Source organism: Heptranchias perlo, chromosome 2, assembly GCF_035084215.1.
Source record: "Heptranchias perlo isolate sHepPer1 chromosome 2, sHepPer1.hap1, whole genome shotgun sequence".
Lineage (NCBI taxonomy): Eukaryota > Metazoa > Chordata > Chondrichthyes > Hexanchiformes > Hexanchidae > Heptranchias > Heptranchias perlo.
The window spans coordinates 593,064-665,152 of record NC_090326.1 but is presented as its reverse complement, the minus strand read 5'-3'; the positions used below and the strand labels follow the sequence as shown (position 1 = coordinate 665,152).

General features: G+C 42.6%; 1 protein-coding gene across 1 annotated transcript; it reads left to right on the top strand.

Moving 5' to 3' along the window:
• Window positions 1-24,476: 24,476 nt before the first annotated feature.
• Window positions 24,477-55,407, top strand: LOC137334756 (probable G-protein coupled receptor 139). Its single transcript, XM_067999693.1, has 3 exons — window positions 24,477-24,569; window positions 28,185-28,386; window positions 54,509-55,407. Exons 1-3 carry the CDS (start codon window positions 24,477-24,479, stop codon window positions 55,405-55,407), a joined length of 1,194 nt encoding a protein of 397 aa, XP_067855794.1.
• Window positions 55,408-72,089: the final 16,682 nt, after the last annotated feature.

Genomic DNA, 72,089 nt, shown 5'->3' with positions numbered 1-72,089 from the left:
CTCCGCCATTCAATAAGATCATGGTTGATCTTCGATCGCAACTCCACTTTCCTGCCCTATCCACATATCCCTTGATTCCCCTAGAGTCCAAATATCTATCAATATCAGTCTTGAATGTAATGAACGACTGAGCATCCACGGCCCTCTGGGGGACAAAGTTCCATAGATTCACAACACTCTGAGTGAAGAAATTCTTCCTCATCTCATTCTTAAATGGCCCACCCCTTATCCTGAGACTATGCCCCCTAGTTCAAGACTCTGCAGCCAGGGAAAACAACCTCTCAGCATCTACCCTGTCAGGTCCTCTCAGAATCGTATATGTTTCAATGGGATCATCTCTCATTCTTCTAAAGTCCAGACAGTATATACCCATTCTACTCAATCCGTCCTCCATGGAGAACCCTCTCATCCCAGGAATCAATCTAGTAAACATTCGTTGCACCGCCACTAAGGCAAGTATATAATTCCTTAGGTAACGAGACCAAAACTGTACACAGTACTCCAGGTGAGGTACAATTGCAGCCAGGCTTCCTTGCTGTTTTACTGCAACCCCCTTGCGATAAAGGCCAACATATAATTTGTCTTCCTAATTGCTTGCTGTACCTGCATATTAACTTTCTGTGTTTCCTGTACGAGTACATATAAATCTCTCTGAACACCAGCATTTAATAGTTTCTCACCATTCAAAAAATATTCTGATTTTCTATTCTACCAAAGTGAATAACCTCACATTCCCCCACATTATACTCCACCTGCCACCATCTTGCCCACTCGCTTAAGCTGTCTATATCCCTTTGTAGGCTCTTGGTGTCCTCCTCACAGCTTACTTTCTTACCTAGCTTTGTATCTTCAGCAAACTTGGATACATTACACTCTTTCCCTTAACTACGTCATTAATATATATATTATAAATAGCTGAGGCCCAAGCACTGATCCTTGCTGGCATCACATTATTTACAGCTACCAAACTGAAAATGAACCGTTTATTCCTACTTTCTGTTTTCTGTCCTTTAACTAATCCTATATCCATGTTAATATATTACCCGCAACCCCAGGACCCCTTCTCTTGCGTAATAACCTTTTATGTGGCACCATATCGAATGCCTTTTGGAAATCCATTAATACTTCATCCACTAGTTCCTCTTTATCTACCCTGCTAGTTACATCCTCAGAAAACTCCAATAGATTTGTCAAGCATGATTTCCCTTTCATAAAATCGCACTGACTGCTTAATCACGCCATGATTTCGTAAGTGCCCTGTTACCACTTCCTTAATAATGAATTCCAACATTTTCCCGACGACCGATGTCAGGCTAACTGGCCTGTAATTCCCTGTTTTCTCTCTCCCTCTTTTCTTGAATAGCGGGGTTACATTTACTGCCTTCCAATACACTGAGACCGTTCTAGAATCTAGGTAATTTTGGAACCAGTGCATCCACTATCTCTGCAGCCACCTCTTTTAGCACCCTGGGATGTAGGCCACCAGGTCCAGGGGATTTGTCAGATTTTGATCCCATTAATTTTTCTAATACTTTTTCACTACTAATATTAATTTCTTTAAGTTCCTCACTCTCATTAGCCCCTTGTTTCCCCAATATTAATTGTACATTTTTTGTGTCGTCTACTGTGAAGACAGACGCCAAATATTTATTTGACGTCTCTGCCATTTCCTTATTCCCCATTACAATTTCTCCTGTCTCAACCACTAAGGGACCCACGATTACTTTCGCTACTCTCTTCCTTTTTACATTTTGTAGAAGCTCTTGTAGTCTGTTTTTATATTTCTTTCTAGTTTACTCTCATTCTATTTTCTCCATTTTTATCAAGTTTTAGGTCATCCTTTGCTGGTTTCGAAAAAAATCCCAATCCTCAGGCTTACTACTCTTCTTTGCAACATTATTAGCTTATTTTTTTAATCTAATATCATCCCCAAATTCTTTAGTTAGCCACAGGTGGATCACTTTTCCAGTGGAGTTTTGGAATAGAATGTATATTCGTTGAGAGTTTTGAAATCTTTCTTTAAATGTTTACCATTATTTATCTGCCGTCATACATTTTAATCTAATCCCCCAATGTACATTAGCCAACCCGTCCCTCATACCGATGTAATTGGCTTTTTTTAGGTTTAAGGCTCTAGTTTCGGACATATGTACGTCACTCTCAAACTCAATGTGAACTTACGAACATTTTTTTCGTGGCACTTCAAAGAGGATTTGGGGAATGTGGGAGCTGAAACTAAGAAACTCCCTGTCGGCTGTCGCTGATTGAAGAGAAAGACTACTTTATTTGAAAACTGAGGCTCGGAACTTTCTCATGGAGAAGTGTGACAGGAGATTATGGTTAGTGCCAATTTCAGGGGAGATCTCGCGGAGAGGGCGAAAAGTCAAATTCACAGCTGTGACAGCTCAAGTGCTCTGCTTATCAGTCATATTTATAAAGTAGTATACAGTACAAGGCAAACCGATTTGGTATCGGTTATCAAAAATACTAAAAGACTTGGGTTCAAAGGCACGTTTGTAAGAAGGGAACGGATTTAACCGCCAGACCGAAATCATTACAAATGAATCGAAAGCGTCTTGGGGAAAACGGCAGTGCAAGCTCCAATGTCCGTGTCACGGCTTGAAAGACCCTTCAATCACCGTCAGTCTTTCCGAACGAGTTGAGCCAGCAAAACCGCGATTGAAGCCGCTTTGCATTTGTTAAACCTGTAGGTGACGATATTGGGGTTGAGAAGGGTAGACTTCAATTATTTGAAATCTCACCATGTGACCCGAAATTGACGGTAGCATCGTGTTTTTTCTGTAAGTCATGAATTGAAGGGAAAGGCGGAACAAGCAGATCGGAAAAATGAAAGAGTAGAAAACGTGGATGAAGCCGGCATGAGTGAAAATCCCGGTATGTTGGAAGACTAAATCCCCAGTGGAAGAGAGGGTTGATATTTCGAGCTGTTATTCACCAGTCTCAATTTCAGTAACCTCAATTAGCAGTCAATGAGATGTGACGAAATGAGCAGGTCCAACGAGCCGGTCTTTAAATTCGGCCAAGGACTCAGTGCAGCTCATTACGCAGTCACTGGGCTCCGTTATAGCCGCTCCTCTCAGTAACAAACAAAGAGAAATTGTAAATCTGAAACAGAAAGAGATAATGGACAAAACTTTATATCAACCACTAGTTATTCCCTCTTTCCGGGTTTTAAAGCAATCTGTTTCACAGTTTGTCAAACCCGAAATAGACTCTGGGAATTGCCGATTGAAAATTTCAGTGGGAATTGGGAACGTCACTGAGATTTCGGGGTTGGTCCTGGTTTATTTATATCAGTGAGTGACCCATTTTAAACTAGGTGACTGACTAAACCTAAGTTAAGAGCCTCGGATAGATAAGAGATTCTTCAATGTATCAAGTTAAATTACACTGATTCCAACAACACTGTACACCACATCCCTTAAACATTGTTACCTGTTACTATATAAAACCGGTGAGAATGGAAATGCAAAATAACTGATAAAACTTTCATTGCATCAAACTTAATTCTGATCATTATTATTACACAAACAGTGAACAGCCCATCCCTTCAAAAAGACCCAAAGTAGAACTAGTCGCCAGCCCCCGATCCACTGTGCCCGTGATGTTATTTGAACCCGCTTTTGACTGACCTGGTATCAGACACGCTCCCGCCAACAGTAAACGGGTAGAGCCGGATTCATAAGAGAGAAATGAGGATCGACCTCCGCGGAACTTCCAGAATGCGGGAGGTGGAATAAAAGCAGCAGACAGAGCGATCTCTCTAAAAAAGTTGCTGCCGCTGGAGAGAAGCGAGTCCCGTTCCAAGCCGTGTTTGCCAAGTGCCTGGCAACATTCTGTTCACTGAAGAGGAACGATTCAGCACCAGCTCACACACACACCATTGGCTCATTCAATCAACTTCAGCACCTGAATTACATCACCACTTAATCTCCTATACACAAGCCTTGTCTGTGCAACCTGTCCTCACAATTTAACTATTTTAGTCCCGGTACCAATCTGGTGAATTTGCCCTGCACCCCGTCCAAGGCCAATATTTCCTTCCTGAGATGCTTTGCCCATAACTGAATGCAGTGCTCTAAATGGGGTCTCAGCAGAGCTTTAAATCACTGGACCATACTTCCACACCTTTGAATTCCAGCTTGCTTGAAATAATTCCCAACATCAGGTTAGACTTTTTTGATTATTTTATGTACCAGTTCACTGGCTTTTTGTGATTTCTGTACTTGGACCCCTAAATATCTCTGCTCCTCCACAGTTCCTAGCTTCTCACCATTTAGAAAATATTCTGATATAACTTGTTTAGATCGAAAGTGGATGCCCTCACCCTTCCCCATACTGAAAGTTTGAACAGGCTGGGGCCCTTTTGTATAGAAAAGAGAAGGCTGAGGGTGACCTTATAGGGTACTTTAACTTTATGGGTTTGATAGGCTAGACGTAGATAAGGTGTTTGCACTTTTGGGGGACTCCAAACATTGGAGCCATGAATGTATGATATTCACTAATAAATTAAATATGACAATCAAAAGAAAAAAAAATCACCCAAAGAGTCTTTACACTGTGCAACTCGCTGTTAGAAGGAATAGTTTAGGCGAATAGCATGGTTGCATTTACGGGGAAGCTAGAAAAACAGATGAAGAAGAAAGGATTTTCGTTTTCCTCGTATCTCTGGAATATGATCCTCATCCTTTTCTGTGAGTATTTAGCAACTCTACCATCTCCTGATTTTCAATTACAATATCACCTCCATCTGTCTTTAAGGGGCCAATATTACTCTTAGCCATCCTTCTTGCATTTAACATACTTGTAAAAACCTTTAGAGTTATCCTTAATATCCCTCACAATGTTTCTCCTTTTCCATTTTGCACCTCTTACGATTTTTTTTTTAGTTTCAGCACTACAATAAACAACATTTCGTTGTAAAGTTTAACTCATTAGTTCTGCAGTGTCAGAGAGAGAATTGTCTGATCCCCTAATTTATTCAATGTAACAAACAAGCACAAGCACATATACTGATCTGTGTATCATCGCACTGATGGGCACACGGATATCATGGACACATGATAAATACGGCGAGCAGTGCAGGCTGTATCGGGATGCACAGGTAAGAGGGCAAGCAAAGACAAAACGGTCTAAACCTCCAACAGATATTAACGTGACATTGATATATATTAGTGAGAGGAGGTCGTGCCGGAGAGCTATGAATTGCCTCTGTGGCTTAATTGTTTAAAGCACCTATTTAATATAACAGAAGAGTTTCGCTTCAACTGATTTGTGGAATTAAGCGACAATATAACACTGTGGCATTGGTGTTTCAGCAGGAAATGGATATCAGAATGACTGTGCAAACACAACCTTTCATGTTAGACAGACCTCTCTTAGAATGTGCCTATAACACGTTAATTTAAGGACACGTTCTTGTTTCTGGGCTCGTTGGGATAGGGGTATGATTCAGGATTTGAGGTACAAGTCCGGGAATAGTCCTAATTTGTACCTAGACTTTTGATCTTCACCTGCTGTTCAAACTTTTGCAAAGAGGAAAAAGAAGTCCCCAAATCACTCCACCTGAATTTACAGACCCGGATGAAATTTATCCCAGGCGGTTAGCTGAAGCAAGGAAGGAAATAGCGGAAGCCCTGGCCATCATTTCCCAATCCTCCCTGCTTAAAGTTGTTGTGCCGGAGGATTGGAGGACTGCTAACGTTGTATCGCTGTTTAAAAAGGGAGAAAGGGATAGACCGAGTAATTATAGGCCGTTCAGCCTAACCTCAGTGGTGGGTATTGAGGACAATTACGAGGGACAATACTAAACCTCAATTAGAAAGGTACGGATTAATCAAGGACAGTCAGCATGGATTTGTTAAGGAAAGTTCGTGTCTGACTAACTTGAATGAATTTGACGTAGTCTACATGGATTTTAGCAAGGCTTTTGATAAAGTCCTGCAAGGCAATGTAAAAGCCCATTTGATTCAAGGGAAATAGGCAAGCTGGATCTAAAATTGGCTGAGTGCAGGACGCAAAGGGTTATGGTTGACTGGTGTTTTTGTGACAGAAAGTCTGTTTCCAGTGGGGTTCCACAAGGATTCTAACTCAGTTCCTGCTTTTCGTAGTACGGATCAATGATTTAGACTTTGATGTATGGGGCATAATTAAGAAGTTTGCAGGTGATACAAAAATTGGTCTTGTGGCTGATAGTGAGGAGGAAAGCTTTAGACTGCTGGAAGATATCAGTGGACTTGTCAGGCAGAAAAGTGGCAAATGCAATTCAGTTTGGAGAAGAGTGAGGTAATGCATTTTGGGGAGGGAAAACAAGGCCAGGTAATACACAATAAATGGGACGATACTGAGAGGTATAAAGGGACAGAGGGCCATGGAATGCATGTCCACAGATCCCTGAAGGTAGCTGAACAGGTAGGTAAGGTGGTTAAGAAGGCGTACGGGATGCTTTCCTTTATTAGCCGAGGCATGGAATATGGGAGCAAGTACGTTATGCCAGAACTGTATAAATCATTAGTTAGGTCATAGCTTGAGTACTGCATAAAGTTCTGGTCACCACGTTACAGGAAAAATGTGATTGCACTAGAGTGGGCATGGAGGAGATTTACGAGGATGTTGCAGGACTGGATAATTTTAGGTTTGGGAAAGAATGGATAGGCTGGTGTTGTTTTCTTTGGAATAGAGGAGGATGAGTGGAGATTTAGTCGATTTGTATAAAACTATGAGGAGCCTAAATAGAATGGATAGGAAGGGCCACCCTAGCCGATCGGCCATCCTTTCAGGCCGCTTCTGTCCATCCAATCACGTTTTCGTTTCCGATGTACAGCATGTCAGTTTCTACGCTAAATATTTCAAACCAACAATATTCGCCTCTCTTTACTACATTCGTTTTGAATGTACGACTTGTATTATCAAGTGGGACTTTGCAGAATTATTTGCTCTAAAGCAACATTGTCGTCTGTCGCGGCATCTGTAGATTATACACTCTACCATAAGTATACTGTACTCAAATTGTTGATGTTTTCACTGTGAGCTCGAAGAGACATAAATGTGAAGACATTAGCTACGAATGCATCAGCTGGATTGGTCATTTACTTTTCCTGCTATCTTTACCCTTCTCTGCTGGTAATTAACGAGCATTTTCATTCTGCACCCATGATTTAGAATGAATTAGGATAAATGTAGATTCAATCTGCGCACCACAAATTCTTTGCATTCTCTCCTCTGCGTCTCAAAAATGCTATGCGTATAAGTCAATTCTGCAATCGGCAATGCTGACATGATGTGAGAAACCAATTGGTGATTTTTGACTGAACATAGTTCCGTAGATGACATGTGAACAAGTGCATCGCGCATATCAATCAATGAGACTCCCGAATCGAGAATCATATCGCTGGACCAACGGGCCACTGGAAACGGTGCTGAGCGGCCAGTATAACATTTTCCTGACACCCACAGCCGATCAGCCATGCTTTCAGACCGCTTCTGTTCATTAAATCTCATTTTCTATTCCGATTTACAGCAATATCAAGCAATACACTAACTATTTCAAGTTACCAATCTTAGCCTCTCTTCATCAAAATCGTTGAAAGACTTGAATTGTCAAGACGTTGCAGAATTAATTGTTCTGAAGCCACATAGTCGCCTGTCTCGATATCCTCATATTATACCTTCTACCAAAAGTATATTTCACTCAAACTTCTGCTTCCTTTTACTGTGAGAGCGAAGAGATGTGAACATTAGTCACGAATTCATCAGCTAGTTTTTACCTTTCGTTTTTCCACCGCCTCCGCCTTTCTCTACCGGTCTCTGCTGATGATGCGCGTTAGATCAGCCCTGGCCTTTCAACTTAGATTCAGTCGTCCATCAGGGGAAAACAGAGAGAGACAAGAGTCAGGGAGAGATAGAGTTGCAAAAATAGCAATGGATTTAAATGTCAAGATCTGTGAACTCGTAGAATTTAAGTTGGAGCTGAGGAGAGATTCCTCCTCGCATCTTGCAAGAGATCAATGGGCTCCCAGTTTGAAGTGGCCAAAATTGACAAAGCCGCAAAATCAGGGAGTGGTGTGATTCGAACCCATTGCGACGCAAAAACGAGAGCACTAATCCTGCACATTCCATCACACATCCAGCTAAAACGCAACTGAGCAGGAGCTTCCGTGGTGTGACGGGTATCACATTCAGGTCACATGCGAAGCTTCCTCGCTTAAAGCCTATTGCATCAGGAAGGCCTAGTAGTCTAAAGCGCAGCGATTAAATTGTATTTTTCTCCTGACATCGTTAGTTCAAATCTCACTCCTGGGATTCTGTCATGTTTACTTTTAAACAAAACTATTTTTCGTGCATTTGGCCGCAGCTGACTTTTCGGTCCTTTTGATTTGCTCCTTCCGGAAAACCAACACGACCTCCAACTGTGAGAATATTGCGACAAACACATGTTCCGGTTAAATTTAACAAAGGGTGCACCACATCCCTCGTGTGATAAACTCTGAACATTTTTAACCAGAATCTTAACCAACTTCTAGAATACGTTCTGCAAAATGAGAATAGAGGTGCATTCATCAAATGGAAATGGAAAGAAAAAAAAACAGTTTTGGCTAGCACTCGGTGACCATGTTAGTATTTCCTCGGAACGAAACAGAAAGTTAACGGTTAATTAATGGTGATTAGACCAAGTCTTTGTTTTGTTTCAGAGTTTAATTAGCTGCATGTAGTTACATTAATAGATTCGTACCTGTTTTTTAAAAGTTGCTTGTATGATCGGGAATCGAACATAATCCGCCGTGGTAACAGTGAAATCATAACTACCAGAACATCGTGCAAAGGATGATTGTGCTCCCAAGTAGAAACATCTGGCTTGCATGGAGTATCTCTCTGAGAGGCGTAATTGCTGTCAATTAGCGTTATTCTATAGTCATCGGAGCGTTAAACAGGATTCAAACCTGCTGATAAAAACTCCTAATAACATTTTACAATATACGCCTTAACCAATAGGCCATTGCAGCTGCTAGCAACAGCAGTTGCACGGCTGTAGAACAGAATGCGCAGCGTTATCACAAGAGATCTGTCAGACACTATATTCATTCCGACAGCTTTCAAACTGGATAAATGCAACCAGCGGCGTTGTGCATTGGTGGTTCAAGGATCGCACGTTTTCGATTTCCGGCAGGAACATTTTGCATTCTGCACCCTTGAGATCGTCCGGATTGGGAAACATTCACATTCAGCTTCAATCTCCACACCATCTTTGCGACATTGTATTTTCTCCCCGGGTATTGCGTCGACATTCTGCATTCTCTACTCTGGAGCTCACACATGCTTGGCATATAAGGCAATCCTGCCATCTGCACCACTGAAAAGTTGTGAGAAATCAATTGCTGATTCTTGACTGAAATATTCCCGAATATCATCCCGATCTCCATCCACGGCAGGTTTTGTTTTAATGGTTGTTAGAATGTATTGTACTGGGGGTCAGCACAACACGATCAGTGGAAAAAATCTAAGACAATAAGGGTTTTGGTTAAGTGGCCAAAATTGGCCAAGCCGCACATTCAGCCAGTTCCGTGCTTTAAAAAGGGATTGTCTGTGATAGGATGGAGGGCAGGAGTGATGAAATGACAAAAGGGTTGATGGTGCAAGGCAAATGGAGGTGTTAATGGGACAAGTAAAGAAACAAAAGATGTACCAGAGGAGTTGTAAATAGTAACAGCAGAAACATCACCAACCACTGGTGTGCGAGAAAATGGGAGCGGTGCTTATGAAGTGCAGTTATTGAACTTAACGTTGAGGCCAGAAGGCTGTAAAGTGCCTCATCGAAAGATAGAGTTCTCTTCCTCGAGCTTCTGTTGCGCTTTATTCGAACAGCGTAGGAGGCCGTGGAAAGAGAAGTCCGAGAGGGAGTGAATTGGAGATTTTTATTTGCGAGACCGGAAACTCGTCGTCACGATTGTGGACTGAACAGAATTGTTCAGCTAAGCAAGCACCCAATCTGCGTCTGGTCCCCAGAATATGGAGGAGCGAATATTCGTGAGCAGCGAATACTGTGTACTAATTTGAAAGAAGTACAAGTAAATCGCTGTTTCACCTGGAAGGATTGTTTGGGGCCATGGACAGTGGAATGCGAGGATGTGAAAGAGCAGGTGTTGCATCTCCTGAGCTTGCATGTGAAGGCGCTGTGGGAAGAGGAGCGGGTGTTGGGAGTGAAGGAAGAGTGGACCAGTATGTCGTGGAAACAACGGTCCCTTCGGAATGCTAGAAGGGGAGGGGAAGATGTGTTTGTTTGTGACATCACACTTGGGGTGGTGGAAATGGCGGAGGATTGTATATGGAGGCTGGTGGGGTGGAAGGTGAGTACTGGGGGACTCAATCGTGGATCTGGAAGGGAGGGGATGGGTTGAGGCTAGAAGTGGATCCAATCAACTACAGCGGTAAAGGATAACATTTCAGAAGTACTGGTGTGGACCGTAACATCGTCAGAAAAGATATGAGGGAGACGTCGAAGCTGGGAGAAGGGAATAGAGTCTTACAGAGATCGAGGTGGGAGGAAGTGTAATCAACGTAGCTGTGGGAGTCGGTGGATTTAACCTAGACATTGGTGGATAGGTTATCCCCAGAAATTGTAATAGAGAAGTCGAGCAAGGGAAGGGAAGAGTCGGAGATGGCCCATGAGAAGGCGAGGGAGGAGTGAAAATTGGAAGCAAAGTAACTGAAATTTTCCAGATCAGGGCGAGAGCAGGAAGCGGCACCGATGCAGTTATCAATGTACCAGAAAAAGAGGTGAAGAGGGGACCTGAGTGGGACTGGAACAAGGAACGTTCCATATATGCCACTAAAAGGCAGCCGTAGCTGGGAGCCGCATGGGTTACCATAACGACACTATTTATTTGTTGGAATTGAGTGGTGTCAAAGGAAAAGTTGTTGAACGTAAGAACAAGTTCAGCCAGGCAAATAAGTTTACAGCGGAGTGGTTGCTCGATCGCCAAGAAGTGCGAAAGCAGGTCTGGCATTCAGAAGGACAAAGGCCCGTCTTTTCACGAAGTATTCTTGGGGAATCTTGTGATTCAAGAAATGTTAACCGAAGGACCGGGTTTTGTTTTCGTGGTAGTTGGCTCTTTTGTCTTGAAACAGCAAATCTGCTCTTAAGTAAAACATGCTGGCAACAAGCTCGATTTCAACGCGCTGAAACTGCGGGGGAATTCAGAGCGAGGATCGCCCGTGAAAGCAGCCTTAAATTTTAAAACAAAAGTCGTTAACATTGGGCTCGAACCCACGACCCACAGAGTAAAAGTTTGTTGCTCTATTGACTAAGCAAGCACGGGCTGACAACTGTCTATTGCCTTTTCTGTTGTTACAGAGAGGCAGCTGTTAGGGCGGCCCCAGGAGCTCGGCTTTTTGGTAAACTAGGAAGCAGATCCCCCTCAATTCCCAGGTTTGTCAGCAAATCTACTAACAAAAGCCAGAGGAGGCGATGTATTCATCTCACTGATCGACAATAAAATTTATATCATCTGCTTTTTTTAGCTGCACTTCCTTCCAAACATTGACATCCATTTCACTCCGTATTTATTTCACTTCTTTAATATTTATTTGATGGATTTCCATATAAACGCTTGATTTCAATTGTTAATGATAGGGTGACATAATAGAATTATCAGCAAAATTGAAGCTAATTGGAATAAAGGTACAGTGGCAGCGTGGATGCTCAATTGGCGAGGAGACAGAAAGCAGAGAGTAGTGGTGAATTGATGCTTTTCAGACTGGAAGTAATCATACAGTGACGTCCCTCCGGGAGTGATATGAGGACTACTGCTATTTGTGATATATATAAAAGACTTGGACTTAGGCATAGAGGGCATAGTTTCAAAGATTGGAGACGACACGAAACTCGGAAACCTAGTAAACAATGAGGAGGATAGTAACAAACTTCAGGAGGACATAGACAGAATGTTGACATAGGCAGACACATTGCAGATGCAATTTAATGCAGAGAATTGTGAAGTGATACATTCTGGTAGGAAAAATTAGAAGAGGCAATATAAACCAACTGGTACCATTTTAATTGTGGCTGCAGGAACATAGAGATCAGAGGGAGTACGTACACAAATCTTTGAAGTTAGCAGGGAAAGTTGGGAAGGCTGTTAAAAAGCATGGGGAATCTTTGTCTTTATAAAAGGTGACGTAGAGTACAAAAGCAAAGAAGTTATTCTAAACCTTCATAAAACATTGATTAGGCCTCAGCTGGAATACTGTGTCCAATTCTTGGCATCACACTTTAGGAAGGAAGTGCAGGCTTTAGAATGGGCGCAGTGGAGATTTGCTAGAGTGGGAGACTTCAGTTATTTGGAGAGATCAAATTTCAGATGCCCCTGTAACTGCAATATCCATCATCTGCCTTTCAAGGTCCGTGAGGGTTCTGGCGACTTACTGATAACAAACCGGTTTGTCCTTGTCTAGTTCTCTTGTCTATTTCCCTGTGTTTGCCGATTCCGTTTGTATCTCTGGTTGTGTTTATCTCTGTTTGTCCATCTGCAGTTTGCTTTTGAATGCATACGTGTGTTTGTGTCTGTTTGTTACATTGGATACATTATTGCAACTGACGCTTCCCTCCCTGGCACTGGAGAACGAGTAAGTTGATGTTTATTGCAAAAAAAGTAAAAAGAATATATTAATTCCGGAAATATCCGAACTCTTATCAACGGTAATAGCAACTGTGACCCCGACGTGATTTGACCACGCAGCCTTCGTACTTGAAGTCAAATCAATATATTTAGCTACCAATATACGTGTGTGTATCCCTGTGTAATTCATCAATAGAAGTGTGCGTAAAATGTTTGTTAATTATCAAAATATTTGCATGTATCTTTGAGTTAGTTATAATGTATTTTAATGTATCTCCGTGTCAATTATAAATGTGTTAGTGTATCTGTTAGGTATCAATGCATTTTTGTGTTCCTGTGTTATGTATAAATGTATTTGCCTTTATCTACATGTAATTTAATTAACACAGACACAAGGAAATACACAGAAAATGTATGTATAACTAACACGGACACATATAAATACACTTGTAACTAACGGGGACACAAAACCTATTTAATGTTGTTGACCGGAAGTCACCGGTTAACGGTTTTAGCTTAGTACACAGAGGAAGAGTCAATTCTCTCTTAATTCTCAATTCGCTTTATTAACGTTATTAGATCATGGACATACCGCTTATACGTCTAGTTAGATATAGGCATGTAGTTTACAGCAGGTTATACAGGTTTATACTCAAACTAAGATTTAAACGCACACCCACTAGGTTTCTCTATTAATACTCCCCGAGTATCAGGCTTTAAACGCACACCCACTAGGTTTTCTGACGACACTCCCAGAGTGGTCCCAGAATAGAAAGGATATTATATTACCCGGAAAAGAGAGACGCTGCTGGCCAGGCAATTCTCCCTCTTCCTCCCGACGTCGTCTCCACGTCCTCCACGCAGTCTTTACGTCCCGGACGCAAGGTTCCCACTTCCACGAGGGTTAGTTTCCAGAGTCTCCCAGAGTCTCCTTCACAAACAAAGACACACCAACAAAAACACACACACACACACACACACACACACTCTCTCTCTTGCTCACAAACAAACAAAGACACACACTGACTCCAAGCCAGCAACTCCTCAGTTTTTATTCCCCAAGTCTGTCTTTTCGAACGATGCTGTCTTCTCCGGTTGGCTCAGAGTTGCTGGAGTGACCGATGTCATCCCCTGATTGGATCTGTTCCAAGGGCTCAGGTAGCACACCGTCCCTTTGTCTCTCTAAGAAGCGGAACGAATTCAAACCGGTTCTGGCCAGTTCAGACCAGTGACTGAACTCCAGGTCACCTCAGTTCAAAAGGTCAGTGTCTTTGTTAGCACTTTGAATTCAGCTCAGCAGTCTTCTGCAGCCTCTGGCCAACAATGTACATCTAACACAGCAGCAACTCAAAGATATGTTGTATCTAACACGGATATCTTTACAACTATCACAACACGTTGATCAGCACTTAAACAGTCTTGCCTGCTGGTCTGGTGGTTATGATTCGACACTCTCACCGCGGCGGCTCTGGTTGCGTTCCTGGTCAGGGAATCCACATTTAGAAAACAGGAATGAATCCATTAACTTAACCACATGAATCTAGTTCAATTCTGGAAAAAGAACAGATATTTGGTCCAATCACCATTAATTAACCGTTAACTTTTTGTTTCGTACTGAAGGAAATACTAACATGGTTACCGAGTGCAAGTCCAAACTTAATTTATTTTTTTCGCTTGCATTTCATGAATTTTCATCTGGTCGCATTTTACAGATTATACTCTAGAAGTTGGTTAAGAGTTTGGTTAAAAATGTTTCGTGTTTATCACACGAGTGATCTGTTGAATCCGTTCTTAAATTTAACAGGAACAGGCATTTGTCGCAATTTTCTCACAGGAGTCGCAACCTGCTGTGGGGGAGGTCGTGTTGGTTTCCTGGAAGGATCGAATTAACTGGACCGAAAAGTCAGCTGCAGCCAAATGCACGAAAAATAGTTCTGTTTACAAGTAAAAGTAACGGAATCTCGGAAGTGGGATTCCAACGAACGGTTTCAAGAAAGAATGCAATTTAATTACTGTCTCTTGGACCACTCTGCCATCCTGACTCATTAGGTTATGAAAGGGGAACGTTCGTCTATGAGGTGAACGTAATACCAATCCAACGACGGAAACTTCGGCTTATTTGGGCATTAGTACGAAAGGTTGAATGAAAATGTAGGTTTAATGCTGTAATCTATGTGACGCGATGGGTTCGAATCCTAACACTGCCTGACTGTACGGTTCGGCCAATTTTGGCCACTTGACCCAAACCCTTATTTTCTAAGATTGTTTCCACTGATCGTATTGTGCTGTTCCCCAGTACAATACATTCGAACAACCGTTAAAATAAAACCTGCCGAGGATGGAGATCGGGATGATATTTGGGAAAATTTTAGTCATGAATCACCAAATGACTTCTCACAACTTTTCAGCAATGCAAATGGTAAGATTGCCTTAAGCAGCGCTTGTTTGAGCTCCAGGAGACAGAATGCAGAATCTCGACGCAACACCCGGGGAGAAAATCAATGTCTCAAGATGGTGCGGAGATTGAAGCTGAATGTGAATGTTTCCCAATTCGCACGATCTCAAGGGTGCAGAATGCAAAAGGTTCCGGCAGGGAATCGAACCTGGGTCAAAAAAAATTGGAGACAAGAATGCTCTCATTACAACACCAAAGCTCGCGCCAGTGCTGTTTTCACCTATCCAGTTAGAAAGCTGCCTGAAAGAACATAGTGTCTGACTGATCTCTTGTGATAACCCTACGCATTGACGTTTACAACAGTGCAGGTGCTGTTGCTGCTAGCTGCGATGACCTACTGGTTAAAACGTATATATTGAAATCTACCTGGGGTTGTCCAACGCAGGTGTGAACCCCAATTGCAGCTCTTTTGTTTAAAACTCTGTTCAAAGTTTAAATGTTTACAGATTGAAGCTAACGCACGGCAATTACCTCTCTTAAAGCGGTATTCTTGCGAAGCAGACGCAACTACTTAGGAGCCCAATGAGCTCTTGCCCGATGCGGGAAGGATTCTCTCCTCAGCTCCAGCTTAACGTCTGCTAGTTGGCAAATCTTGACATTTAAACTCTTTTCTTTCTTTGCATGCATCGTTATCTCTCCCTATCTGTGATTTCCCCCTGATGGACCTATGAGGTTGAGTTGAAAGGCCAGGGCTGATCCAAACTGCACCATTGGAAGAAACGGGTAGAGAGAGGCTGAGGCGGTGGGCAAAGTAACGGTAGATCCCAGCTGATGAATTCATGGCCACGTTAATGTCTCTTCGCTCTCACAGTGAAAGGAGGCAGTAATTTGAATAAAGTATACTTATAGTAGAAGGTATAATATGAGGATGTCGAGACAGACGACAATGTGGGTTTAGAGCAATTCATTTTGCAGTCTTAAAAATGAAAGTCTTACTTACAAAACGATTTTGATGAAGAGAGGCTAATATTGGTAACTTGAAATAGTTATTGTACTACTTCATAGAGGTCTGAAAGGAAGACCTATCGGCTGTGGGTGGCGCCGAATTCTGCACTGTTTATAGCAACAGTGCAATTGCGGCTCGTTGGCTTACGTGTATGATAGCTCGTTTTGATGATTGATTTTTGAGAAAATCGGAGTAGAAAACGAGATTTGATGAACAGAAATGGTCTGAAAGGATGGCTGATCGGCTGTGGGTGGCAGAAAAAAATTACACCGGATGCACGGTAGCGCTCCGAGCGGCCCGATGGTCCAGGGGTATGATTCTCGCTTCGAGAGTTTCATTGATTGATATGCGCGAGGTCCCTGGCTCACATATCATCAATCTCAATAAATTTAGTCAAAAATCACGAATTGGTTTCTCAAATCTTTTCAGCGTTGCCGATGGCAGAATTGACTTATATGCAGAGCATGTTTGAGAGCCAGAGGACAGAATGCAAAGGGATGTTGACGCAACATACGGACAGAAAATAAAATGTCTTAAGGTGGCGCGCAGAATGAATCTGAATGTGAAAATATCCCAGTTCATTCGATCTCATGGGTGCAGAATAAAAATGCTGCTGGCTTGGCAGAGAATCGAACCCAGTACCCCGATGTGGCAGGTGAGAATTCGGCCACTGAAACAGCTGTTGGCTGCGTACGTGCAGTTTAAAATCTCTCTGAAAGAACCGACAGTCTCACAAATCGCCTGTGAGGCCCGTGTGCATTCTGATATACAGCCGTGCAGTACTTATTGCTCGCAGTTGCGCTGGCCGAATGTTTAAATTGTTGGAGTTGAAGTTCAAAGGCGTTTTCCTGCATATGATCCAATCCTGCTTACAAGAATTACGATTGAAATCGATGTGAACTAGAATTATTTGACAGGGTTTCACGACGCTGAGGGATTAATTGCTCTAATTGCCGAAAAGTTGTTCTCTTTCAAAATACGGGAGGGAAGCTCCATCTTGGACTATGGTAACTTGATACTTAGGCTTTTTTTTTATCTCTCACTGTCTCTGCCTCTTGGCTCTCTGTGCTTTCCCCGATGGACTTCTCACGCTTCATTGAACAGCCAAGGCTAATCGAACCTGCAACACCGGCAGAGAAGGGTAAAGAAAGACTGAAACTGTAGGAAAAGTAAACGACCAACCCAGCTGATTGATGAATTCGTAACTAATGTCTTCACATTTATGTTTCTTCGTCTTCACAGCGAAAACATCAGCAATTTCAGTACAGTGCACTTATGGTAGAGTGCATAATCTGCCGATGCCGAGACAGACAACAATGTAGCTTTACAGTGATTAATTCTGAAAAGTCTTAATAATACGAGTCGCACATTCAAAACCAATGTGGTAAAGAGGGGCTAATATTGCTGACTCGAAATATTTGTTGTGAAACCTGATATTGCTGTGCAAGGGAATAGAAAGCGAGATTGGATGGACAGAAGAGGTCTGAAGGGAAGGCCTATCGGCTGTGGGTGGCGCCGAATTCTGCAATGTTTATAGCAACAGTGCATTGTGGCTCGTTGGCTTAGGTGTATGATAGCTCGCTTTGATGATTGATTTGTGAGAAAATCCCGGGTTCAAATCCGCATGAACCCTGCGTTGTTACCATTTTTAGTGCATATTCACGAATTGGATTCTCACGTCTTGTTAGCAGGATTGACTTAATTCCAGTGTACGTCGGAGCCCAAGAGGGCAGAATGCAGAGGCTCTGACGTCGCAATACACATGGAGAAGGGAAAATGTCGCAAGATCGTGTGCAGATTGAAGATGAAAGCGAATGTATCCAAATTCACGTGATCTTATGAGTGCAGAATGAAAAATTCTCCTGAAACTGACAGGAATCGAACCCCTGCCTATCGCATGGCAAGCAAGGATTTTACCGCGGAGACAGCAATGTTCGCACAGTAGGCGCACTAGACATGCGACTACATGGCAACCTGTCTGAAAAAAACCATATTCCTAAAGGTCGCTTGTGATAATCCTACGCATTCTGAATTGGAACCGTGCATTCAAAATGTTTGCGTCTGCGATGGCATTGGGTGAAGCATTGGACTACGTAGACTGGAATCCTGCTGAACGCTATTTTATAAAGCTCTCTTGAAAACTCAAATAAATATGAACTCTAGCTGAAAGAGAACATTGCCCTCCCTCATGAGAGGTACTCCAGCAGCGCAGACGTGTTTAATTCGGAGCTCAATGGTCTCTTGCAAAATTTCAAGTCACGTGAAGGAATCTCTCCCAAGCTCCATTTTAAATTCTGCTTGTTCGCAGAACTTAACATTTATACCAGTTCTAACGAAAGGTGTTCGAAATGAAACGATAACTCTCCACAGATTTTCTGTTTTTATGTTTTTATTTAACATTCATACTCTGTTCTTTCTATACATTCGTCGCTTCCGGTCTCTGCCTCTTGACTCTTTGTGTTTTCCCCTCATGTACTTCTGAGGCTTCCTTGAACGGCCAAAGCTGATCGAACCTGCAACACCAGCAGAGAGGCGTAAAAAAAGAAAGACTGAGAGGGTAGGAAAAGTAAAGGTCCAACCCAGCTGTTGAATTCGTAACTAATGTCTCCACATATATTTTTCTTTCATTCTTTCGTGATTCATTCAGCTGTGTGTTTATTGAAGGTTTCTTGTCTCTCCCTTCTTTTCAGCGCCTGAGTTCGGATATTCCTGTGGTTAAATATAAATATGTTTTAATTGGTGATAAGGAATGACAAGACATTTGGCACATTCAAGAAGAATTGCAAACTCATGAGTTCGTTGTCCACATTTCTTGCATCATGTTCAACAGAAACTAGGATTATCCTCAGCACGTTGCTGAGACTTTTATAAAAGGGACCCGCACCTATATCGACGTCTACAGGGGTAAGTCAGCTGCCTACCATGCATTTGTAAGATAGGATGTTGCACAACAGTCGTTAGAATACCAGACTTTTCGATCAGGTAGTGATCTGAGTGTCTAGATTTTAAGTCCATGTTCAGGCTATTATTTTGAAACAGCTGGCAAGTTCTGCCTTTGCAGCGCAGCAACAACTGCGGGGCAGGTGTTGCCTGCGACGTGTTGTCAAAGCTTCGGTGGTATCTTGTTTCGCAGGGATGGGCAGTAATGCGCTGTCTGTGGCCGCATTCGCTGCTTTCCGCCAGCAACGTGTGATTGGAGAGAGCGGGTCCGCACAGGCGGCGTCAATGTTGCTGCTGTCACGGCCTCACTCACTCCGGGAGCTGGGGAACATCGAGCATCGAAAAACTGATGCGTTTGCTGCCGCAGCTGCAATGCTGTTTAGAACTTTGATTATTAACCGAGGGTGCGCAGCAGGTTCCTTTAATGATCTCTCACAAATCATTTTTATTCATTTTCAACCACAGAGTGATTTTTTGTTCTTTTATATTTATTGATTTTTAATGTAGAAAGTTTTTAAAATATTGCCTCGCGTTTTGAAACGGAGACCTTTCCTGAGTTATGTGAATGTGATAACCACTACATTAATTAAACTCTACTGTTGGATTTGTGATAGGAAAAACTCAGAATGTAGCTGCCGTCAACAAATGTCTCAGTGCGGGAGACGGGTCCGATTCCCATTCAGGGAATGAACTTTTACAAAATAGTTTACTGCATTAATTTCGCAAAACTCATCAGACGCTGTAAAAATGAATAGTAGTTCTAATCGACAAAAATCAACCAATAACTTTCTGTTGCAGACTGAAGGAAATCCTAATATTTTTTTTTCCTTCATGGAACGTGGGCGTCGCTAACAAGGTCAGCATTTATTGCCCATCCCTAAATTGCCAATGAGAAGGTGGTAGAGAGACGCATTCTTGAACCGCTGCAGTCTGTGTGGTGAAGGTACTCCCACTATGCTGTTCGGTAGGGAATTCCAGGATTTTGAAACAGGGTCGAAAATGGAAGGGCGATATATTTCTAAATCATTCTCACCTCACCTCTGGAATTCAGTTCTTTTCTCCATGTTTGGACAAAGACTGTAATGAGGCCTGGACCCGAATGGTCCTGGCGGAACCCAAACTGAGTTAATAGTGAGTCAGTAACGCTTGATAGCACTATCGACGTCACGTTCAATCACTTTGCTAATGATTGAGAGTAGAATGATGGGACGCGAATTGGACGGATTGGGTTTGCCCTCCTTTTTGTGGACAGGACACAACTGGGCAATTTTCCACATTGTCGGTTTTCCACCTTGGTTACCAAGCGACAGTCGGAACTTTAATAAGTTTTGAGTGTTTTGCCTCTGTGGAATTGTCATCCGCTCTCATTTTACAGACGGCACTTTAGGACTTGGTTGAAAATGTTCCTTGCTTGTGTTACGAGGAATCTGGTGCAGCCGTTGTTAAATTCCGCATCTCTGTAACACAGAAGAGCAACGTCTGCTCCACTCTATCACACAACCCCAACTAGTGCCACCTCAATGCAAGTACAATAACTAGTGCCCCCACTATTGTACAATCTCAAGTGTGTATAAACAAAGTTTGATTGTGTTTGTTTGACAGTAGTATGTATGCAACAGCAGCCGCCAATCCCTCCGTGTCTATGGAAAGTTTGTTAGCGTCGAAAATCGAATTACACGCTTACAATCCTGGAGCATCAATGTCCGGGCTCAGACCACTCAGCCAGGTTTATGCCAGGTTTGTCCGACAGAAATTGCTGACGAGCCCAGGTGTGGCTATGGCGACATCGTTTTAGCCACATGATCGGATTTTAGCAGAAAACATCGTGCACACACAATACAGGGAGATGTACTTCAAGTGTGTATATTTCATAAGAAGCATCTACCAACATTTATTAGTCAAGGAAGTAAAACACTCACAACGAAGAAACAACACTCGCACACTCTGTTTTTCATTTTATCATTTTATCAACAACACTCAAAAAGTATAAAGTTCTCATGCATACGACATGCGAATATGAGAATTGAGATCACAGGCCCAAAGACTGTGTCCATTAATCATTTTTTATTGAGTAATCGCAATTGCAATTAGCCACATCTGGATTCCCATTGAGTCATATGAGGCTAGTGACTGAGGTATTGGACAACATTGGTCAATGACACAATGGCTTGATTCCATTGGGCGTGTTCTGCTGACCCGCAACACTGCACATTCTTACAACAAATAAAAAAAAACCTGCTGTGCACGAATATCAGGTTGGTTTTCTGGAAGGAGCAAATCAAATGGGGAAAAAATCACCTCCAGCCGAAGGAACAAAAAGTAGTTATGTACATGTAAATGACTGATATTCAGAAGTGCGATTCGAGCACTACATTTCCCTCGGACACTGCAACCTGAACGTTGCACCTTATACCAACTTGCTCATCCTTACTCTGGAGCCTCTAATTTAGTGCCTCTGATTTTCCCACTTAGGCCCAATGACAGTTTCAGCCTCTCTGGTTCTCGGTAAATCCTGCTTGTAGACCGAGTGACGAGGATACAAACTCCCCGGATTTTCCTCTGCCTGTGCTGGGTGTGTGGGGAGGTTCGGTTGGGCCAAGTTATACAGCTTCCCAGGGAGAGGCAGCAATGCACGGCCTGAGACTGCATTCGCTGCTTTCCAACAGGCCTGAATGTTGCTGCTGTCGCGGCCTTACTCATTCCTGGAGCTGGGGAACAGCGAGAAACTGATGGGTTTGTTGCTGCGCCCGAAATGCGGTTTAGAACTACAGTTATTCTGAGCTGGCAATATTTACAACACATTTTCTTGCAGACAAGACAGAAGATTCTGAGGGGAAGGTGGAGGGTGAACAGCCAGAGGTTGTAGTCCACGCCAGTACCAATTACATAGGCAGAAAGAGGGATGAGGTCCAGCAGCCAGATTTTAGGGAGGTAGGAAATATTTTAAGAATCAGGACCTCAAAGATAGTAATCTCCGGATTACTCCCGGTGACATGCGCTTGCGAGTACAGAAATAGAAAGATAATGCAGATGAATGCGTGGCAGGAGAGATGGTGCAGGAGGAAGGGCTTTAGATTCCTGAGGCATTTGGACCAGTTCTGGGGGAGATTGGACTTGTACAAGCCGGACGGGTTTCACTTCAACAGGGCCTGGCCCAATATCGCAGCTGGGAGGTTTACTAGTGCTGATGGAGAGGGTTCAAACCAGCTTGGCAGGGGGGTGGGAAATTAAGCGTAGATGATTCCGTAGAAGGATGCATTGCAGAGCTGGAAATGGAAGGCAGAAAAAATAGTAAGCGAGTTTGGAAGGTAGAAGAAACAACCTCTAGCAGTGCTCAATGGTATATACCTCAATGCAATCAGTAAGGCAGATGAGTTGAGGGCACAGATATAAATGTGGAAGTATGATACCATAGCTATTACTGAAATGTGGCTTAAAGAATGGCAGGAATAGAAGCTCAACATTCCTGGTTACAGGGTTTTAATGACGAGATAGAGAACATGATGTGGTGATGCCGGTGATGGACTGGGGTGTACAAATGTAAGGAATCTTACAACACCAGGTTATAGTCCAACAGTTTTATTTGAAAATCACAAGCTTTCGGAGGCTTTCTCCTTCGTCAGGTGAGTGACGAAGGAGAAAGCCTCCGAAAGCTTGTGATTTTCAAATAAAACTGTTGGACTATAACCTGGTGTTGTAAGATTCCTTACATGAGATAGAGAATGGGATATAAAAGAAAGAGGGGTCGCAATATTGGTTAAAGAAACAATTACAGCTACGAGGAGCGATGATACGTTAAAAGGATCATCAAATGAGGCCATATGGGTTGAAGTGAAGAACAAAAAAGGTGCACTCACACTGCTGGGAGTTTACTATAGACCTCCCAAAACAATCAGAGGAAGATAGAAGAGCAAATTGTAGGCACATTTCTGAGAAGTGCAAAAACAATAGGGCAGTTATAGAAGGGGATTTTGACTGCCCTAATATTAACTAGGATACAATCAGCGTAAAAGTTATAGAGGGTGCAGAATTCTTAAATTGCATTCAGGAGAACTTTTTTTAGCCAATACGTAGCAAGCCCAAAAAGAGAGGGGGCTGTTTTGGACTTAGTTTTAGGGAATGAAGCAGGGCAGGTGGATAGCTTACCAGTGGCAGAGCATTTGGGTGATGGTGAACATATTTCAGTTATATTTAGCGAAGTTACGGAAAAGGACAAAGGTAGACGAGGAGTTAAAGTTCTCTATTGGGGAAAGGCCAATTTTACTAAGCTGAGAGGTGATTTAGCAAAAGCAGACTGGAAACAGCTATTTAAAGGTAAATCAGTGTCCAAACAGTGGAAGGCATTCAAGGACAAGATAGTGAGGGTTCCGAGCAAATATGTACTCACAAAGAAAAAGGATGGGACTCCCAAATATGGAGCTCCCTGAATGGCAAGGAGCACACAGGGTGGGATATGTCAAAAAAGGGAAGCCTATGTCAGATGCCGAGAGCTCAAGACTGCAGAAAGCCTGGAGGAGTATAGAAGGTGCAGGCGTGAAATTAAAAATAATATTACGAAAGCAAAGAAAGGGCATGAAAAATAGTGGCAAGTAAAATCAAGGAAAGCATAAAAATGTTTTATAAATACGTAAAGAGCAAGAGGTTAATTACGGAAAGACAAGGGCCTATTAAAGACCAAAAAGCGAACCATATTGTGGAGGGGGAAGAGATGGGTATGATTCATAATGAACACTTTGCACCTTTCTTCACAAAAGAGCGGGACGATGCAGGCCTTGTAGTTAAGGAAGAGTGTGAAATATTGGATAGGATAAACATGGTGATTTCGGATATATTAAGCGGTTTAGCATCTTTGAAAGTAGATAAATCGCCAGGCGGGGGTTAAAAGTATCCCAGGCTGTTAAGAGAAGCAAGGAATGAAATAGCAGAGGCTCTGACCATCATTTTCCAATCCTCCCTCGCTACAGGCGTTGTGCTGGAGAACTGGAAGACTGCTAACGTTGTACCGTTGATTGAAAAGGGAGAAAGCGATAGACTGAGTAATTACAGATCAGTCTCCCAGGCTCGGTGGTGTGCAAATTATTGGGAAAAATTCTGTGTGACAGTATTAATCGTCGTTTAGAAGGGCACAAATTAATCAAGGGCAGTCAGCGTGGATTTATTGAGGGAAGTCCCTGTCTGAGTAAGTTGTTTGAAATTTTTGAGGAGGTAACAAGGAAGATTGAAGAGGGTAGCACGATTGATGTGGTCTACATGGATTTTCGCAAGGCTTTTGACAAGATCCCACATTGCAGACTAGTCACAAAATGTAAAAGCTCAAGGGATCCAAGGGAAAGTGACAAATTGGATCCAAAAGTGGCTCAGTAGCCGGAAGCAAAGAGTAATCGTCAACGTGTGCTTTTGTGAATGGAAGGATGTTTCCAGCAGGATTCTGCAGGGTTCTGTACTCGGTCCCTTGCTTTTTGTTGTATGTATCAATGAATAAGTTTTAAATGTGGAGGGCATGATTAAGAAGTTTGCAGACGATACAAAAGTGGGCCATGTGACTGATAGTGTGGAGGAAAGCTGTAGACTGCTGGAAGACATCAATGGACTGGTAAGGCTGGCAGAAAAAGTGGCAAATGGAATTCAATCCGGAGAAGTGTGAGGTAATGCATTTGGGGAGGGCAAACAAGGCAAGGGAATACACAATAAATGGCAAGTAACTTTCGCGCCACACAAGTGCCAGGCAATGACCATTTCCATCAAGATAGTGTCTAACCAACTCCCCTTGACATTCAACGGCATTGCCAACGGGGAATCCCCCACCATCAACATCTTGGGGGTCACCATTGACCAGAAGCCTAACTGGAACAGCCATATAAAAAGAGTGACTGCAAGAGCAGGTCAGAGGCTGGGTATTCTGCGCGAAGTGACTCACCTCCTGACCACCCCCCCCCCCCCCCCCCCCGCCGCAGTTTTTCCACCATCTAGGCACAAGTCAGGAGTGTGATGTGTGATGGAATAATCGTCACTTGCCAGGATGAGTGTCGCTCAGACAACACTTAAGAAGCTCGACACCATCCAGGACAAAGCAGTCCGCTTGATTGGCACCCGATCCACCAAGGTAAACATTCACTACTTTGGAACAGAGGAGGCTGAGGGAGAATTTAATTGACGTGTATAAAATAACGAGGATAACTGGATAGTGTGGAAAGGAAGGACCTATTTCCCTTAGCAGAGAGGTCAATACTCAGGAAGCATAGATTCAAAGTAATTGGTGTAAGGATTCGAGGGAAGTTGAGGCGAAATGTTTTCACCCAAAGTGCGTTGGAGGTCTGGAACTCACTGCCCGAAAGGGTGGTAGAAGAAGAAACCCTCATTGCATTAAAAAAAATATTGGACTATACACTTGAAGTGCCTTCACCCACAAGACTATGGACCAAGAACAGATCGTTGGGATGAAGCTCGTTATCTCTTTTTCGACCGGCACAGATACGGTGCGTCGAAAGGCCTCCTCCTGTGCCGTAAATTTCTGTGATTCTATCATTCTATGAAGATACACATTAGAAACCTGGAAATGCGAGGCAACGAGTGTTAAGGTAACATTTATCCTACTCTACAAACTTCCGGACTCAACATTGATTTCAATAACTTCAGATGATAACCAAGCTCCCATATTTTGGGACAGTAGGTGCTGGTAATGGTTCTGCTTTTGCCATTCGCAGCTTTTCCAGTCCCAACTTTTGTTTCTTAACTTGTCCCATTGACACCTTTATTGTCTTGCACCATCAACCCTTTTGTTATTTTTGTTCTTCCTCCTCACCAATACCCGTCCTCTCCTCTATCCACCTCCTCCTCCCTCCCTGCACCTCCCATCCCCTCTGCAACACCTCCCCCTACTCTGTCCCCCTCCCAAACCCCTCCCTCCCCTCATTCCTCCCTTAACCCTCCAACTCCTCCCTTCCCCCTTGTCCACTGCTTCCCCATCCCACTCCACCCTCTCCTCCCAACCCCTCCCTCCCACTCTCCGCTCTTCCGTTCCTCGTCCTTTTTTTCATATTTTGGAGGAGTGGTCTGTTCAGATTTTGGGGGAGGGGACTGTGCCAGATTTTCGGGGAGGGGACTTTGTCAGATTTTAAGAGGAGGGTTGTGTGCCAGGCTTTCGGGAGAAGGACAGTGTCAGATTTTGGGAATGTGACAATGTCAGATTTCGGCGGGGGGTGAAACAGTCAGATTTTGGGCGAGGGGCAGTGTCAGATTTTGGGGAAGGCGAATGGGTCAGATCCTGGGAAAGAGGACTGTGTCTTATTTTGGGGAGGGGCATCTGTGTCTGATTTTACGTGGAGGGGACTGTATCAGATTTTGGGGTTTGTGAGCTGCGTCAGAATTTGGGGGAGCGGACTGTCTCAGATTTTGGGGGAGGGGTCTGTCTCAGATTTTGGGGGAGGGGAAATTGTGTCAGATTTTGGGGGTGGAGGCTGTTGCAGACTTGGATGGGGAGCTGTGTCAGATATTGTGGACTGGGCACTGTATCAGATTTTGGGGAGAAGGGAAGCTGTGTCAGATTCTTTGGGAAGGTGGAGCTGTGTCAGATTTTGGGTTGAGGGGGAGATGTGTCAGATTTTCAGGGGAGGGAACTCTATCAGATTTTTTCAGGGAGGGTGTACTGTGTCAGATTTTGGGGGAACAGACTGTGTCAGATTTTGGGAGAGGAGAACTTTATCAGATATTGAGGGGAGAGGAGATCTGCCAGATTTTTGGGTGAGAATACAAAGTCGGATTTTGCGGCGGGGACTGTGTCACATTTTGTGGGTAGGAAGTAGTGTCAGATTTTGGTGGAAGGGGGAGCTGTGTAAGATATTGGGGGGAAAGGACTTTGTCAAATTTTCGGGGGAATGGACTGTGACAGATTTACGGGGAGTGGACTGTGACAGATTTTCGGGGAGGGGTCTGTGACAGATCTTCGGGGGGTTGCACTGTGACAGATTTTCAGGCAGTGGACTGTGACAGATTTTCGGGGAGGGGTCTGTGACAGCTTTTAGGGGAAGTGGACTGTGACAGATTTTCGGGGAAGTGGACTGTGTCAGCTTTAGGGGGAGGGGACTGTGTCAGATTTTGGTTCGAGGGGGAGTTATGAAAGATTTTGCAGGTGGGGGATTGTTTTGGGGGGATGGGGAGCTGTATCTGATTTTGGGGGCGATATTTACAGGGGTACGAAGAACTGTAGACATTGAAGGATTCCCCAGACCGTGTCAGTCTGTACATGAGGCTGTGGGAGCGAATCAATATTTACAGGGTTACAAGGACTTTAGATATTCAAGCTGTAGACAACGTCACTATTTAGAGTCGTCTATGGGGGTGATTCAATATTTACAGTGGTACCACGGACTTTACACATTCAAGCTGTACCCAGACCATGTCAGTATTGATAGGGGTCTGTGGAAGTGGTTCAATATTTGCAGTGTTGCCAGGCAGTGTACACATTTAGACAGTGCACAGATTGTGCAGTAAATCTGGAAGTGGATCAATATATTTAAACGTATCAAGATCCTTTAACATGCTCCAGCAATATTTAAAGGGAAATCCTTAGACTGTACGAATATTTTCAGTAGAATCGAAAGGCTGCCATTATTGACAGGTATAGCCAGAGTTTGCCCAAATATGTGCAATAGGATCCATAGATTTGCCAATATTGTTAGAGTATCCAGAGATTGCACTAATATTCGCAGGGTGGTCCCCAAAATGACTAGTAGAATGGTTCACTTTCCACCTGAGTTTAAACCCAAATCTTGAGAAATGGGTAAAAACTCGCTGAAATTAAAAATTTCACTCAGAAATAATCTGCAATCTGTAAATGAAGCTGTCTCCCTTCACATCTGTGCTGTCAGACTCTGGGCCTCAGAGTTTCTTCCAAATATTTATTAAAATAATATACTTTCCATTTATGTAATATCTGGTTAATTATATGTTGTGGTAGAAACATTTTGGAATTTAAAGTTGTTAACTGAATCTGTTTGTTCAGTGACTATAATTAATGCCAGTCTCCATGGGCCCTAACTGTGTCACTGGAGTGTTTTTCTCTGCTATAAATTAGCGAATACTTTCCGCGCGTTATCCCATATTGTCAGCGGCAGCATCACCTCCGACACTAACAGGGATCAGCGGCTCTACAGAGAGGGAACACATAGATTGGAATCTGTGAGGAATAGATTGGAGTGCAACAACAAAGGGTCGGAATATGAGAACATCAGACTGGAATGTTACAACAATGGGAAGGAATCTGAGAGCAGTAGATTGGGCCAGTCCATTTTGGACTATTCAATATATTAATGTATATTATGATTCAATGTCATTAGACAATCGTATACGTTATGCGCTTTCGGGTATACAAGTAATTTATTATCCCCTCCTCGCTGCTGTCGGTGTCTCTGGTAAGACTATATATCCAGCTATTAAATCTACAAACCATGTTTCACTGTATTACAGTACTTGGTGTCAGTAGTTACAGGGTGATACAGAGAGGGTACTAATATTTACAGGAGATACAGAAATGTTACTAATTTTAACAGGGGGTCCAGAGGCTGTACTAGAATTTACAGGGGATCCAGTGACAGTACTAATATTTACAGGTTATCCAGAGACGGTAGTAATATTTAAAGGGATCCATAGACGGAACTAATATTTACACAAGATCCAGAGAGTACTAATCCAGAAACAATACCAATATTCACAGACGATTCAGAGACAGTGGTAATACTTACAGGAGCTCGAGCGACGGTACAAATATTTAGAGGGGATCCACAGATGGTAGTAATATTTACAGGGGGTCTGGAGACTGTATTAATATTTACAGGAGGTCTAGAGATGTTAGTAATATTTATGGGCTTCCAGAGTCGGCACAAATATTTACAGGGGGTCCTGAGATGATACTAAAATTTACAGGTGATACAGAGACGGAACTAATATTTACAGGGGATCCAGAGTCGGTACTAGAATTTACAGGAGATCCAGAAATAGTATTAATGTTTAATGGGGATCCAGAGACAGTGTTAATATTTACACATGACTCAGAGACGGCAATAATATATAAAGGGATCCGGAGACGATACTAAAATTTGCAGGGGATCCAGAGGCGGTACTTATATTTACAGGACTCCAGAGAAAGTATTAATATTTACAAGGTATTCAGAGACGGCACTAGAGTTTACAGGGGATCCAGAGATGATTCTATAATTTACAGGGAATTCAGATACAGTGCTAATATTTACCGGAGATACAGAGACTGAAATGTTATTTACAGAGGATCCAGAAACGGTTATGAAATTAACATGGGGTTCCAAAGACGGTATTAATATTTGGAGCGGATGCAGAGCCCGGAGATCCAGGGACAGTACTAATATTCAAAGGGATCCATAGACGGAACAAATATTGGCAGAGGTTCCAGAAACGGTGCTAATGTTTACAGGGGATACAAAGACGATACTAATATATACTGGGGATCTTTTGACGGTACTAAATTTTACAGGGGATCGAGAATATTTCTGATATATACAGGGGATCCAGAGACGGTACGAATATTTACAGGGGTCCGGAGACGATTTAACATATACAGGGGATCGAAAACGGTGCTGATATTTACGGTGGATCCAGAGACAGTATTATTATTTACTGGGCATCTGGAGACAGTACTAATAATTACAAATATTCCAGAGACGGTACTGATGTTTAAAGTGATCCAGAGGTGGTACTAATAATTGCAGGGGATCTAGAGTTGGTACCAACATTTAAAGTGATCCAGAGACGGTGCTAATATTTACAGGGGTTCGAAATATGATACCATAATTTGCAGGGGATTGAGAGACAGTGCTATTATTTACAGGGACTCCAGAGACAATACAAATAATTACAGGGTATCCAGAGACGGTACTGATATTAAAGGTTGTGTCCAGAGACAGTACTAATATTTATAGGGAATCTAGAGATGGTGCTGATCTTTACAGGGGTATGGAGAATGTGCTAATATTTACCGGAGATCGGAAACATTGCTAATATTTACAGGAGATCGAGAAGGTTTCTGATATTTACAGGGGATTCAGAGAGGATACTATAATTCACAGGGTATCGAGAGACCGTGCTAACATTTACAGGGCTCCAGAGACGGTAAAAATAATTACATGGGATCTAAAGACGGTATTAATATTTACAGGAGGTCCAGAGATGGTACTAATATTTACAGGGGCTCGAGAACGTTTCTGATATTTACAGGGGACCCAGAGACGGTACTAATAATTACAGGGGTCCAGAGGCGAAAGGAATATTTACAGCGGATCGAAAACGGTGCTGACATTTATAGGGAATCTAGAGACGGAGAAAATATTTACAGGCGATCCAGAGAAGGTACTAAAATTAACAGGAGATCCAGGGACAGTACTAATATTCAAAGGGATCCATAGACGGAACAAATATTTGCACGAGATCCAGAGAGTGCCAATATTTACGGGGTTCCAGAGAAAATACAAATAATTACAGGGGACCCAGAGTCGCTACAAATATTTACCAGGATTCCAGAGATGGTGCTAATATTTATATGGGATACAGGGATGGAAATATTTTTTACAGGGGCTCCAGAGAGGGTTACAACATTAAGATGAGATACAGAGACGGTAGTAGAATTTACAGGGGTTGCAGAAACAGTATTAATATTTACAGGGCTTGCAAAGATGGTAACAACGTTTAAAGGAATATGGAGGCATTAAAAATATTAACAGTGGATCCAGAGACCGTATTAATATTTAAAGGGATCCATAGATGTAACTAATATTTTTGCACGAGTTCCAGATGGTGATAATATTTACAAAGTTCAAGAGACCATACCATAATTTAGAGGGGATCCAGAGAGAGTGCTAATAAATACAGGAGCTCCAGAGATGGTACTAATAGTACAGGGGCTGGGGGGCGGGGTGTCCTGACACGGTACTAATATTCACAGGGTTCCAGAGATGGTGTTAATACTTACAGGGGATACAGAGACGGTATAATATTTATAGGAGATCGAGAACGTTTCTGATATTTACAGGGAAGCAGAGGAGGTACTAATATGTAAAGAGGATCCAGAGACATTACGAGTATTTGCAGGGGATCGAGAACGTTTCTTATATTTGTAGGATCCAGAGACGGCAGTAATACTTATAGGAGATACAGAGATGGAAATATCATTTACAGGGGATCCATAGAGGTTTATAACATTAACATGGGATCCAGAGATGGCACTAGAATTTACAGGGGTTCCAGAAACAGTACTAATATTCACAGGGTTGCAGAGATTGTACTAATATTTAAGAGGTTACAGAGGCGTTGAAATATCAACAGTGGATCCAGAGACGATATTAATATTTAAAGGGGATCCGGAGACAGCACTATCATTACCCGTGATCCAGAGATGGTATTAATATTTAAAGGGTAAACAGATACAGTACTAGAATTTACGGGGTATCCAGAGACAGCACAGATATTTACAGGGGATCCAGAGACAGTATTACTATTTAAAGGGATCAATAGATGAAAATAAAATTTGCACGAGGTCCAGGGACCCAGAGGCGATATTATGATTTACATGGCATCCAGAGACAGTTCTAATATTTACACGGGCTCCAGGCACGGCACAAATAATTACAGGGGATCCAGAAACGGTACTCATATTTATATGGGGTCCAGAGATGGTATTAATATTTACGGGGGTTCCGGTGGCGGTAATAATCTTTACAGGGTCCAGAGTCGCTATATATAATTACGGGGGTCCCAGAGACGGTGGCAATAATTATAGGGGATACAGAGACGGAAGTATTATTTACAGGGTTCCAGAGAGGGTTATAATACTATCAGTGGATCGAGAGGCGGATCTAATATTTAAAGTGGATCCAGAGATGGGAAGAGAATCTACAGGGGTTCCAGACACAAAACTAATATTTACAAGGGATCCAGTGTCGGTAAAAATATTAACAGTGGATCCAGAGACGGTACTCATTTTTACAGGGTATCCAGAGAAGGTACTAATATTTACAGGTGTCGCGGAGGCAGTGCTAATATTTAAACGAGATCCAGAGACTGTATTAATATTTACAGAGATGCAGAGACGATACTAATATTTACAGGGATAGAGAACGTTTCTGATATTTACAGGGGATCCAGAGACGGTGCTAATATTTACAGGAGATCCAGAGTCGGTACTTAGATTTACAGGGATCCAGAGACCGTATTAATATTTACATTGGATCCAGACACGATGCTATAATTTTATGGGGATCGAGAGAGTGCTAATACAGGGGCTAATAACAGGGTCTCCAGAGACGATACAAATATTTACAGGGGTCCAGAGACGCTATTGATATTTACAGCGATCCAGATTCGCTACAAATACTTGCAGCGGATCGAAAACGGTAATTATACTTACGGGGGCGGGGGTGGTCAGAGAAGCTACTCAAATTTACAGGGTTCAAGAGTCGCTACAAATTTTTACAGAGCTCCCAGATCAAGTGCAAACATTTAAACGGAATACAGAGGCGGAAATATTATTTAGAGAAGATTCAGAAATGGCTATAATATTAACAAGGGATCCAGAGATTGTACTAATATTTAAAGGGGATCCAGAGGCGCTACAAGAATTGACAGGGGTTTCAGAAACAGTACAAGTATTTATAACGGATCCAATGACGGTAAAAATATTAACAGTGGATCCAGAGACGGTACTAATTATTGTAGGATACCAAAAGACGGCACTAGTATTTGCAGGGGTTGCGGAGGCAGTGCAAATATTACAGGGGCTCCAGAAACGTTACTAATAATTACAGGGGATCCAGAGACGATGCTATAATTTAAAGGGGATCGAGAGACAGTGCTAATATTTACATGGAGTCCAGAGATGCTATTGATATTTACAACGATCCAGATTCGCTACAAATATATACAGGCGATCGAAAACGGTGATGATATTTACAGGTGACCCAGAGACGGTGCTAATATTTACAGGGTTCCAGAGTCGCTACAAATATTTACAGAGGTTCCGGAGAAAGTGGTAACATTTACAGGGGATACAGAGGCGGAAATGTTATTTACAGGGGATTCAGAGAAGGTACTAGAATTGACAGGAATTCCAGAAACAGTACAAATATTTACAGACGAACCAGAGATGGTAAAAATGTTAACAGTGCATCCAGAGACGGTACTAATTTTTAGAAGATATCCAGAGATGGTGCTAATATTGACAGGGGATCCAGAGAGAGTGCTAATAATTACACATGATCCAGAGACGATACTAATATTTGCAGGGGATCCAGAGACGGTACTAACATTTGCAAGGGATCCCTGAGACGGTACTAATATTTACAGAGGATCGGGAGATAGTGCTAATATTTACACGTAATCCAGAGATGGCACTAATATATAAATGGATCCGGAGACAGTACTAATATTAATAGGAGATCAAAAGTCGGTATTTTATTTACAACGGTCCAGAGACCATACTAATATTTACAGGGTAGCCATGAGGTTCGTAGGCCAGAGAGGGTATCCAGAGACAGTATTACTATTTACAGGTCATCCAGAGACGGTGCTAATATTTAAAGGGGTCCATAGACGGAACTAATATTTGCACGAGATCCAGAGAGTGATATTATTTACAGGGGTTCCAGGGGCGGTACTAGAATTTACAGGGGTTCTAGATACAGTACTGTTCTTTACAGGGGAAACAGGGATTGTACTAATATTAACAGGGGATCCAGGGACGTTAAAACTATTAACAGCGGATCCAGAGACGGTTCTAATATTTGCAGGGGATCCAAGAGGGTACTATTATTTTAAACGATCAAGAGATGGTAGTAATAATAGCAGGGCATCCAGAGACGTCATGAATATTTACAGAGGATCCGGAGGGTGTGCACGTGATTCAGAGGCAGTAATAATATTTGCAGGGGTCCCGGAGGCGGTACTAATATTTAAAGGGTATTATGAAAGTTTCTGATATTTACAGGGGATCCAGAGACGGTACTGATATTAACAGACGATCCAGAGTCGCTACTTATACTTACAGAGACTCCAGAATACTATTATATACAAGCAAACTAGACGCGGTTACTAATATTTAAAGGGATCCATAGGCAGAATTAATATTTGCACGCGATCCATAGCGCGATAATATTTACAGGGGACGCAGAGACGGTGCTAATGTTTACAGGGGATACAGAGACGGAACTAATAATTACCGGGTTACAAAATTAACAGGATATGCAGAGACGGTACTAATATTTGCAAGGGTTCGATAGACGGCACTAGAATTACAGTGGTTACAGGGGTACCAGAGAAGGTGACAATATTTACATGGGATTCAGAGAGGGTAAAAATATTAACAGTGGATTCAGAGACAGTGCTATTTTTTACAAAATATCCGGAGACGGTACTTATATTTACAGGGATGCCGGAGACAGTGCTAATATTTACAGCTGATAGAGAAGGGTGCAGATATTCACACGTGATCCAGAAACGGTACTAATATTTACAGGAGATCCAGAGTTGGCTCTTATATTTACAGGTCATCCAGAGACGGTACTAATATTTGAAGGGATCCATAGACGTTACTAACATTTACAGTTCGTCCAGACACCGTAGTAATGTTTACAGTGGGTTCCAGAGTCGGTACAAATATTTACATGGGTTCCAGAAAGAGTAGTAATATTCCTAGGAGATCCAGTGATGTAGCTAATATTTACAGGGGATCCAGAGACTGTACTATTATTTACGGGAGATCCAGTGTCGTTACCAATATTTAAAGGGATCCATAGACGGAACTAATATTTGCACGAGTTCCAGAGAGTGCTAATAGTTACAAGGGCTCCATAGACGGTACTAATATGTACAGGGGGTCCAGAGAAAGCCATTAATATTTACAGGAGATCCAGAGACTGCACCAATATATACAGTCGATGCTGATTCGGTACTGATAATTACAGGAGATCCAGAAACCGCACTAATATTTATAGGTCACCCAGAGACGGTACAAATATTCAAAGGGATTCATAGATGGACCTAATATTTGCACGACATCCCGTGAATGCTAATATTTGCAGGGGCTCCAGAGATGGTACAATTAATTACATGGGATCCAGAGATGGTGCTAATATCGACCACCTAGGTACCAACGACATAGTTAGGACTATGTAAAAAAAGAATCTGCTGACAGAGTTTGAGCAGCTAGGTACTAAATTAAAAAGCAGAACCACAAAGGTAATAATCATTGGATTATTACCTAAGCAACAAGCAAATTGGCATAGGGTCAATGGGATCAGGGAGGTGAATGTGTAGCTCAAAGATTGAAGTGAAAGAAGTGGGTTTCGATTCGAAGGGCACTGGCATCAGTACTGGAGAAAGAGAGAGCTGTTCCGTTGTGACGGACTACACCTGAACCGTGCTGGGACAGAGTTCTGGCGAATCGAATAACTAGGGAGGAAGATAGGGCTTTATACTAAATGGTGGGCGGGCGGGGGTTGGGGGGGGGGGTGCAGGTACCGGTGGAGATCAATCTAGAATGCTAAAGAAAAAAGACAAGGAAGCAGTACAGGAAAGTGATTGTGGTAAGGATAACCGGGATTGTGTCAGGTAGGGGCAGAGCGTACAAACAAAAGAGTGCACTAACCAATAGGGTCTGGGTAAGAAAAAATGGTATAAACACAATTAGGGCCATGGTAAAAAAATGTTAAAATATCTCAAAATGTTAAAAAGACAAATCTAAAGGCAATGTATCTGAATGCACAAAGCATTCGGAATAAGGTAGACGGATGAACAGCATAAATGAACGTAAATGGACACGATATAATTGCAATTACAGAGACATGGTTGCAGGGTGACCAAGGCTGGGAGATTAATATCCAAGATATTCGATATTTTGGAAGGACAGGCAAAAAGGAAAAGGAGGTGGAGTAGCGTTGTTAGTAAAGGACGAAATCTGAGAAATAGTGAGAAAGTATATTGGCTCAGAAAATCAAGATGTAGAATCAGTCTGAATGGAGTTATTAAGCACTAAGGGGCAGAAAACACAGGTAGGAGTTGTTTATAGGTCTCCAAAAAGTAGTGGTAATGTACGGGATTTGAATGAACAGGAAATTGAAGATGCAAGTAACAAAGGTACTACAGTAATGATGGGTGACTTTAATTTGCATATAGACTGGCCAAACCAAATTAGCAATAATACTGTGGAGGATGAATTCCTGGAGTGTGTACGAGATTTTTTTTTCAGACCAGTACGTTGAGGAGCCAACTAGGGAACAGGCTATCCTGTTTGATATTGTGCAATGAGAAGGGGTTAATTAATAATTTTGTTGTGTGGTGTCCTTTAGGGAAGAGTGACGATAACATGACAGAATTCTTCTTAAGATGGAAAGTGAAATAGTGCAATCCGAAACTAGGGTCATAAATCTATGCAAAAGAAACTACAAAGATATGAGGAGTGAGTTGGCTATGATAGTTTAGGGAGTTTCGTTGAAGGCATGACGGTGGATAGGCAATGGCTAACATTTAAGGAATGAATGCAAGAATTGTAAAAATTATACATTCCTTTCTGGCGCAAAAACACACAAAAAATGTCCCAACCATGGCTAACAAAAGAAATTAAGGGTATTATTGGATTTAAAGAAAAGTCATATACAGTTGACAGAAAAATTAGCAAACCTGAGTATTGGGAGCTATTCAGAATTGAGCAAAAAGGACCAATAGATTGATCAAGAGGGGAAAAATAGAGTATGAGAGCAAACTTGCAAGGAACATAAAAGTGGACTATAAAAGCTTCGACAAGCATGTAAAAAGAAAAATATTAGTGAAGACAAATGTCGGTCCCTTACAGTCAGAAACGGGAGAATCCATAATGGGGAACAAGGAAATGGCAGCGCAAATAAATACATACATTTGTTCTGCCTTCAGGGAAGGGGCCACAAATAACTTCCCAGAAATACTATGGAACCAAGGGTTTAGTGAGAAGGAGGAATTAAAGGAAATTAGTATTAGTACAAAAATAGTGCTTGAGAAATGAATGGGACTGAAAGTCGATAAATCTCCAGAGCCTGATAATCTGCATCACAGAGTACTAAAAGGTGTAACCATGGAAATAGTGGATGCATTGGTTGTCATTTTCCAAAATTCTATAGGTTATGGAACAGTTCCTGCAGATTGTCGGGTGGCAATTTTAACCCCACTATTTAAAAAAGGAGGGAGTGAGAAAACAGAGAACTACAGACCGGTTAGCCTAACACCAGTAGTATGGAAAATGCTAGATCGGATATGATAACAGGACACTTCGAAAATATCAACATGATTAAGCAAAGTCAACATGGATTTATGAAAGCGTAATCGTGTTGAGGATGTAACTCGTAGAATAGATAAGGGAGAACCAGTGGATGTGGTGTATTTAGATTTTCGGAAGGCCTTTGATAATGTCCAATATAAGAGGCAAGTGTGCAAAATTAAAACGCATGGGATTGGCGGTAATATACTGGAATGGATTGAAAATTGGTTAACATACAGGAAACAGAATAGGAATAAATACATCTTTTTCGGGGTGGCAGGCAGTGGCTTGTGGGGTACAATGGGGATCAATGCTTGTGTCCCAGCTATTCACAAAATATCAATGACCTGGATGAGGGAACCAAATGTAATATTTCCAAGTTTGCTGACGACACAAAACTAAGTGGGATTGTGAGTTGTGAGAAGGATGCAAAGAGGCTTCAAGGCGATTTAGAAAAGTTGAGTGAGTGGGCAAATACATGGCAGATGCAGTATAACCTGGATACATGTGAAGTTGTCCAGTTCGGAAGGATAAACAGAAAGGCAGAGTATTATGTAAATGGTGATAGGTTGGGGAATGTTGATGTAAAATGGGACCTGGGTATCCTTGTGCATCAGTCACTGAAAGAAAACATGCAGGTGCAGCAAGCAGTTAGGAAGGCAAATGGTATGTTGGCCTTCACTGAAAGAGGATTTGAGTAAAGGAGCAAAGATGTCTTAAAGCTGATATAGAGAGCATTGAGGAGACCACACCTGGAGTATTGTGTGCAGTTTTGGTCTCCTTACCTGAGAAAGGATGTACTTGGCATAGAGGGAGTGCAGCGAAAGTTCACCAGACTTATTCCTGCGATGGCAGGACTGTCATGTGAGGAGAGATTGGGTCGACTCGGCCTGTATTCACTGAAGTTTAAAAGAATATGAGCGGATCTCATTGAAACAAATACATTTCTGACAGGGTTAGACAGACTGGATGCAGTGACGGTGTTTCCACTGGCTGGAGGGTCCAGGACGACGGATCACTATCTCATGATACGGGGTAGGATATGAGGAGAAATATCTTCGCTCAGAGGGTGGTGAACCTGTGGAATTCTCTACCACATATGGCTTTGGCGGCCAAGTCGCTGAATATATTTAAGAAGGAGATAGATAGATTTCTAGACACAGACGGCATCAAGAGTGTCGGGAGAGTGCGGGAATTTGGTTTTGAGATAGAGGATCAGCCATGATTATAATGAATGGCGGTGCCTGCCTGAATTTCCAAATGGCCTACTCCTGCTCCTAATTTCTATGTTTCTATGTTTAAAACGGATACCTAGCAGATGCTAATATATACAGGTGGTCCAGAGACCGTATATATATATATATATATATAAGAAGGGTTCCAGAGTCGGTACAAATAATTATTGGGGTTGCAGAGACGGTTATAAAATTAGTATGGGATCCAGAGACAGTTCTAATATTTACAGGGGTTCCAGAAACAGCACTGGAATTTTCAGGGGTTCCAGAAACAGTATTAATATTTACAAGGGATCCAGGGATTGTACTTATACTTACAAGAGATCCAGAGGCAGTACTATTATTTAAATAGATCTATGGATTGAACTAATGTTTGCACGACATCCAGAGAGTTATAATATTTTCAGAAGATCCAGAGACGGTGCTAATGTTTAGACGGTCTACAGAGACGGAATTGTTACATAGAGAGGATGCAGATAGGGTTACAAAATTATCATGGCATACAAAGACGGGACTAATATTTACAGTGGATCCAAACGCTGCACTAGAATTTACAGTGGTTACAAGAACTGCACTGATAATTGCAGGGGTACCAGAGATTGTACTACTATTTATAGGGGATCCAGAGAGAGTAATAATATTAACAGTGGATGAAGAGACTGTGTTAATTTTTACAGGATAACTAGAGACTGTACTTATAGTTACAGCGGTTCCAGAGATGGTGCTAATATTTAAAATGAACCAGAGAAGTTGCTAATATTTGTAGGGAATCCAGAGACGCTATTAATATTTACAGCGGATCGAGAAGGGTGCAGATATTTGCAGGGAATCCAGAGAATATCATACATTTACAGGGGGTCCAGATAGGGTAGTTATATTTACAGGGGATTCAGGTACGGTAATAATATTAACAGGGGGTCCAGACACTGTACTAACATTCCAAGGGATCCAGAGACGGTGCAACTTTTTAAAAGGGATCTAGAGAGAGTAGTAATATTTACAGGGGATCCAGACACCATGCTAATATTTGCAGGTGATCTGGAGACTGTAATACTGTTTAAATTGTATCCAGAGACAGTACTATCATATACAGGGGATACAGAGTCGGTACTAATATTTATATTAGGTCCAGAGACGGCATTAATATTTACAGGGGTCCAGTAACAATAATAATATTTACTGCAGATCGCGAAACGGTGCTAATATATACAGCGGGTCCAGAGATGTTGCTAAAAGTTACAGAAGAGCCAGAGATTTTACTAATATTTATATGGATCCAGAGACGGTAATAATATTTACAGCGGACCCTAAGATGGTATTAATATTTGCAGGAGAACCAGAGACTAACATTTACAGTAGATCTAGAGACGATAGTAATATTTACAGAGTCTCCGAGGCAGTGGTAATATTAAAAGGGGATCCAGAGTGTGTAGTAATATTTACAGGGGATCCAGAGACAGAACTAATTTTCCAGGTGATCCAGAGTCAGCACTAGTGTTTACAGGGGATCAAAAACTCTACTATTATTAGCAGGGGATCCAGAGAAGGCAGAAATATTTAAAGGGTGTCCAGAGACAGTATTAATATTTACAGGGGTCCAGTGATAGAACTAATATTTACAGCCGATCCAGGGACGTTGCTAATATATACAAGGGGTCCAGAGACGGTGCTAATATCTGTAGTGCACCCAGAGACGGTACTAATATTTACAGGGGATACAGAGACGGTCTTAATATTAACAGCGGGTCAGAGACGGCACTAATATTTACGGGGGAAAAAGTACGGTTCCAGTATTTACAGGGGATCTGGAGACTGTACTAATATTGAGAGCGGATCCAGAGACTGTACAAATATTCTGAGGGGATCCAGAGCCTGTGCTACTATTTACGTTGGATCCAGAGAAGATACCGAAATTTAAAGGGGATACAGGGAATCCGGAGAAGGTATTAATATTTACAGTGGATCCAGAGATGCTACTAAAATTTTCAGGTGACCCAAAGGCTGTAGTAAAATTTACAGGGTCTCCGAGGCGGTAATAATATTAACAGGGGATCCAGAGAATGTAATAATGTTTACAGGACATTGAGCGATGGAACCAATATTTACAGGTGATCTGGAGACTGTACTAATGTTTAAAGGGGATCCAGAAATGGTATTAATATTTATAGGGGATGAAGGGACAGTACGGATACTTACAGGCAGACCAGAGACAGCACTAATATATACGGGGTGGGGGGGCTCCAGAAACGCTAATAATATTTATAGGGCTCTAGAGGCACTACAAATATTTACAGTAGTTCCAGAGATGGTAATAATATTCACAGGGAATCCAGAGATAGAACTAATATTTATGTCGGATCCAGAGATGGTAGTAATATTAACAGGGGATCCAGAGAAGGCACTAATATTTACAGGGGATCCAGAGACCGAACCAATATTTACATGTGATCTGGAGACAGTACTAATATTTACAGTCTACTCCGAGACGGTACCAAAATTTACAGGGGGTACAGAGACGATACTATTATTTACATTGGGTCCAGAGTCGGTATTAATATTTAGAGGGGGTCCAATCACATAAATAATATTATAGCACAACCAGAGACGGGGCAAATATATACAGCAGACCCAAAGATGGTACTAATATTTATAGGCGATCAAGAGACGGTAATAATAATCACACTAGGTCCAGAGACGGTACTAATATTTGCACTGATTTGTACCAGAGACGGTGCTAATATTCAAAGGGATCCATAGGCGGAAGTAATATTTGCACGAGATCCGTAGAGTTATAATATTTGCAGGGGATCCAGAGACGTAATACAATTTAGAGGGTTTCTAGAAACAATACTAATATATGCAGGGGAAACAGAGATGGCACTAATATTAACAGGGAAACCGGATTCAGTGCTAGTATTTACACGTGATCCAAGACGGTACTGATGTTTAAAACAATCCAGATACCGTACTAATATTTGTAGGGGATCCAGAGACACTGCTAATATTTACAGGGGATCCAGAGACACTGCAAATATTTACAGGGGATCCAGAGACGGCACTATTATTTACAGTGGATCCAGAGATGGCACTAATATTTACAGGGGATCAAGAACATTTCTGATATTTACAGGGAATCCATAGACAGTGCAAACATTTGCAGCGAATCCAGAGACGTTACAATATTAACAGGCGATCCAAAGACGGTACTAATTGTTACAGGGGATTCAGAGACTGTACTAATATTACAGGAGATCCAGAGTCGGTATTTATATTAAAAGGATCAAGAGACCGTACTAATATTTACAGGGTATCCAGAGACGGTACTAGAATTTTCAGGCGATCCAGAGACAGTACCAATATTCACAAGTCATCCAGAGTTGGTACTAATATTTATACGTGAACCACAGACAGTACAAATATTTAAAGAGATCCAGAAACGGTACAAATATTTACCGGAGGTCTAGAGATTGTACTTATATTTACAGAGGATTCACAGACTACTAATATTTGCAGGTGATCCAGAGACGGTACTAATATTGACAAGGGGTAGGTAGACGCTGCAGATATTTACAGGGATCCAGTGGCTCTACTGAAATTTACAGTTGATACAGTGTCGGTATTAATATTTACAGTGGATCCATTGACCGAACTATTATTTACAGGAGATCCTGAGACTGTGTTTAAATTTATTGTGGATCCAGAGACGATACTAATATTTAAAGGCGGGTGAGAGATGGTACCAATATTTAAAGGGTGTCAAGAGATGTTACTAATATTGACAGGGAGTCCAGAGACGGTACTAATACTAAAGGGATTCCATGGACGAAACTAATATTTAGAGTGGATCCAGAGACGGTACTATTAGTTGCAGGGAATCCAGAGAATGTACTAACATTTACAGGGGTTCCAGCTAGGGTAGTAATATTTACAAGGGATTCAGATGCGGGAATAATATTAACAGGGGATCCAGATACTGTACTAAAATTTGCAGGGGCTCCAGAGACGCTGCAACTTTTTAAATAGGATCCAGAGACAGTAGTAATATTGACAGGGGATCCAAAAACCATGCTAATATTTAAAGGTGATCTGGAGACGGTAGTAATATTCATAGTGTATCCAGAGACAGTACTAACATGTACAGGGGATACAGAGACGGTACTAATATTTATAGGGGATCCAGAGACGGTAATAATATTTACATTGGTCCCAGAGGCGGCACTAATATTTAGAGGAGATCCAGAGACTGTCCTAACATTACAGTGAATCCAGAGACGGTAATAATATTAACAGCGGATCCAGAGAATGTAGTCATATTTGCGGGGGATCCAGAGACGTAACTAATATTTACAGGTAAAGCAGAGTGGGCACTTGTGTTTACTGTGGATCCAGAAATGGAATTAATATTTTCATGGTATCCAGAACGGTATTATTATTAACAGGGGATCCAGAGAAGGTACAAATATTTAAAGGATGTCCAGAGAGTGTATTAGTATTTCCAGGAGGTCCAGTGTCAATACTAATATTTGCAGCCGATTCAAAGACCGTAATAATATGTACTGTGGGTCCAAAGAAGGCACTGATATTTACAGGTGATCCAAAGACGGTTCTAATATTTTCTGGGGTTCCAGAGACTGCACTAATATTGAGAGCGAAACCAAAGACGGTACAAATACTCTGAGGGGATCCAGAGCCTGCGCTGTTATTTACACTGGATCTAAAGAAGGTAATGATATTTAAAGGAGATCCAGAGACATTAGTAATATTGACAGGGAATCCGGAGAAGGTACTAATATTTATAGTGCATCGAGAGACAGTAGTAATATTTACAGGTGATCCAGAGACAGTAGTAAAATTCACATTGTCTCCGAGGTTGTAATAACATAAACAGGGGATCCAGAAAATGTAATAATATTTACAGGAGATCGAGAGATGGTACCAATATTTACAGGTGATACAGAAATGGTACTAATATTTATAGGGGATCCACAGTATGTAGTAATATTTAGAGGGGATCCAGAGGCGGAACCAACATTTGCACGTGATCCAGAGACGGTACTAATGTTTGCAGAGCACCTGGAAATGGTATTGATATTTACAGAGAATCCAGAGACGGTACCAATATTTATATGGAATCCAGAAATGGCAATAATATTAAGAGGGAATTCAGAGACGGCACTAATATTTACAGGGGATCCAGAGAAGGAACCAATATTTACATGTGATCCAGAGGCAGAACTAATGTTTACAGAGGATCTAGAAATAGTATTAGTATTTACAGGGGATCCAGAGACTGCACTAATATTGACAGGATATCCAGAGACTGTACTTACAAGTAAAGGAATCTATAGATTTTTGAACGAGACCCGGAGACAGTACTAGAATTTACCGGGGATCCAGGGAAAACAGAGGTGCTGATATTAACAAGGGATCCATCTCTGGATCTGCAGTGGATCCAGAGATGGTGCTAATATTTACAGGGGATGAAGAACGTTTCTGATATTTACAGGGGATACAGAGACGTTGCTAATGTTTACAGGAAATTTCGGGACGGTACTAATATTAACAGGCGATCCAGAGTCGACACTTATATTTACAGGATATCCAGAGAGAGTACTACCATTTACAGGTCATCCAGGGACGGTACTATTATTTAAAGGGATCCATTGCCGGAACTAATATTTGCAGGAGATCCAAAGAGTGATAATATTTACAGAAGACCCAGAGACGATACTATAATTTACTGGATATCGAGCGAAGGTACTAATATTTAGTGCGGATCCAGAGACGGTACGAATATTGACGGGTGTGTTCAGAGACGGTAATATTATTTTCAGGAATATGCAGATCAATGTGAAGTTATCCACTTCGGAAGGAAAAACAGAACGGCAGAGTATTATTTTAATGGTGATATATTGTGGAATGTTGATGTACAAAGGTACCGAGGTATCCTTGTACATCAGTGACTGAAAGCAAACATGCAGGTGCAGCAAGCAGTTAGGAAGGCAAATGTTATGTTGATCTTCATTGCAAGAGGATTTGAGTACAGGAGCAAGGGTGTCTTACTGCAGTTATACAGGACTTTAGCGAGACTACACCTGGAGTATTGTGTGCACTTTTGGTCTCCTTGCCTAAAAAGGATATACTTTCCATAGAGGGAGAGCAGCGAAGGTGCCACTGATCCCTCGGAAGGCAGGACTGTGGTATGAGCAGAGATAGGGTCAGCCTGTATTCAACTGAGCTTAGGAGAATGAGAGGGAATCTCATTGAAACATATAAAATTCTGACAGGGCTAGACTGACTGGATGCAGGGAGGATGTTGTCCCTGGCTGGGGGGTCCCAGAACCAGGGGTCACAGTCTCAGGATACGGGGTACGACATTTAGGACTGAGATGAGGAGAACTTGCTTCACTCAGAGGGTGGTGAACCTGTGGAATTCTCTACCACAGGAGGCTGTAGAGGCCAAGTTACTGAATATATTTAAGAAGGAGCTAGATAGATTTCTAGGCACAAAAGGCATGAAGGGGCATGGGGAGAGAGCGGGACTATGGAATTGAGATAGAGGATCAGCCATGATCATTTTGAATGGTGGACCAGGCTCGAAGTGCCGAATGGCGTACTCCTGCTCCTATTTACTATATTTCTTTGTTTCCATGACTCCAGAGACGCTTCACATATCTACAGTTGACCCAGAGACGGTGCTAATATTTACAGAGGATACAGAGAATGAACTATAAGTTACAGAAACAGTACTGGTATGTACTGCTGTACCAACGATGGTACTAATATTTACAGGGGATCCAGAGACGGTAAAAATATTATCACTAGATTCAGCAATGGTACTAATTTTTGAAGGATATCCAGAGACGGTACAATATTTACAGGGAATCCGGAGACAGTGCTAATATTTATACGTCGTCCAGAGATTGTAAAATTTAAAGGGATCGTGAGACGGTACTAACATTTGGAGGGAATCAAGAAACGATACTAATATTTACAGGGGATCGGGAAGGGTGCTGTTATTTTCAGAGGATCCAGAGACGGTACTAATATTTAAAGGGAACGATAAATGGAAGTAATATTTGAACGAGAAACAGAGAGTGTTAAAATTTACAGGGGCTCCAGAGACGGTACAAATAGTTAAATGTAATCAAGAGACGGTACTAATATTTAAAGTTGGTCCAGAGACGTTAAAAATAGTAACTCTGGATCCAGAGATGGCAATAATCTTTACAGGATATCCAGAGGCAGTACTAATATTTACAGGGGAGGCGGATACAGTGCTAATATTTACACGTGATCCAGAAGCGGTACAAATATTTGAAGAGATCCAGAAACGGTACTACTATTTACAGGGGATCCAGAGACGGTAATAATAATCACATGGAATCCAGAAATGATATTAATATTTACAGGGGATCTACAGACGGTACTAAGATGTATATTGGATCCAAAGACGATGATAATATTAATAGGCGATCCAGAGACGGTACTAATATTTACAGGGCATCCGGAGACAGGGCTAATATTTACACGTGATCCAGAGATTGTGCTAATATTAAATAGCATCGCGAGACGGTACGAATATTTGGAGGTGATCCTGTGACGGTACTAATACTTACAGGGGGTCGAGAAGGGTGCAGATATTTACAGGGGATCCAGAGACTGTGCAAATATTTACAGTGGATCCAGAGACTGCGCTGATATTTAAAGTGAACCATCGACGGAACTAATATTTGCCCGAGTTCCAGAGAGTGTTAACATTTAAAGGGGCTGCAGAGACGGTACAAATACCTATATGGGATGCAGAGACTCTACTAATACTCGGCTCCTCCCGATATCCCCAGCATTACAGAAGCCACTCTTCAGCCAATTCGATTCACTCCACGTGATATCAAGAAACGGCTGAGTGCAATGGATACAACAAAGACTATGGGCCCCGACAACATCCCAGCTGTCGTGCTGAAGACTTGTGCTCCAGTACTAGCTGCGCCTCTAGCCAAGCTGTTCAAGTACAGCGACAACACTGGCATCTACCCGACAATGTGGAAAATTGCCCAGCTATGTCCTGTCCACAAAAAGCAGGACAAATCCAATCCGGCCAATTACAGCCCCATCAGACGACTCTCAATCATCCGCAAAGTGATGGAAGGTTTCATCGACAATGCAGCCAAGCATTACTTATTTACCAATAACCTGCTCACCGATGCTAAGTTTGGGTTCCGCCTGGACCACTCGGCTCCAGATCTCATTACAGCTTTGGTCCAAACATGGACAAAACAGCTGATTTCCAGAGGTGAGGTGAGAGTGACACCCTTGCCATCAAGGCAGCATTGCACCGAGAGTGGCACCAGGGAGCTCCAGTAATGTGAATCGGGGAGGGAGGGGGGCGGGGAAGTTCTCCAGTGGGTGGAGTCATGCTTAGCACAAAAGAAGGTGCAAGTGGTTGTTGAAGTCTAATCACCTCAGCCCCAGAACATTGCTGCAGGAATTCCTCAGGGCAGTGCCCTAGGCCCAACCATCTTCAGCCGCTTCATCAATGACCGTCCCTCCTTCAAAAGGTCAGAAATGGGGATGTTCGTTGATGATTTCACAGTGTTCAGTTCCATTCGCAACTACTCAGATAACGAAGCAGCCGTGTCCGCATTCAGCAAGACATGGACAGCATCCAGGCTTGGGCTAATATGTGGCAAGCAACTTTAGTGCCAGACAAAAAGAGAGAGTCTAACCACCTCCCCATGACATTCAATGGCATTACCATCGCCGAATCCCCCACCATCAACATTCTGGGGCTCACAATTGACCGGAAACGTAACTGGACCAGCTACATAAATACTGTGGTGAAAAGAGGCTGGGTATTCTGCGGCGAGTGACTCACCTCCTGACTCCCCAAAGCCTTCCCACCATCGACAAGGCACAAGTCAGGAGTGTGATGGAATACTCTCCACTTGCCTGGATGATTGCAGCTCCAAAACACTCAAGCAGATCGCTGCCATTCAGGACAATGTAGAACGCTTGATTGGCACCACATTCACGACCCTAAACAATCACTCTTTCACAACTGGCGCACCGTGGCTGCCGTGTGCACCATCTGCAGGATGCACTGCAAAACTCGCCAAGGCTTCTTCGACAGCACCTCCCAAACCCGCGAACTCTATCACCTACAATTACAAGGGCAGCAGGCACATGGGAATAACACCACCTGCAAGTTCGCCTCTAAGTCACACACCATCCTGACTTGGAAATATATCGCCGTTCCTTCATCCTCGCTGGCCTGAAATCCTGGAACTCCCTACGTAACAGCACTGTGGGAAAACCTTCACCACACGGACTGCAGCGGTTCAAGCAGGCGGCTCACCTCCACCTTGTCCAGGGCAATTCGGGATGGGCAATACATGCTGGCCTTGTCAGCGACGCCCACATCCCATGAACGAATAAAAATAAGTTGTCCTGAGAGAGTAAAAATAGTAACTCTGGATCCTGAGACGGCACTAATCTTTACAGGATAGACAGAGGCGTCACTAATATTTACAATGGAAGCGGATACATTGCTAATATTTACACGTAATCCAGAGACGGTACAAATATTTAAAGAGATCCAGAAACGGTACTAATATTTGCACGGGATCCAGAGGCAATACAAGTATTTACAGGGGATCCAGAGACGCCGCTAGAATTTACAGGGGTTACGGAAGCAGTACTAATAATTAATTTCAGGGGACCAAGAGATGGTACTAATATTTACAGAGTATCCAAAAGCGGTAAAACATTGACAGTTGATCCAGAGACTATTGTTTAAAGGCATCCATCGATGGAACTAATATTTACTGGGGTTCCAGAGAATGTAGTAATATTTACACTGGATCCAGAGACGGTACTAATATTTACATGGATTCCAGTGACGGTAATAATATTAACGGGGATCCAGAGACGGTACTAATATGTCGAGGGGCTCTCTAGGCCATGTTAATATTTGCAGATGATCCGGAGGTGACACTAATATTTACAATATCTCCAGAAACGTAACTAAAATTTACAGTGGATAAGGAGACGGTACTAATATTTACATTGGGCCCAGAGGGTTCCATTGACAGTACTAATATTTACAGCAGATCCAGAGACAGTGCTAATATATAAAGGCGGACTAGAGACGGTGCTAATAATACTGGGAACCCAGAGACGGAACTAATATTTAAAGGGAATCCAGAAACTGTACTCATATTTAGAGCGGATCCAGAGAAGGTGCAAGTATTAGCAGGGGATCCAAAGTCCGGATCAGTTATAAAGTCAGTTATATTGGATCCAGAGAAGGTACTGATATTTACAGAGGATCCAGAGAGGGTACAAATATTTATCGGGGATCAACAGATAGTACTATTATTAACAGGAGATCCGGAGTTGGTGCATATATTTACAGGGGTCTGGAGATCTTACTAATATTTACGGTCCAAATATTTACAGGTGAATCCAGTGACAAGCTAATCCTTACACGTGATCGAAGACAGTCCCAATACTTAAAGCGATCCAGAGACGTTATTAATATTTGCAGGGGATTCAGAGCCGGTACTAATATTTACTGTGGATTCGGAGACAGTGCTAATATTTCCACGTGGTCCAAGATGATGCTAATATTTAAAATGATCCAGAGGCGGTACAAATATTTGCAGGGGATTCAGAGACGTTATTAATATTTACAGGGGATCAAGAACGTTTCTGATATTTACAGGGGATCCAGCGGCATTGCTAATATTAACTGGCGTTCCAGAGTGGGTATTATATTTACAGGGGATCCATTGACAGTACTAATATTTACAGGTCAGCCAGAGACGGAACTAATATAAAAAGGGATCAATAGACGGAGCTAATATTTGCACGAAATCCAGAGAATTATAATCTTTACAGGGGATCCAGAGATAATACGATAATTTACAAAGGATCCGGAGACTGTACTAATATTTATTGGTCATCCAGAGACGGTACTCATATTTAAAGGGATCCAAATATGGAACTAATATTTGCACGAGATCCAGAGAGTGCTAATATTTACAGGTGCTTCAGAGTCGGTGATAATATTTAGAGGGGCTTCAGAGACGGTTCAAATAATTAAGTAGGATCCACTGATGGAACTATTATTTACAGAGGGTCCAGAGAGGGATAGAAAATTAGTAGGGGATCCAGAGACCGTCCCAATATTTACAGGGGGTCCACAGACAGTACTAGAATTTTCACGGGTTCCAGAAACAGATACTTAAAAGGGATGCAGAGACGGTAATAATATTTACAGTCGGTACAGAGACGGAACTAACGATTAGAGGGGATCCAGAGGCTGTATTAATATTTAGAGCGGATCCAGCGACAGTACAAATATTAGTAGGGGACCAGAGTGTTTGTGAATAGTTACATTGGATCCAGAGAAGGTGCTGATATTTACAGGGCACTAATATTTAAAGGGGTCCCAGAGACCTTGCTAATATTGACAAGGAGTCCTGAGACATTGCTAATATTTAAACGAATTCCAGAGACGAAATTAATATTTACAGTTGATCCAGAGGCGGTACTAATATTTAGTGTCTCCAAGATGGTAACAATATTAATAAGGGGTCCAGACAATGCAGTAATATTCACCGGGGATCCAGAGATGGAACCAATAATTATAGTGGATCCTTAAACGGTACTAATATTTCCAGGAGGCCCAGAGACGGTACTTATATTTAAACGGATTTCAGAGGTGTACTAATATTTACAAGCGATCCAGAGACAGTACTATTATTTAAAGGGGATCCAGAGACAGTAATAATATTTACAGGGGATCCAGAGACGTTAGTAATATTGACAGGGGGTCGATAGACGCTGAAAATATTTATAGGGATTCAGAGACTCTACTGATATTTACAGTTCATCCAGAAACGGTAACAATATTTTAACAATATATCCATTGACCGAACGAATATTTAGAGGGGATCCAGAACGGTGCTGATATTTACAGGGTATCCAGAGACTGTACTTAAATTTATTGTCGATCCAGAGTCATTGCTAATATTTAAAGGGGATCGAGAGACGTTACTAATATTGGCAGAGAGTCCAGAGACGGTACGAATATTTGCCGGGAATCTAGACACTGTACTAACAATTACGGGGGATCCAGATAGGGATGTAATATTTATGAGGGAATCAGTGACGGTAATAATATTAAAAGGGGATCCAGAGACGTACTAATATCTTCAGCAGAGCAAGAGATGGTACTAATATTTATATGGGATCCAGAGATGGTTTTAATATTTACATGGGAATCAGGGACGGTAGTAATATTTACGGTCTAGACAGAGTAGATAGAGAGAAACTGTTCACATTGGCGGAAGGGTCAAAAACGAGAGGACATAGTTTTAAAGTGATTGACAAAAGAACCAAATTTGACATGAGGAAAAACTTCTTTACTCAGTGAGTGGTTAGTTTCTGGAATGCAATGCCCGAGGGGGTGGTGGAGGCGGATTCAATTATGGCCTTCAAAAGGGAACTGGATAATTACTTGAAAGGCAAAAGTTTGCAGGGCTACAGGGATAGGGCGGCGCAATGGGTCTAGCTAGATTGCTCTTGCAGAAATATGAGATTTACAGGTGATCCTTGGACGGTACCAATAGTTAAAGGGGTCCCAGAGACGCTACCAATATTGACAAGGAGTCCGGAGACCGCGCTAAAATTTAAACAGATTCCAGAGACGAAAATATTATTTAGACTGGATCCAGAAGTGGTACTAATGTTTACAGTGTCTCCGAGACCGTAACAATATTAACAGCGGATCCAGAGAATGCAATAATACTTACCGGGGTTCCAGAGACGGAATCAATAATTACATGCGATCCAGAGACGGGGGATCCAAGGACGGCAGTAATATTTACATCGGATCCAGAGACGGTACTAATATTTACAGGTGATCCAGAGACGGTACTAATATTTACAGGGGATCCAGAGTCGTTACTAATATTTACAGGGGACCTAGATGCAGTATTAATACTTACCGGTGGTCCAGAGACGGCACTAATATTTACAGGGAATCCAGAGACGGCACTAATATCGAAAGGGGGTCCAAAGATGATAGACATCTTTAAAGGGGATCCAGAGACTGTACTCATATTTACAGATATCCAGAGACGATAATAATATTGATAGTGAATCCAGAGACGGAACTAACATTAACACGGCATCCAGACAGGCTTATAATATTAACAGGTGATCCAGATAAGGTACCACTGTTTTCATGGGATCTAGACACTGTATTAGAATTTACAGGGGTTCCAGGGACAGAATTAATATTTACAGAGGATCCCGAGATGTTAACGATATTAGCAGCCGATCAGGAGACGGTACCAATATTTGCAGGAGATTCAGAAATGGTACTAATATTTATAGGGGATCCGGAGACAGTCCTAATATTTACAGTGCGTCCAGAGACGGTATTAATATTTAAAGGTTGTCCAGAGATGGAACTAACATTTGCAGGTGACCCAGAGAGGATTATATTATCAGGGGTTCGAGAGATTGTAATAATATTTACAGCCGATACCGAGATTGTACTAATATTGAAAGGGGATCGCGAAACGGCACAAATATTTAAAGGGGATCCAGAGACGGTACTAATATTTACAGGAGGCCCAGAGACGGTAATAATATATACAGTGGGTCCAGAGACGGTAATAATATATACAGTGGGTCCAGAGACGGAACTAATGTTTGCAGGGGATTCAGAGACAGTACTAATACTTGGAGCGGATCCAGGTGACGGTACAAATATTATTAGGGGATCCAGAGTCTGTGCTAAATGTTACATTGGATCCAGAGAAGGTCGTGATATTTAAGAGGGATCCATAGACGGTATCAAAAGTTAAAGTGGTGCCAGAGACGTTGCTAATATTGACAATGAGTCCGGAGACGGTATTAATATTTAAAAGGATGCCAGCGGCGAAGGTAATATTTACAGTAAATCCAGAGGCGGTACTAATATTTACAGGGTCTCCGAGATGGTAACAATATTAACAGAGAATGCAGAGAATGTAGTAATATTTACAGGGGATCCATCGACGGAACCAATATTTACAGGCGATCCAGAGACGTTACTAATATTTACAGGGGATATAGAAATGGTACCAATATTTACAGCGCATACAGAGACGATACTAATATTTACAGGGGATCCATAGACGGAACCAATATTTACAGGCGATCCAGAGACGTTACTAATAATTACAGGGGATCCAGAAATGGTACCAATATTTACAGCGCATACAGAGACGATACTAATATTTACAGGGGAACCAGAGACGGTACTAATCTTTACAGTGGATCTAGAGACGGTACTAATATTTACAGGTGAAGCAGAGACTGTACTAATATTTGTAGGAGATCGAGTGACGCTACTAATATTGACAGGGGACCCAGAGATCGTATTAATATTCACAGGCGATCCCGAGACGGCACCACTATTTACAGGTGAAGCAGAGACGGTACTATTATTGACAGGGGGTCCAGAGATGGTAGAAATCTCCAAAGTGGATCCGGAGTCTGCACTCATTTACAGGTGATCCATAAACGGCAATAATGTTTATAGTGAATCCAGAGACGAAACTTCTATTTACATATAATATTAACAGGTGTTGCAGATAAGATACTACTGATTTCAGGGGATCCAGACACTGTGCAAGAATTCACCGGGGTTCCAGAGACATAATTAATATTTAAAGGGGTTCCTGAGATGTTAACGATATCAGCAGCCGATCCAGAGACAGTACTAATATTTGCAGGAGATTCAGCGATGGTACTAATATTTGCAGGGTGTCCAATGAGAGTACTAATATTTACAGGCGATCCAGAGGCGGTATTAATGTATCCGGGGGTCCAGAGGACTGCGATAATTTAGACGGGATCCAGAGACTTTGGTAATGTTTATAGATGATCCAGATACGGCGCTAATATTGACAGGTGTCCAGAGATAGTAGAAATCTCTAAAGTGCATCCAGAGGCTGTACTCATATTTATAGGTGATCCAGAAACTGTAATAATAATTATAGTGAATCCAGAGACAGAACTAATGTTTATACAGATTATAATATTAACAGGTGATCCAGATAAAGTACTACTGTTTTCACAGGATCCAGACACTGTACTAGAATTTACAGGGGTTCCAGAGACAGAACTAATATTTAAAGGGGATCCTGAGATGTTGCCGATATTAACAGCCGATCCAGAGACGGTACTAATATTTGCAGGGAATCCAGAGATGGTAGTAATATTTACAGGGGATCCAAAAACGGTCCTAATATTTACAGTGGGTCCAGAGACGGTATTAATAGTTACAGGAGTCCAGTGACAGTCCTAATATTTACAAGCGATCAAGAAACGGTGTTAATATATCAAGTGGTCCTGAAGCGGTACGAATATTTGGACGGGATCCAGAGACTTTACAAATATTTATAGGTGATCCAGAGACGGTAATAATATTTACAGTGAGTCCAAAGATGGAACTAACAATTACAGGTGATCCAGAGAGGATTATATTATTAACAGGGAATCTAGAGACTGTATTAATATTTATAGCAGATCCAGAGATTGTACTAATATTGAGAGGGAATCCAGAGACGTACAAATATTTAAAGGGGATCCAGATATACTACTAATATTTACCGGAGATCCTGGGACCATGCTGATGTATACAAGGGTTCCAGAGACGGTACTAACATTAACATCAGATCAAAAAACTGTACTAATATTTACAGGGGATCCAGAGACGTCACTAATATTTACACGCAATCCAGATGCGGTACTAATAGTATATGCGATCCAGAGGCTGTATTAACATTTACAGGGAATCCAGAGTTGTTAATAATATTTACAGAGGATCCAAAGATGGTATTAATATTTACAGTGGATCCAGAGACGGTATTAATTTTTACATTGGGTCCCAGGTTGATGTATAATTTCCCTGTTTATTTCCCTTTCTTACAGTTAACCTATTGACGATTGTGATCCTGTCTCGGGGAAAGTGCGGTCTCTCCAAATGTGTCACTCGTTACCTGGTGGCGATGGCTGCGGCGGATCTACTGGTCGTTATCATTGATCTGATACTCAGGCAGATTCCGATTACTTATAAGAGGCAGTTGTTTTTTCTGAGGTACGTCCCCATGTGTAATATCCACGCCGTCCTGCTTTATGCAGTCACAGACTGTTCTGTCTGGTTCACCGTCACTTTCACCTTTGATCGATTTGTGGCCATTTGTTGCCAGAAGCTGAAAACTAAATATTGCACCGAGAAAACGGCGACTTTGCTTCTGGGAACAATAGGTTTGCTGAGTTGTGTGAAGAACACTTTCTGGTACTTCATGTATTCTAGTTCGTATAATCTTGCCAATGACCCCTGGTTTTGTATGGTACCAATCAGTGTCATGCAATCACGGGTTTGGGGAGTAATCGAGCTCCTTCATAATATCTTCACCCCGGGGGTCCCATTTGTTCTAATTCTGCTGCTCAATGCTTTCACCGTCAGAAACATTTTAGTGGCCAGCAGGGCCCGCAGGAGACTCCGGAGCCGCAGCAGTGGGGAGAGTCCCAGTGACCCAGAAATGGACAGCCGAAGGAAATCCATCATTTTACTATTTGTTATATCAGGGAACTTTATACTATTATGGGCAGTGTTTATGGTGTTTTACATATGGAACCGAATGCTGTGGTCGCAGTATGTGTTTGTATATCTACCTGACTTTCTAATGGAATTGGGATTCATGCTTCAGCTCCTGAGTTGCTGCACAAACACTTGTATTTATGCCGTGACACAGACTAAATTCAGAAAGCAGTTAAAGAATATGGTGAAATATCCCTTTACTGTAATTGTTAAATTCATCAAATAATTAGAAGATCTGAAGAATTTCTCAGAGCAGATTCAGTTCTGTGCCGTACTGTGTCCGATCCTCTCTCCAGCAGGCCACGGTGCTGCAAACACTATGTATGCATTCTGCAATCACTGAAACCTTTATAAACTGAGGATATTTATCAATTTTAACGCATTTCTAAAAGTTTATATCTCTTGCAAGTACAAGTTGTAAAATAATATCTGGTTACTAATCGCGCCAAATGTTTGACCATGTTGCAGTAAATAAAATGTAATAAAGTAAATGGGAGGACAAGTAGAGGTGGTTCCAGGTGTGCAGGTGTCGGTGACACGTGTGTTAATGGGGAGAACAGTGAGTAGTGAAGTCCACACACTCAACACCCCCTCCCCACAAAAACACACCCCTGGGGAAAACAGTGAGTAGTAATGTCAACACTCTCTCCCCCCACACACACCCCTGGAGAGAGCAGTAAGTACTAAAGTCCACACTCTCTATCACAAACATCACTGGGGAGAGGACTGAGTCGAAAGATCCACGCACACTCCACCACGCCCCTGGGGAGAGCAGTGAGTAGTCAAGTGAATGCTCTCGCACACACATACTCCCGGGGATAGCAGTGAACATTAAATTCCACACTCTATCCCCAGATACACGCCAGGGAGAGTAATGAGTAGTAAATTCCACACACAAACCCGCCATACACCCCTCCGGGGAGCAGTGAGTAGTAAAGTCCACACACTTCCCCACAGAGCCCCGGAGAGAGCAATGCTTAGTAAAGTCCTCACTCTCCCCCAACAGAGGCCTTGGGTGAGCACTGCGTAGTAAAGTTCACACTCACCCTCTCCCCCACTACCCCACACCGACCCCGCCACACACACGGAGAGAGCAGTAAGTAGTACAGTCCACACTCTCCCCCACACACCCATGTGGAGAACAGTGAGTCGAAAAGTCCACACTCATTCCCACACACCACTGGAGAGAGCAGTGAGTAGTAACATCCACATCTTTTCTCCTCGCATACCCCTTAGGAGAGCAGTAAGTAAAAAAAGTCAGATAATTAACCAAGAAAAATAGAAGCTTGTAACAAATGTAATCCAATAATCGTGGGGGACTTTAATCTACAAAAAGACTGGACAAATCAAATTGGCAAAAGTAGTCCGAGGAAGATTTCATGGAATGCATTCCAGATAGTTTCCTAGACCAATACTTCATAGAACCAACCAACAAACAAGCTATATTAGACATTGTGCTGTGCAAGGAGACATAGTTAATTATTAACCTCACAGTAAACGAATCCCTGTCGAAGGCTGATCGTAAAATTATCGAATTTCACACTGAGTTTGAGAGTGACCTATTTAAACCGAAACTGGAGTCTTAAACTTAAATAAAGCCAATTAAAAAGGTATGAGGGGCGAGGTGTCAAAGGTAGACTGGGAAATTAGATTAAAGGGTATGATGGTCGATAAGCTATAGCAAACATTTAAAGAAATGTTTCAACTTTGTCAACGAATATATGTTCCACTGAGAAATAAAAACTCCACGGGAAAGGTGATTCATCCGTGGCGAAATAAAGGAGTTAAGGTTAGTGTTAGATGAAAAGAAGATGCCTATAATGTTGCAAAGAAGAGTAATAAGCCTGAAAAACGGATAGTAAGAGCTTCCACAAGTATGTAAAAAGGAAGTGAGTAGCAAAAGTAAAGGTTTGTCCCTTTGAGGCTGAGATAGGAGAAATCATAGGGGAAAGAACGGGAAGAGGAGGCTCCGTGAACATTCTCATCCTCAATGATGGCAGAGTCCAGCACTTGAATACAAAAGAGAAGGCTGATGAGTTTGAAACCATCTTCAGCCGGAAGTGCCGAGGAGATGATCCATCTCGGCCGCCTTCCGATATCCACACCATCACAGAAATCAGTCATCAGCCAATTCCATTCACTCAACGTGATATTAAGAAACGGCTGAGTGCACTGGATACAGCAATGGCTATGGGCCCCGCCAACATCCTGGCTGTGCTGCTGGAGACTTGTGCTCCAGAACCACCCGCGCCTCGAGCCAAGCTGTTCCAGTCAGCGACAAAAACTGGCATCTACATGACAATGTGGAAAATTGACCAGGTATGTTATGTCCACAAAAGCAAGACAAATCCAATCTGGCCAATTACCGCCCAATCATCAGCAAAGTGATTGAAGGTGTTGATGACAGTGTAATCAAGCGGCACTTACTCACCAACAACCTGCTCACTGATGCTCAGTTTGGTTCACCTCGGACGATTCGGTTCCAGACCTCATTCCAGCCTTGAAGTCGATGGAAATCAGGGAGAAAACGCTCCAATGGCTGGAGACAGACCGAGCACAAAGGAAGGTGGTAGTGGTTGTTGGAGGCCTATCATCTCAGCCACAGGACTTTGCTGCACGAGTTCCTCAAGGCATTGTGGAAGATCATAATTCCATTAGTTTTAAGATAACTATGGAGAATGATAGGTCTGGCCCAAAAGTTAAAATTCTAAATTGGGGAAAGGCCAATTTTGATGGTATTAGACAGGAACTTTCAGAAGTTGATTGGGAGAGTCTGTTGGCAGGCAAAGGGACGTCTGGTAAGTGGGAGGCTTTCAAAAGTGTGTTAACCAGGGTTCAGGGTAAGCACGTTCCTTATAAAGTGAAGGGCAAGGCTGGTAGAAGTAGGGAACCTTGGATGACTCGGGAGATTGAGGCCCTAGTCAAAAAGAAGAAGGAGGCATATGACATGCATAGGCAGCTGGGATCAAGTGGATCCCTTGTAGAGTATAGAGATTGCCGGAGTAGAGTTAAGAGAGAAATCAGGAGGGCAAAAAGGGGACATGAGATTGCTTTGGCAGATAAGGCAAAGGAGAATCCAAAGAGCTTCTACAAATACATAAAGTGCAAAAGAGTAACTAGGGAGAGGGTAGGGCCTCTTAAGGATCAACAAGGTCATCTATGTGCGGAACCACAAGAGATGGGTGAGATCCTGAATGAATATTTCACATCGGTATTTACGGTTGAGAAAGGCATGGATGTTAGGGAACTTGGGGAAATAAATAGTGATGTCTTGAGGAGTGTACACATTACAGAGAGGGAGGTGCTGAAAGTTTTAACGCGCATCAAGGTAGATAAATCTCCGGGACCTGATGAAATGTATCCCAGGATGTTATGGGAAGTTAGGGAGGAAATTGCGCGTCCCCTAGCAGAGATATTTGAATCATCCACCGCTACAGGTGAGGTGCCTGAAGATTGGAGGGTAGCAAATGTTGTGCCTTTGTTTAAGAAGGGCGGCAGGGAAAAGCCTGGGAACTACAGACCGGTGAGCCTGACATCTGTAGTGAGTAAGTTGTTAGAGGGTATTCTGAGAGACAGGATCGACAGGCATTTGGAGAGGCAGGGACTGATTAGGAACAGTCAGCATGGTTTTGTGAGTGGAAAATCATGTCTCACGAATTTGATTGAGTTTTTTGAAGGGGCAACCAAGAAGATAGATGAGGGCTGTGCAGTAGACGTGGTCTACATGGTCTTTAGCAAAGCCTTTGACAAGGTACCGCATGGTAGGTTGTTACATAAGGTTAAATCTCACGGGATCCAAGGTGAGGTAGCCAATTGGATACAAAATTGGATTGACGACAGAAGACAGAGGGTGGTTGTAGAGGGTTGTTTTTCAAACTGGAGGCCTGTGACCAGCGGTGTGCCTCAGGGATCGGTGCTGGGTCCGCTCTTATTTGTTATTTATATTAATGATTTGGATGAGAATTTAGGAGGCATGGTTAGTATGTTTGCAGATCACACCAAGATTGGTGGCATTGTGGACAGTGAAGAAGGTTATCTAGGATTGCAACGGGATCTTGATAAATTGGGCCAGTGGGCCGATGAATGGCAGATGGAGTTCAATTTAGATAAATGTGAGGTGATGCATTTTGGTAGATCAAATCGGGCCAGGACCTACTCCGTTAATGGTAGGGCGTTGGGGAGAGTTATAGAACAAAGAGATCTCGGAGTACAGGTTCATAGCTCTTTGAAAGTGGAGTCACAGGTGGATAGGGTGGTGAAGAAGTCATTCAGCATGCTTGGTTTCATTGGTCAGAAAATTGAATACAGGAGTTGGGATGTCTTGTTGAAGTTGTACAAGACATTAGTAAGGCCACACTTGGAATACTGTGTGCAGTTCTGGTCACCCTATTATAGAAAGAATATTATTAAACTAGAAAGAGTGCAGAAAAAATTTACTAGGATGCTACCGGGACTTGATGGTTTGACTTATAGGGAGAGGTTCGATAGACTGAGACTTTTTTCCCTGGAGAGTAGGAGGTTTTGGGGTGACCTTATAGAAGTCTATAAAATAATGAGGGGCATAGATAAGGTAGATAGTCAAAATCTTTTCCCAAAGGTAGGGGAGTCTATAACGAGGGGGCAAAGATTTAAGGTGAGAGGGGAGAGATACAAAAGGGTCCAGAGGGGCAATATTTTCACTCAAAGGGTGGTGAGTGTCTGGAACGAGCTGCCCGAGGCAGTAGTCGAGGGGGGTACAATTTTGTCTTTTAAAAAGCATTTGGACAGTTACATGGGTAAGATGGGTATAGAGGGATATGGGCCAAGTGCAGGCAATTGGGACTAGCTTCGTGGTATAAATTGGGCGACATGGACATGTTGGGCCGAAGCGCCTGTTTCCGTGTTGTAAACTTCGATGATTCTATGATTCTATGATTCTATTGTCCTGGGCCCAAACATCTTTGGTTGTTGCATCAATGAACTTCCCTCCGTCATAAGGTCAGAAATGGGGATGTTCGCTGAAGATTGCACATTGTTCAGTTCAATTTGCAAACCTTCAGATCATGAAGCAGTCCGTGCCCGCATGCAGCAAGATCTGGACAACATCCAGTCTTGGGCTGATAAGTGGCAATTAACATTCACACCAGAAGTGTCAGACAATGACCATCTCCAACAAGAGAGAGTCTAACCACCTCCCCTTGACCTTAATCGTCATATTCATTGCCAAATCATTGTCAACATCCTGGAGCTCACCATTGACCAGAAACTCAACTGGACCATCCACATAAATAATGTGGCTGCAAGAGCAGGTCAGAGGCTGGGTATTCTGCGACGAGTGACTCACATCCTGACTCCCAAAATCCTTTCCACCATCTACAAGGCACAAGTCAGGAGTGTGATGGAATACTTTCCACTTGCCTGGATGAGTGCATCTCCAACAACACTCAAGAAGCTCGGAACCATCCAGGATAAAGCAACTCTCTTGATTGGGACCCCATCCACCACCCTAAACATTCACTCCTTTCACCACCGGCCCACCGTGGCTTCATTGTGTGCCATCCACAGGATGAACTGCAGCAACGAGCCAGGGCTTCTTCGACAGCACCTCCCAAAACCGCGACCTCTACCACCTTGAAGGACAAAGGCAGCAGGCACATGGGGACAACACCACCTGCACGTTCCCTTCCAACTCACACACCATTCTGACTTGGAAATATATTGCCATTCCTTCATCGTCACTGGGTCAAAATCCTGTAACTCCCTACCAAACAGCACTGTGGGTGAACCAACACTACACGGACTGCAGCGGTTCAAGAAGGCGGTTCACCACCACCTTCTCAAGGGCAATTCGGTGTGAGCAATAAATTTTGGCCTTGCCAGCGACGCCCACATCCCATGAAAGAATAATTAAAATGAGTAAGGAAATGTCAGAGACGTTAAACAAATAGTTTGTATCTGCCTTAACAGTTGAAGACACAAAAAGCATACCAGAAATAATAGGGGACCAATTGGCTACTGAGAGTGAGGAACTTAAAGTAATTAATATCAGTAGACAAAAAGCACTGGAGAAACAAATATGAATAAAATTGTACTCCCGCGGAGCGCGGATTGCTGACAAATAGGGGAGGGTGAGAGGAGAAAAAGAGCAGAGCGCGAGATCAGTGACAAAAGGAGGTGTGGGAGAAAAAATAGAGAGAGCTGAACTCGAGTGGGAACTCCAGGACGCTTCCACTAGCTGGAGGAAGTGTCGTTGAGAATCGTTATGCTTAGGGACCCTAAACCTGCTGACATTACCGCTTGCTAATTCGCTCACGACCACTGTATTGCCACAGGCTGAGAGTGGAACAATGGGTCTCAGTCTTTGCAGAGTTCTCTATTTACACCTCCTGTTAGGCACAGGAGGACTCAATAGATTAGATTAGGATGCAGCTGCTGGGTGCGTTGAGCTAACCACTGAAGTTGTGCAACTCGAGACAGTCGGGGAGGCAACTGGAGGAATGTGGAAAGAAGTCCTTTGAAAGTTTATTAAAGAACAGGCCTCAGTGGCTGATAAGCACCAAGAGGCCATTAGTCATTAGGGAGGTGGCAGTATAACTGGATGGAGTAATGCTGAAGGAACATTCTGTGGTAGAGATAAGGATATGACCTTATGACCTTTAGTTGTTTTCTGTAACTTAGTTCGTGTTTTGTAACCAAGGCAGGATGGTGAAATGTATGTGCACGTGTACTGTTTTGTGATTGGCTTGCTTCCATGTAACCCGCTCGTGATATGTACATGCCTTAATTATGATTGGCTCTGGATAATTGTGGTCATGCTAATACTCATGCTAGAACTGTATAAGAATGTAACCCTTTGTTTGTATCCTTGCTTGCTCTGTTGAATTCGACAGACTCTGGTGGGAGCCACTGTCGAGTCAATAAGACTAAGTACTGCGCAGAATAAAGCTTCTGTTTAACTCTGAAGGTGTGTTCGAGTCAGTGTTTGCTGAACCAGACTGAAGGTAAAAGAATCCAGTTCATCATTGTCAGCTGGAGGAGCTCGAGCTCCGGGTTTCGGAGCTTGAGCAGTAGCTCAAGTCACTGCAGTGCATACGCGAGGCTCAGAGCTACGAGCATAGTACGTTTCTGGAGGTGGTCACTCTGCAGCTTAAGGGAGTGCAAACAGAAAGGGAATGGGTGACCGCCAGACAGATAAGGAGGAGCAGGCAGTTAGTGCAGGATTCCCCTGAGTGCATCTCACTCTCTAACCAGTACTCAGTGAGGGAGCCGGATCCTCCCGGGAGTGCCGCCAGAGCCAAGTCCGCAGCACCGTGGGTGGCTCAGCTCTACATTAGGTGAGGGGAGAAAAGTCAGGAGAGAAATACTGTCAGGGGATTCAATATTTAGGGGAACAGACAGGTTTTTGCGGCTGCAGCCGTGATTCCAGGATTACATGTTGCCTCCCTGGTGCCAGGATCAAGGATGTCACTGAACGGCAGCAGAACATTCTGAGGGGAGGTGTGGGTGAACAGCCAGTGGCCGTTGTCCATGTCGGTGCCAATGACAAAGGTAGGAAGAGGGATGAGATCCTGCAGGCAGATTTTAAGGAGCTAGGAAAGAAATGAATAAGCAGGTCCTCAATGGTAGTAATCTGTGGATTACTCCCAGAGCCATGCGCTAGTGAGTAAATAATTAGGAAGATAGTGCAAATGAATTCTTGGCTGGGGAGATGGTGCAGGAGTGAGGGCTTTAGATTCCTGGGACATTGGGACCAGTTCTGGGGGAGGTAGGACCTGTTCAATCCAGTCGGGTTGCAGCTCAACAGGGCCGGGATCAACATCCTCTCGGGGAGGTTTATAAGCGCTGCTTGGGAGTGTTTAAACTCGTTTGGCAGTGTGATGGGAAATTGCACATTGATTCAAAAGGGAGAGAAGCAGAGCTGGAAATGGAAGGCAGAAAATTTGTAAAAGTGTTTGGAAGGCAGAGGAAACAAAAGTTAGAAAAAAAGTAACGAAGGCGTTTGGCAGTGTTTAATGCTATATACTTCAATGCAAGAAGTATCGTGAAAAAGGGAGATGAGCTGAGGGCACAGATATACACGTGGAATCATGATATCTTGGCTATTACAGAAACATGGCTTGAACAGGGGCAGGAATGGCAGGTCAACGTTCTTGGTTACAGGGTTTTCAGACGGAATAGAGAGGGGGATAAAATGTAGGAGAGGGTGTCATAAAATAGATTAAAGAAAAAATCAAAGCTCTGAGGAGAGATTGCACGGTGGAAGGATTGTCAAATGAGGCCATATGGGTTGAGCTAAAGAACGAAAAAGTGGCAATCACACTCCTGGGAGTACACTATTGATCCCAAACAAGCATGTAGACCTCATTACATCCTTGGTCCAAACATGCACAAAAGAGCTGAATTCCAGAGTGACTGCCCTTGACATCAAGGCAGCATTTGACCGAGTGTGGCACCAAGGAGCCCGAGTAAAATTGAAATCAATGGGAATCAGGGGGAAAACTCTCCAGTGGCTGGAGTCATACCTAGCACAAAGGAAGATGGTAGTGGTTGTTGGAGGCCAATCATCTCAGCCCCAGGACATTGCTGCAGGAGTTCCTCAGGGCAGTGTCCTAGGCCCAACTATTTTCAGCTGCTTCATCAATGACCTTCCCTCCATCATAAGGTCAGAAATGGGGATGTTCGCTGATGACTGCACAGTGTTCAGTTCCATTCGCAACCCCTCAGATCATGAAGCAGTGCGAGCCCGCATGCAGTAAGACCTGGACAACATCCACGCTTGGGCTCATAAGTGGCAAGTAACATTCGCGCCAGATAAGTGCCAGGCAATGACCATCTCCAACAAGAGAGAGTCTAACCACCTCCCCTTGACATTCAACGGCATTACCATCGCCGAGTCCCCCACCATCAACATCCTGGGGGTTACCATTGACCAGAAGCTTAACTGGACCAGCCATATAAATACCGTGGATACGAGAGCAGATCAGAGGCTGGGTATTCTGCGGCGAGTGACTCACCACCTGACTCCCCAAAGCCTTTCCACCATCTACAAGGCACAAGTCAGGAGTGTGATGGAATATTCTCCACTTGCTTGGATGAGTGCAGCTCCAACAACACTCAAGAAGCTCGACACCATCCAAGATAAAGCAGCCCGCTTGATTGGCACCCCATCCACCACCGTAAACATTCACTCCCTTCACCACCGGCGCACTGTGGCTGCAGTGTGTACCATCCACAGGATGCACTGCAGCAACTCGCCAAGGCTTCTTCGACAGCACCTCCCAAACCCGCGACCTCTACCACCTAGAAGGACAAGAGCAGCAGGCACATGGGAACAACACCACCTGCACGTTCCCCTCCAAGTCACACACCATCCCGGCTTGGAAATATATCGCCGTTCCTTCATCGTCGCTGGGTCAAAATCCTTGAACTCCATTCCTAACAGCACTATGGGAGAACCGTCACCACACGGACTGCAGCGGTTCAAGAAGGCGGCTCACCGCCACCTTATCAAGGGCAATTAGGGATGGGCAATAAATGCCGGCCTCGTCAGCGACGCCCACATCCCATGAACGAATAAAAAAAAATCTAGGCAAATTTCAGAGAAGTGTAAAAACAATAGGGCAGTAATAGTAGAGGATTCAGCCAGCCTAATATTAAGTGAGATAAAATCAGTGTCATAGGTGTAGAGGGCACAGAATACTTAAATTGCATTCAGGAGAACATTTTTAGCCAGTACAAGATGCGGTGGCAGTATGGATTTAGTTTTAGGGAATCAAGCTGGGCAGGTGAAAGGACTATCAGCTGGAGAGCATTTTGGTGGTGGTGATCATAATTTTGTTCGATTTAGCCTAGTTATGGAAAGAGACAAATATAGAACAGAAGTAGAAGTTCTAAATTGGGGAAAAGCCAATATTACTAAGCTGACAAGTGATTTACCAAAAGTTGAATGGAAGGAGCTACCTGAAGGTAAATCAGTGTCGTAGCCGTGGTAGCCATTCAAAGGGGAGATACAAGGGGTTCAGAGTAAATATGTTCCCACAAGAAGAAAGGGTGGCACTGACAAATGTAGAGTCCCCTGGATGACAAGGAGCATACAGGGTAAGATAGGGCGTAAAAGGGAAACTTATGTCAGACACCAAGAGCTCAATACTGCAGAAAGTCGAAGGGAGTATAGAACGTGCAGGGATGAAATTAAAAAGGAAATTAGGAAAACAAATAGATGGCATGAAAAAATATTGGCAAGTAAAATTAAGGAAAACACAAAAACGTTTTCTAAATGCATAAAGACCAAGAGGATAACTTAGGAAAGAATATGGCCTATTAGAGACCAAAAAGGTAATCTATATGTGGAGGCAGGTGAAATGGGTACGGTTCTTAATAAATATTTTGGTCTGTCTTCACAAAATAGGGTAACGAATCAGAGATTGTAGTTAAGGAGGAGGAATGCGAAATATTGGATGGGATAAACATAGTGAGAGAGGAAGTATACAGAGGTTTAGCATCTTTGAAAGTAGATAAATCACCAGGCCCCGAACAAATGTACCGAAGGCTATTAAAAGGAGCAAGGGTGGAAATAGTGGAGGCTCTGAACATTATTTAACAATCCACCCTAGCTGCAGGCTTAATGCCGGAGGATTGGAGGACTGCTAACGTTGTACCGTTGTTTAAAAAGGGAGAAAAAGAGAGACCTCGTAACTACTGGGCAATCAATCTAACCTTGGTGCTGGGCAAATTATTGGGAACAATTCTGAGAGACAGTATAAACCATAATTTAGAATGGCACGGATTAATCAAGGACGGTCAACATGAATGTGTTAAGGGAAGATCGTGCCTTAGCAACTTGATTGAATTTTTTGAGGAGGTAACAAATCGGGTAATGCGTTTGATGTAGTTTACATGGATTTTAGCGAGGCTTTTGACAAGGTCCCACATGGCAGACTGGTCAAAAAGGTAAAAGCCCATAGGATCCAAGGGAAAGTGGCAAATTGAATCCAAAATTGGCTCAGTGGCAGGAAGCAAAGGGTAATGGTCGACGGGTGCTTTTATGACTGGAGTGCTGTTTCCAGTGGAGTTCTGCAGGGCTCAGTACTAGAACCCTTGCTTTTTCTGGTCTATATCAATGATTTAAACTTAAATGTAGGGGGCATGATTAAGAAGTTTGTAGATAATACAAAAATTGTCTGTATGATTGATAGTGAGAAAGAAAGCTGTAGACTGCATGAAGATATCAATGGACTGGTCAGGTGGGCAAAAAAATCGCAAATGGAATTCAATCCAGAGAAGTGTGAGGCAATGCATTTGGGGGGATCAAACAAGGCAAGACGTTACACAATAAATGGGAGGACACTGGGAGACCTAGATGAAGAGAGGGACCTTGGAGTGCATGTCCACAGGTCCCTAAATGTTGCAGGTAGATAAGCTGGTTAAGAAGGCATACGGGATACTTTCCTTTATTCACCGAGGCAAAGAAATAAGAGCAGGGGGCTTATACTCGAACTGCATAAAACACTCGTTAGGCCACAGTTAGAGTACTGCGTACAGATCTGTTCATCACATTACAGGAAAGATGTGATAGCACTGGAGAGGGTACAGAGGAGATTTAAGTGGATGTTGCCAGGACTGGAGAATGTTAGCTTTGAGGAAATAATGGATAGGCTGTGGTTGTTTTCTTTGAAACAGAGGAGGCGCAGGGGTGAATTAATTGAGGTGTGCAAAATTATCAGGCGCCGGGATAGAGTGGACAAGAAGGGCCTAATTCCCTTGGCAGAGAGTTCAATAACCAGGGGGCATAGATTTATAGTAATTGGTAGAAGGATTAGAGGGGAGCTGAGGAAATGTTTTTCACCCAAAGGGCGGTGGGGGTCTGAAACTCACTACCTGAAAGCGTGGTAGAGGCAGAAACCCCCAACATATTTAAAAATTACTTGGATATGCACTGGATATGCCATAACCTACAAAGCTACGGACCAAGTGCTGGAAAGTGGGATTTGGCTGGGTAGCTCTTTTTCGACCGACACAGACACGATAGGCGGAATGATTTCCTTCTGGACTGTGATTTTTTCTGTTTCTCTGTTTCTAACAGACGACAAATCCCCTGGACCTGATTGCCGACATCCTCGGGTTCTAAAGGCGATGGCTGCAGAGATAGTGGATGCATTGATTGCGATCTTCCCACATTCTCTAGATTCTAGAACGGCCCCCCTGGATTGGAAGTTAGCAAATGTAACCCAGCTATTCAAGATAGGAAGGAGAGAGGAAACAGGGAATTACAGGCCAGTTAGCCTATCATCAGTCGTCGGGAAAATGCTGGAATCCATTATTAAGGAATTGGTGACAGGGCACTTAGAAAATCATTCTATGATTAGGCATGGTTTTATGAAAGGGAAATTGTATTTCACAAATTTATTTGAGCGTCTTGAGGGTGTAACTAGCAGGGTAGATAAAGGGGAACCAGTGGATACAGTTTTTTTTGGATTTTCAAAAGGCATTCGATAAGGTGCCACATAAAAGGTTGTTACGCAAAATAAGGGCTTATTGTCTTGGGGGTAATTTATTAGCATGGATAGGGGATTGATTAACGGACAGAAAACAGAGAGTAGGAATAAACGTGTCATTTTTAGGTTGGCAGGTTGTAACTAGTGTGGTGCCGCAAGGGTCAGTGCTCGGGCCTCAGCTATTTACAATCTAGATTAATGACTTGAATGAAGGACCGAGTGTAATGTATCCAAGTTTGCTGATGATACAAAGCTGGGTAGGAAAGTAAGCTGTGAGGAGGACACAAAGAGTCTGCAGAGGGATATAGACAGTTTAAGTGAGTGGGCAAGAAGCTGGCAGATGGAGCATAATATGAGTAAATGCGAGGTCATTCACTTTAGTAGGAAGAAAAGAAAAACAGAACCTATTTTAAATCGTGAGAAATCATTACATGCTGCTGTTCATAGAGATTCGGGAGTCCTCATGCAAGAAACACAAAAAGTTAGCATGCAGGTACAGCAAGCAATTAGGAAGACAAATGGTAGGTTGGCCTTTATTGCAAAGGAGTTGGAGTACAAGAGTAAGGAAGTCTTACTACAATTGTACAGGGCATAGGTGAGACCTCACCTGGAGTACTGTGTACAGTTTTGGTCTCCTTATCTCAGGAAGGATTTATTTGCCTTAGAAATGCTGCAACGAAGGTTCATTAGATTAATTCCTGGGATGAGAGTTTTAACAAAAAAGGGGAGATTGAGTAGAATAGGCCTATACTCACTGGAGTTTAGAAGAATGAGAGGTGATCTCAGTAAAATATATAAAATTATGTAGGGGCTTGATAGACGAGATGCTGTTTCCCCTTGATGGATAGTCTCGATCCGGGGGGGGGGGGGGGTGGAGTTATAGTGTCAAGATAAGGGGTCAGCCATTTAAGAGTGAGATGAGGAGGAATTTCTCCACTCAGATGGTTGTGAATCTTTGGAATTCTCTACCCCAGAGGTCTGTGAATGTTCTCTCGTTGAATATGTTCAAGGCTGAGATCGATAGGTTTTTGGACTCTTGAGGAATCAAGTGATAAGGGGATCAGGCAGGAAAGTGGAGTTGAGTTCTAAAAATCAGCTATGATCTTATTGAATGACGGAGCAGGCTCGAGGGGTCATATGGCCTACTCCTGCTCCAATTTCTTATCTTCGTATGTTCTTATATATTCAAGAGGTTGTTGCTGTTTTCAAATAAGGAATTTAAGGGAAACTTCTTTACGCAGATGGCTCTATTCTATGTAATATATACATACACATATATTGTATGATATTATATACACCAGAAGTTTTTTGTTGCAAAATAGTCATAGTAGTTGGGCCGAATGCCCTCTGTGCTGTACCGAACATTCTATGTAAATATATTTAACTATATGATTATATTATATTCAAGAAATGTTTGTTGCTGTCAGATATGTAATTCTCGGGTCACTCCCTTACCCAGTTGGACCAAATGGCCTATTTCTGTGCCGTGCTGTATTTTATTTCATATATGCGAGACGTTTTTGCTGTAAAATAGAAATAGCGATTGGGCCGAATGACCTCTGTGCTGTAGTGTACATTTGATGTAAATTACGTATAAATATATTATTATATTATATATTGTAATATATTCAAGAACTTGTTGCTGTTGCCAAATAAGAAATTTAGGGGAAACTTCTTCGTGCAGATGGGCGGAATGGCACGTATTCTATGAAATATAGACATAAAGATATATCATATTATATATCCACGAAGTTGTTGTTTTAAAATAGAATTAGCAGTTAGGCCGAATGGCCTCTGCTCTGTACTGTGCTGTACTGTACATTCGATGTAAAATATATTTAAATATTATATTCAAGAATTTGTTGTTATTGCCAAATAAAGAATTCAGGGGAATCTTCATCAGCCAGATGAGTCGAATGGCCGGTTTCTGTGCCGTGCTGTGTTCTATGTAATATATATATATATAATATATGTATATTATTTCATATATTCAAGAAGTAGATTTTGTAAAATAGAAATAGCATCGCGTCAGATAATAACCAAGAACATATCATACCTCTTTCAGGTTCATCCATCGATCCGGTCTCCAGACAGATTCAACCAACAACTTATCGCTAGCTGGCTGGCGTGTCATGTCGTGTCGTGTCGGACTGCACTCTCCCTGTCCAAATGTGTCGCTCGCTCGCTCTTTAAGCTTTGCCTCTTTGTATATTATACATTGGAACAAAACACCCAGCCTCTTGAAATCATTCACCTTATTTAAACACAGGCAAAAAATAACAGACAGACAGACAGATGAGCAATTTGTCCTTCGTGTGAGGAGGTGAATCTTGGCTCAGCTCGCAACGTATCGGGGACAATTTGACGCTTGACCATTTGAGAGTGTAGAAATTGAGTGAGTGGTGGGGGTGGGCGCGGACCGAAGATAAAAAGACGAAGGTCCATCTACTTCTCCTTCTACTATCCCTGGGTGGGAGGGAGGGAGGGGGTGCCATCATACAACCGTCGATAATGGAGATCTAAAGGACTTGCATTCATAATACGCCTTCCTTTCACCAACTCACCACGTCCCTCCCAAAGCGCTGTACAAATAACCATGTACTTTTCCAAGTGTAGTTATTAATGTACTGTAGGGAAACGCGGCTGGCAATTTATGCGCAGCAAGATCCCACAAACAGCACCAATTTCAGAACGAATGAGCAGATCATCTGTTTTTCTTAGGCACGTGGGTTAAGTGATAAATGTTGACCTCACCCAGCACACCGGGGAGAAAGGAAGGGAGAGCGAACTTCTCCTGCCCTTCTTTCGGTAATGAGTGGCCGGCCGTTGGATTTTTACGTCCACCCACCCGAGAGGACAGACGGGAACTGCCTTGGATTCACGTCTCATCCGAAAGACTGGTCTTTGTTTCTGAGATTTAAAAGGAACAGCAAATAAACCCTCTCCCTGTCTCTCACCACAATAAACTCCGCCTTGCGCCTAAGTAAGATAGCCGACTTGCTCCTCGGTAAGATGGCTGCTTTATTAGCGGCCATTTTTTTTAGGGCGGCCATTTTCCAGGTTGATAGCATTGAAGTTATTGTCCGTAGTATCATCGTATCGCAGGAAGTGTCCATTAGGCCCAACGTGCCTCTGCCAGCCCTTTGAAAGAGCGACACAATTAGTCCCATCACCCCCCCCCCCCGCTTTTTCCCCACAGTCCTAATGGCGGCTTTGTAGTAATTGTAATATTTGTTGCAATCTAGGAAGATATATACATATATATTATACATGTATATATATATATATAGTATTGAATATACAAGTTGTTGTTGAAAAGTAAGAAATTCAAGAGAAACACCCTTACCCTGTTGTGCCGAATGGTCTATTTCTGTGCTGTATTCTTTGTAATATATAAATATTAATATATAATATATAAAAGATCCTTTTTGTTGTTGCAATATATAAATACAAGTTGTTGTTGTCTGTAAATATTGCCTCTCAATCTTTTGCCCTATAGATTCTTTTCCTTTCAAAACTGGGCTTTGTTTCAGTGTAAATGAATATTGCTGAGAAGTTGTCCCCGAAACTGAGTGAGGGATCTTGTTGTGTATTTTTTTAAAAATTGTTTGCTTTGGCTATTTTAAATTTCATGAATTTGTTTTAACCATTTGGCCAATTGCAAAAAGCCACAAACTGCAATTTGACCACAAACTACAAGCTTTTTGTATACTGCTAAATAAAAACAAGGAAAAGAACAAAGACAAAGTCCGTTCACCTTTGCAAACTGCAAAAGAAAGGCGAATTAGCAAGAAATGCCCAGGCTTTTTGTCCCCTGCTCCAGGAATAAAAGAGAAAATGAACCCAGGGGCACTTTGAACCCTGCAGCAAACACTGACCAGGAGAGAGAAGCAGACCGGCACCTTTTAGGGAGAATGAGTGAGTGTGGGAGCGGAAAAGCAGGAGAGAAAAGCCTGCAAATTTGTATTAGAGAGAAGCAACCTGTGCTCTTCAGTCTGTCCTGACTGTTTTTCTGTATCTTTCTGTCTCCCAACTCTTCTCACTTCTCTTTCGATTCTCTGCTTTGTAACTGGGCAATTGTATTGTCATTGGTGTTCGCTGAGCGATTGCCTGTGAAATAGAATGAGTGTGTGAGTGAGTGAATGAGTGTGAGGGAGCGCTGGGCTCTTGCTATGCGTTTTTAATCGCTTGCTTTGTTTTTGAATCCATTACTTCTCTTACTCTGTCTCCTTCCAGATAGATTATTTTGTAGAAGTGTTGCAACATGAAGCTGTGGAAAGAGAAATTTTGGGAGGAGGAATGCTTGGAGAAGAAGCCTTCTCTCCAGAGCGGACAGACCGAAGCCTTCACCACAGCCGACACCGAATGTGGCTCACGTGAGTTGTGTCTGGTGTACTGTGGGATCACTGGGTCACTCGTTAGCAAGATGGCCGCT

Bases quoted from the DNA above. Each gene is read 5' to 3' on its own strand.
- LOC137334756 (XM_067999693.1), top strand. From the start codon at position 24,477: ATGATTAAGAAGTTTGCAGACGATACAAAAGTGGGCCATGTGACTGAT. The intron at 24,570-28,184 runs GTAAGGCTGGCA...GCAACAACAAAG, and splicing joins TGGAAGACATCAATGGACTG to GGTCGGAATATGAGAACATC. The intron at 28,387-54,508 runs GTAAGACTATAT...CCTTTCTTACAG, and splicing joins CGCTGCTGTCGGTGTCTCTG to TTAACCTATTGACGATTGTG.